Consider the following 72089-nt stretch of genomic DNA (forward strand, 5'->3'; position numbering starts at 1 on the left):
AGCGCCATCTGTAGCTGTGCTCCTGGCCCATGGCTTTGCCCTGCAAACTCAGCTTAAAGCCTTTCTTTATATTTAAAACTGTGCCTGGGTATTAAATATCTTTGAAATTCTGGGAAAACTGCAAATTTCAGGTGCTTAGAGTCAGAGAACACGATTGATATTCTAAACAGACTTTACTTATATATGTTTCTTTATAGAGGAAAGACTTCTGGTTCACTATCTTAGAGATGTTCTCAGCTGTGGGTAAATTGGGGTTCTAGAAAACTGGAATATTATTACATTATTTTGTAAGTTGAATTTTTTCCAGCATTATAAGATGACTCTCTTTCTATAACCATAATTGTGGATCTCCATTATTTTGAAAGGCCACATAAATATTCTATGTTATGGATACACGATTATTTGTGTAACCAATTTTCCATTAGTGGGTATCCCGATGGTTTGCAACCTGTGATGTGTAGCTTTGGACACACATCATTGTGCACATCCATAGTTATTTCTAAGATCAGTTCCTGGAAGGCAAATTGCAGAGTCCAAGGGCATGTCCTATGTTAGGACTTTTAAAGAAAAGACTATGACCTGTCAAATTCCAACAGATCAATTTTCAACTGGAGCTGAAGGAAGGTGTGAGAAGTGGAAATGTCTGCCCGTGGACAGGAGCCGCACAGAGGGAGGTCTGAATGCTAGGAAGTGTCGTGTGCGTTTCGGTCCTTGCTAACCTGGTTTGAAGACGTGCTGACCATGACGAGAGCATGTCAGTGATGGCGCAGAACTTCGGTTCCGCCCTGAGTGTCTAAATGCCCTCATTACACCGCCTCTTTCCTCATAGAGTGGGCGGCACACAGTGGGTGTGAACTGAACTGAGTCAGCACAGAAGTCTATAACCCCTGTGTTCCCTCAGAGCCCTTTCAGCCTAGACTTGTGGGATAAAAATACAGCAAAAGAGAAACTGACAGAGGGTCTTGATTTACCACAATTTTGTGATTAGGAAGGAAGAAGGAAAGTGAAAGTGAAAGTTGCTCAGTCCTGTCCGACTCTTTGCAACCCCATGGACTAGACAGCCCATGGAATTCTCCAGGCTAGAATACTGAAGGGGGTAGTCTTTTCTTCTCCAGGGGATCTTCCCAACCCAGGGATCAAACCCAGGTCTCCTGCATTCCAGGCAGATTCTTTACCAGCTGAGCCACCAGGGAAGCCCAAGAATACTGGAGTGGGTAGCTTGTTCCTTCTCTAGCAGATCTTCCCAACTCAGGAATCGAACAAGGGTCTGCTGCATTGCAAGCAGATTCTTTACCAGCTGAGCTACCAGGGAAGCCCATGGAGGAGAATATCATCCTGCAAACATTGCCTTTTGCTGGTAATTTACATTCCCAATTTTGATTCTATGGCCTTTTAAACATGGAGGAAATATATAATGGGAAGAAAGTATGAAACACTCGTACAATCGTTTATCATGTTCAGGGGTATTGATTCTCTGAAATGCTTTTGAACCTGGGGATGGTTCCAGCATGCAAAGATTGCTGTCCTATGACATGATCCCCTCTCTCTGCTCAGCAGGGTCATCTCAAGTCCCCCTGTGTTCTCCTTGGCACTAACACAGGGCTTCTCTGGGGACGGAAAACTACCCCCTGCCTTCCACACAGCACCATGGAGGGAGATCTTCCTTATCTTTCACTTCCAAATCTGAATGATGCTTTGAGGTCTCATTCTTTCATTTATTTATTTATTTTAAATTCTTTGGCCTTGTTGCAAGGCATATGGGATCTTAGTTCCCTGCCTAGGGGTTGAACCCATGCCCCTTGCATTGGAAGCGCAGAGTCTTAACCACTGGATCACCTGGGAAGTTCTGAGGTCTGATTTTTAAATAATACTTTCCGTTATTTAATATATAATACTCTCTGTCCTTTTCTGAAGCCACTTCTCTACACAATGTAGAATCCTGTGAGGCTATTCGCCATATATGGCCATTTTCTCTAATTGGCCTCAACCTACAACAAGCTCGTATTCATTTTCTAGTCCTGTCATTCATATAAATTACCACACGTTTCATGGCTTAAAAACACACTCATTTATTATCTCACAGTTCTGTGGGCCCAGAAGTCTGGGCACAATACCCAGCTGGGTCCTCTACTGTAGGCCTCACATGGTAGGGGCTGGAATTGGTTCGTAGGTGGAAACTCCAGGACAGATTCTGCATAAGCCCATTTGAGCTGCTGGGTGAATTCAGTTCCTTGTGGATGTAGGACTGAGGTCCCATCTCCTTGCTGGCTGTCAGCTAGAGCCTGGTCATTGCTGCCAGAGGATGCCTACCTTCCTTTCTGCTGCTTTCATGTGGTTCCCCTTCAGCAATGGTGGTTAAGTCTCTCTCACCACCAAGGTCTCTGACTTCTTTTGCTGCATCTCTCCCAGCCCAGCCAGAGAAAGTTCTCAACTTTTATGGGCTCGTGTGATTAGATTAGGCTATCTGAATAATCCAGGATGGTCTCCCTATTTTTAGGCTTGTAATGTTTAAAAGACACTTGCTCCTTGGAAAAAAAGCTATGATAAACCTACACAGCAGTAATAAATTTAATATTTATTAAACACTTTATTTAATAAACAATGTTAAAAAGCAGAGACATTACTTTGCCCACAAAGGTCCATATAGTCAAAGTTATGGTTTTTCCAGTCGTCATATGTGGATGTGAGAGTTGGACTATAAAGAAGGCTGAGGGCCAAAGAATTGATGCTTCTAAACTGTGGTGTTGGAGAAGACTCTTGAGAGTCCCTTAGACTGCAAGGAGATCAAACCAGTCAATCTTAAAGGAAATCAACCCTGAATATTCATTGGAAGGACTGATGCTGAAGCTGAAACTCCAATACTTTGGTCACCTGATATGAAGTGCTGACTCTTTAGAAAAGACCCTAATGTTGGGAAAGATTGAAGGCAGGTGGAGAAGGGGATGGCAGAGATGAGATGGTTGGATGGCATCACTGACTCAATGGACATGAGTTTGAGCAAGCTCTGGGAGATGGTGAAAGACAGGGAAGCTGTCCTGGCATGCTGCAGTCCATGGGGTCACGAACTGAGCAACTGCACAACAACACATATTAATTACATCTGTAATACCCATTTAGCCACTGGAAGCTAACAGTGCCAGGGATTAGATTATGGACATGTTGGGAAGAAGAGGCATTCTGCCTTCTTCAAGGGGTGATGCCAGGAATCCAGCTTTCCTTGCAGCTGTCTCTCCCATAAGGTCTAGCATGAGGCCCAGTGTTCATGAGGTCCTGTTTCCTCTGGTTTTAATCCTTTCTCACTCTATGGAGCCCTCTCTGTGGTCCATAGTCCCAACCACAGTTTCAGGCGAAACTAGCTTCTGTGTAAATACGCCAATCATCTCCCCCTTTTTTAAAGCACTTTAAAATTGATAAAGCAAGATAGGTGAGGAAATTAGACTCTAAAAAGGCAAGGCACATCAGGAATAAGAGCATTGACAGAGTGTGAGGTCACCCTGCAAGGGCCAGAAATACATCTCAGGTCTCCAGCCTGTTAGGCTGTTCTCCTTTCCCATTCCCTGCCAGCCAGAAGCCACATAACTAAAGGAACACACCTTCCAGCTTTCCAAGAGAATTCCAAGGGAGAGGCTGGAGAGCCTATTGGAATTTTGGCAGGTCATCACTGGGCTCCAGTTGCTGAGGATTTGCCGTGGACGCACACTCCCAGAGTGAATGATACAGTCTGGTCACTGACACAGACTAAATGGAGACGCCAGCCTGAACAGAGCCTCCCTGCCTTTTCCCAGCTGGCACGTGGCTCTGACTTGGCCAGAGTCCCGCTCCAGGTAACAGACTGAAAGAGAGGAGAGAAAGTCGGAGAACTACAGGGAACAGTTGAGCTGTGGGGGGCAGCAATCTAGAGATCATCTAGTCCAAATCCTTCGCCTGATTTTAGAGAGGGAGAACTGAGGACCACAAGGATGGGGAGGCTGCCCAGCTGCATTCATCCCTAAGACCCAGCCATTCTGCTGCCCAGAGCAGGATTCAGTTCTCAACCCCATGATATCCTGGTCCTTTCCATTCAGTCATCCTATGAACCAAACCTTACAACCCACAGCGTTATGACTTACGTGTGTGTAGACACACAAATGTGCTCGCTCGTATTCACCCCACCAGCACCACACACACCTATGCACTAGCAATCTTAGTAGAGTTAACGGTTGAGAGCTGGGACTCTGAGGTCAGGCTATCCAGGTTCAAATCTCTACGATGCTAACCTTAGGTTAGTTACTTAACCTCTCTGTGCTTCAGTGTCCTCATTTATAAATGAGAATACTACTAGTACCCACTTTATAGGGTTTTGAGGATTCAATAAAATGCTATATGTAAAGGGTTTTAAATGGTATCTGGCATATAGTAAGTGCTGGGAAATTGTTGTTAATATTTCTAGAATGGTTACTGTCATACCTGTCTATTTTTCTTTCGGGGAAGAAATAAAGACCTAATAAAAATAATGATGTCATGCAATAATACTCACAGGCTGAAGAGCCTGGAGGGCTGGGGTAAAAGAGGGGTGGAAGTAAGAAACATTGTGCCAGCCTCCTCAATTCTATTTGATTTTCCATTTTGAAAGATAAATGAACACAAGGAAATATTTCTGTACTCTAGGAAAAACAGCAGTGCACTTTGGCATCGGTACTAGGAACAATAAGGAGTGGTGGGGACTGTGGTTAACTGGAGCAAAACAGAGCACGTGCCCTTTTCAAAGGGGTAGTTGCTAGTCAGTTTCACCTCATCGCTGCTATGTGGGAATTCCAATCTGATGTTGTCAGATCTCTTGATTTTTTTAAGAGAAGCCAGAAATCTGCATTTTTCATGTAGAATCTTCCAATTTTTAAAGGTTGGCTCAACTCTCTGAAAACATTGGATGAGCCAAATGAAACATCTGTGGCCCAGATTCAGCCACCGCTGCCAGGACTCGTTTTCTGCCTTATACTCGTGTGCTGTGGTCATCATCTGACTCAATCCTCTGGTGTCCATGTGAGCAGTGTTGGGTGGCCATCAGTGGCCGCAGCTGGGGATGAGCTAAAGAAACTCAGAGAGTGGCAGCTCACTGCAGGTAACTCAGCTAGTTAAAGGGGGAAATCTGAGATTATGAACTGGATTTTCCACAGTAGACTGCATCCCTGTTCCTAAGATTGGCCTTTCCTTCTCTGGGCTTCAGTTTGCTCATAAGCAAAATGGATAAAGAAAATCTGGGTTTCTTTGGTGTGTATGACCAGGAGTGGGATTGCTGGGTCATATGGCAGTTCTATTTCCAGTTTTTTAAGGAATCTCCACACTGTTCTCCATGGTGGCTGTACTAGTTTGCATTCCCACCAACAGTTTGCATTCCCTTTTCTCCACACCCTCCAGCATTTATTGCTTGTAGACTTTTGGATAGCAGCCATTCCGACTGGCGTGAAATGGTACCTCATTGTGGTTTTGATTTGCATTTCTCTGATTGTGAGTGATGTTGAGCATCTTTTCATGTTTGTTAGCCATCTGTATGTCTTCTTTGGAGAAATGTCTGTTTAGTTCTTTGGCCCATCTTTTGATTGGGTCATTTATTTTTCTGGAATTGACCTGCAGGAGTTGCTTGTATATTTTTGAGATTAATTCTTTGTCAGTTGCTTCATTTGCTATTATTTTCTCCCATTCTGAAGGCTGTCTTTTCACCTTGCTTATAGTTTCCTTTGCTGTGCAGAAGCTTTTAATTTTAATTAGGTCCCATTTGTTTATTTTTGCTTTTATTTCCAATATTCTGGGAGGTGGGTCATGGAGGATCCTGCTGTGATTTATGTCGGAGAGTGTTTTGCCTATGTTCTCCTCTAGGAGTATTATAGTTTCTGGTCTTACATTTAGATCTTTAATCCATTTTGAGACTTGAAACAGACACATGCACTCCAATGTTCATCGCAGCACTGTTTATAATAGCCAGGACATGGAAGCAACCTAGATGTCCATCTGCAGACGAATGGATAAGAAAGCTGTGGTACATATACACAGTGGAGTATTACTCAGCAGTTAAAAAGAATGCATTTGAATCAGTTCTAATGAGGTGGATGAAACTGGAGCCTATTATACAGAGTGAAGTAAGCCAGAAAGAAAAACACCAATACAGTATACTAACGCATATATATGGAATTTAGAAAGATGGTAACGATAACCCTGTATACGAGACAGCAAAAGAGACACAGATGTATAGAACAGTCTTTTGGACTCTGTGGGAGAGGGCAAGGGTGGGGTGATTTGGGAGAATGGCATTGAAACATGTATATTATCATATGTGAAACGAATCGCCAGTCCAGGTTCAATGCATGATACAGGATGCTCGGGACTGGTGCACTGGGATGAACCAGAGGGATGGGATGGGGAAGGAGGAGGGAGGGGGGTTCAAGATGGGGAACAGATGTACACCCGGGGCAGATTCATGTCAATGTATGGCAAAACCCATACAATATTGTAAAGTAATTAGCCTCCAATTAAAATAATTTTTTTTAAAAAAAGAAAATCTGGGTTTTCTCCCAATCCTTCTTGAGCGCTATCATAATTTCTGGCTACTCCTTATCAACTTAATACCTGCCAGGCTCTAAGTTAAGTACCTTACATGGTGGGACATGTGCTGTTTTTGTCTCCTTGTTTCCCTCCTGTTGGGGAACATTCCTGCTTCTCTTCATGTGTTTCTGGTAGAGCCATTGATTATGATACACAGTAAACCCCAACCAGTGGCCACATGATCCAAGTCTGGCCAATCACGGTTCTCCATCTTCTTGTTAACAGTGATTAATTAGTTCAAGGGGTGGGAACGTGACCCAAGCAGGATCCAAGGGACCTTCTCTGGGATTTCCATGCAGATGCTGGGAGAAGGAAGCACTTTCTTTGTTGGGATGCTAAACAGGGGCTGCTGGTGGCCCTGTCCCTATTATGTTGCAAAGGCCCCTCTGCAATAGGAGAGAAAGAAGCCAACATTCAGAAAGTCAAAAACAAGCAGAGACTAAGAGAGATGGAGAGGGAGTCATGGTGGTTCAGAATTCAGTCCTTGGTTCCAGGTCCCAAAGCCCTGGTCCCTACAGCTCTTCCTCAGCTACAATGGGCTACCCCATTACTCTCTGAACCATAGGAAATGATCAGTTCCTTAACCAATTCCTTAAGCAGGTTGGGTTTCTGTTAATTGCAGTAAGAAAATTTAGATAATTGCAAAAAACTTTTGCAACCCCAAAATTTAGACAATTACATTAGAATCTAAGGTACACTAGAACGTAACTGTGAGAGCAGAGTCATATCAGTCTTGGCTACTGCTGGATATCTAGTGCTGTGAGCAGTACCTGGCTTAGAGGAGATTCTCAGGAAATATGCTAAACGAGCAAAGAGTATATAAGTATTTTCTTATAGAATTCTCACACATAATCTGGGAGAGGCATCGTTATCCACAGTTCCAAATGGCAAGATAAGGGTCAAGTTCATCCAGCTAGACAGTGGGTGATGTTAATCATAAACCTGGATTGGTGTCACCTCTCAGCCCCCTTCTTGCCTTCACTCATGCAGGGAATCGGATCTTTCAAAAGCACAGGCTTAATTCAAATCACCCTTACTTAAAACCCTATCCTGGTGCTGGAGTTCAGTGCAGGCCCATTCCCTATCATCATTTGGGCCTTTACCACTGCCCCTGACTTCTTCAGCTTGGTTTTTCTGCAGTGCCCGGCTAGCTTCCAGATGGAGTTTTCCTGCCTGGTGGTTGTTTTCCCCCAATGCTGTGAATCTGTTCCAAGTTTCTGGTGAGTTATTGGATCCTCAGTTTTAAATCTTTTTCATATGCAAGTAGTTTATTCTCATTAAGAGAAATCCTATCTTCTGCTTGTTTAACTCTGTCAGTTAAATCCGTTAAGTTTATTTGTGTTTGCCCAGTGGTAATTTTTACTGAGGGAACATCTGAAAGCATCTGCAGGGAGGAAGTTCTAGAAGCCCAAGGAGTGCCCCAGCTCTGTTACTGATTTTCCTGACATCACCACCACCCAGAACGGCTCCTTCCGTCCATAGGAGGCTGACCACAGGGCCGCTCATCCTTCTGAGCTTTGAATTTGCATAGGAACAGACTTGACTTTCGAGACTCCACACTGTGTGCGTTTTTTGTTGGAGGGGTTTTCAGAGAAGGGTATCCCTGAAGAGCTAGGTTTAATGATTTCTGATGCAGGGTGTTAATGAGCAGTTTTCTGCCTTCAGAAGAAGGGAGAGGACCCAGAATGAACTCCTCCACCCAGATGTGATCATTCCCACCTCTACCTTCACCCTCACCCCGGGATCCTACTTCACTTTGTACCATTAACAGGTCTCTGGCACTTTCCCTGTCTGGTTAGGTTCATCTTCCTTATTTCCTTCCTAGTTTCTGAAAGCCTTGAGTAAGGGCTGTGTAAAATTAGTTAGCCCCCTAGTTTATTCAACAGAGTTTCTGGAATATAGTAAGCTCTTTTCAGTATTTGATGAATTAATGAATGAATGAATCTGTGAAGATCATGTTCTTCACACAGCACCTGCCTTCGCAGAATACCTCTATCAGAGATAATCACAAGGAAATGACCGTAGGAGTCCCAGGGAGATGGTTATCATTGCACCTGTTTTTTAAACATTTATTTTCCTATCTTCATTTTCCTTAAGGAAAAAGAGCCTCACCTTGTTAATCAAAAGTTTCCTCTGTTCATTTTTTCCCATGAAAATGGCAATTTCCAAATCATACAGAACAAAGATAAGCACAATTACAAAAGCTGGCAACTGAAAAAGATATACTGTCGATTTCAGAATAGAAAATAAAACTTACACAAAGCTTCACTTGTCAAGCTTCACTTCCTCTCATTTCCATCCAGGTTTTTCAGCATCCCATTTTGACTTAAAAGAAATTTGTAAGAGATTGAGCTTCTAACTATTAATTAAGCTGTCAAGATAGATAGTGAGCTCCCCATCACCAGAGGTAGGCAAGTGGAGGTTGGATGACTAACAATGGAGAAAATAGAATAGAAAATACTGACTAGAATACAGTGACAACTGTAATAATAATGTGATTTCCAAACCCCCAAATAACAAATTCAACTCCATAGCTGGAAGACAGAAAGCAGTAGTGGAAAATAACATAAGATTTAGGCTTAAGCAGTCTTGAACCTGACTTTTGTCTCCAGTAATAACTCCCTGTGTGACCATGAGAAAGTTACATAATTTCTCTGATTAAATATAAATTATAAAGATCCTAGCACAGTGCCTGGCACAGAGTCCATTAAAATATTCTAGCCTTCTTTAGTTTAGGAGGAGGGGTGTGATAGATCACAAAATTGACCCCAAATCCCTCCCCTCCCCTCCCATCCTTGTAAGCATACTCATTTCCAAAGTGACATTAACTCTCCTCCCATACAGAGGCAGACTCCACCTAGGAATCAGGGGTGGTCATGTGATTTGCTTTGCCCAGTGGGCATGGGCACATGTGGTACAAGCAGAGGTTTGAAAAAGTCACTTGGGAACCTTAAAACTATGACCACGTGAGCCCAGATTAGCCTGCTGGAAGGAAGAGACATGAGGCTAATTTCCCCTGCTCACTCTGGCCAGTAAGTGACAGAGGCCATTTCAGGTCCTCCAGCCCCCCAGCCCCCCAGCCATCCCTCCAGCTAACTGCAGAACTACCTGGTTGACCCATAGGTTCATAAGCGGTAATAAAATAGTTGTTATAAGCCCCTAGGTCTTGGGGTAGTTTGTTACACAGCAAAAACTGGCTATTACAAGGAGATTGGAAAAGTCATCTATCATTAATAATAAGAATCAATGTGGAAATGGCATTTGCTTCTCAAAAACTCACTCAATAGGTGACTTTGCCATATTATGGATATATCTCCTGATGCAGTGGCTATCCCTGTGAATAGACCTGTCAAAAGCTGAATTATTTGTCAGGCCTTTAGCTTATTTAATCTACAGAAATTCATGTTATGCCTAAAACAATAAATTTTAATGCTGGGGCTGCTAAATGCAGAAAGAAATTTAAGCCGTATTTACACAAGTGCTACATTCCCAGGAAAACCCACAGGTCCTCCTGGAGCTGAGGCTGGCTTGGGGCATCGCTGGTGTTCTTCCTCTAAAAGAGACTGTCTGTGATCCCTGGGAAAAGCAGAGAAATATTCAAACATTATTTAGAGCCCACTTTAATATTACCTAAAAAGCACCATTCACAGGCTTTGATGTCTTAGCTTGGTAGAAATAACACTTCCCTCATCAAAAAAGTTGTTTGATCCCCAAGTTCCATTTTTTTTTCCTTTTAGATATTAACGCAGAGCATTTCAGTCTCCCCCGGGGATGAAGCGATGAAAGTGGGCAGTTGATTTAGTGAATACAGTTATTTAACGTCATTATTATTGCAGCCCTGAAAGGGGAGACTGTCCCGTTCCTGTTGACAATCCCACGGTTCCTGCTGCACCCCCACCCCTCGGTCCCCACACAGATCATCTCACACATGATAACGGCAACTCTTCTGCCTCCAGCACTTCTACCCTTCAAGACCCTGGCTATATACATCACTGAAGTTATCTTTTAAAGATGCTAATCGCGTGTGATCTTCTTGATCAGAAATCTGCAATAGCTCCCGATTGCTTTGGTCCCTGAGACCCATCTGCCTTCTCTGTTGTGTTAGTTTCCTGGGGCTGCAGCACAAACTGGGCAGCTTCAGGAAAAGAAATGTGTTGTCTCAGGGTTCTGGAGGCTAGAAATCCAAGATCAAGGAGCTGGCAGAGTTGGTTCCTTCTCAGGGCTGTGAGGGAGATTCTGTCTGTTGCCCTCCCCCAGCCTCAGTAGACTCTAGCGATCCTTGGCTTGACGATGGCATTCTCCCTGTGTCTTCCCGTCGCCCTCTCTCTATGCATGTCTGTTTCTGCTTCCAAATTTCCCCTTTTCATAAGGACACTGGTCCTATAGAATTAGGGCCCACTTTCATGTCTTATCTTAACTGGATCTTCTTCAAGGACCCTGTATCCAAATAAGCTCACACTCACAGGGGCGAGGCATTAGGACTGCAGCATCTCTTGGTGGACACAGTTCAACCCATAGCACCCGTTTTTTTTTAAGGTCCTTCACGAGCTGGGCACACACTCCCTGTTCTGAGTAGTCCCTCAGACGATCCTTATACCTTCACAACTCTGGCTTTGACACCATCAGATGCCATCCAGTCTGTCTGAGTTCAGATCTCTATTCTGCCATCTAACAGGTCACTTGTGCCCTCTGTGCCTCAATCCCTTCGTCTCTAAAATGGGATAATAACAGTACCTACCTCAAGGGGATTGATGTGAGTGCTAAATTAACTTGTACGGAAGCCCTCTGAACAGTGCTTGACTCATAAGAAGCATTCAGCGAATGCTGATTATTATTATTTTTATGTTTTTTTGAAGTCTTTCCTTATTTCTTCCTTCTGATGAGGCTCACTCTTTCAGTATCCCCAGATTGTGGCATCCAAAGGTCACAATGCAAGTACACGGGTCTAAAACCAGGACCTCTTCCCCCAAATCCAACGCTGGTTGTACAGCCTAGCTGCTCTGTGGCTATGCCCACCCTGAATCTATATGCTGCTTACCCTCCTCTGACTCCTTTCTGCAATCCCAAATTGTTTCCAGTTTGATCCACAAAAGTCTTCATTTTCTAAAAAACCTAGCTTCCAATCTGAGCTAAACGTGCCGTAAGTGTTAGCAGCCGTTGTTCTGTTATGTGTTAATTTGTCACTCGGGGATACAGAGGGGACAGGAAAAGCATTGAGCACTGGGTAATGGATTTCTCCAGAGTTTGCCCCCAGTCTTCATCAGCATCCTAATTATTCCACACCTTTTTAATCGAGGAAGCATTAGCATTCCTAAACTGCGTAGGGGTCTGATTGAAATAATGTCTCCTGAATTATCTTTTCATAAACGAAAAAAAAAAAAAAAGTGGAAACCTCTGCAGACACAGCCTTCTCCTGGGCGGCAACCTGGCCAGGGTCTTGGGAGTGAGGGTATGAGGAGAGAGTGAACAGGCTATGGCTGTCTTTGACCCATTGAGGGCAGGAGAGTTTGTCCATTCCCTTTGCTGCTCTTCCTCCCCCATCCTTCCTCACCGTGCTCATCCTTTGGGTCCAGATCATGAGACCCTTCCTCCTTCAGAAAGCCCTCTCTGACTTCCTTGCCTGTGGCATGCCCCTAGACCTGACTCTTCTCTTGTATGCCCCGCCTCCCCACTGTTGTTCTATGCTGCAACCCTTGCCAGCTTGAGGCTCATTTTTAAAGGACAAAGGGCAGTTGGAACCTCTTTCTGTCCTCTCTGTAGCTGCCAGCCCAAGCCGCAGACCCACAGAAAGTCTCAACAATTAGCTATTCACTTAACAGAAAGGAAGCAAGTCTCAATGGATCCTAGTCCCTCCAACTTCTCCCATTCCAGCTGCCTCTCCAGATATGACTATTCTCAGGGACTAAGCTCACAGCAGTGAAATGCATGGTGAAGCTTAATGAGCAACGAAGGCCTCCCCAGCGGTCAGGAGTCTCAACAGGGAATGGGCAGCCTTAGAAGAAAAAGTTCACCATCTTTGGGAGCATCAGGGCAGCAGATGGGAGACCCTCCGTGGCTCTGTGCCTCTAAGGTTCCATGGCTCCAGGTCCTGTGACACTCTAGTCTGTTTCATATCATTCTCTGTAAAGGAAACACCAACCCCTTTGAGCAACTCCCAGGCCATGTGTTAAGAAGGAAATCTCTAGCCAAAGCCTGCCACTTTGTTAAAACTGGTACAAACAGAACATCTCACGTTTTGGAGCTGTCACTCCATGGAGAGTCATTCACATAAACAACAAGGTCCTCGTGGGTTTGATGGCAACACAAACACCACTTGTGACTCAGTTAAGGAAGCGGTAATTAAAAAGGGGGAACAGCATGCAGTCTCTCCAATCTTTGCTTCCCACAGGGGCCTGGTCCCACGGATTAGCAGGACCCAGTGTGCTTAGAGGGATCAGCCCCAGGGCCTGTGTTCTTGTCCCAGGCACAGTTCACCTGCGAAAGGTTTGGAGGGAGGAAGGTCATGGGGACACAGCCCATCTTTGACAATAGCCAGTGGCATCAGTTGATAAAAATTATGGTACATTCAGTGCATCTCAGGGGATGCAATACGGCCCTCTGGAGATTAGTCACAATTCCTTGGTTCTCAAATAATTATAGTCAATATTTTTACTTTTCCTTAGTCCTAAGAATAAGTATTGGGGCTTCCTCGGTGGAGAGGTGGCTGAGACTCCTCACTTCCAGTGCAGGGGGCCCAGGTTTGATCCATAGTCAAGGAACTAGATCCCACATGTTGCAACTAAGACCTGATACAGCCAAATAGAGAAATAAATAAGTACATTAAGAAAGAAGGAATAAAGTCCTAACAGTGCTATGTTAGGAGACCCCATGGAGACTGAGCCAGACCTGTGTTTGAGTCTCCTGCAGAGGGATGGGTCAGTAGTGGCCTGCTGCAGGGGCAGGGGCTCTGGGTGCAGCTACCTGGGTCAGACAGCCTGTGGTGTAAGCCCTCTTGGAGGAGGTCACTATTAACCCCACCATAGAGCCGTGGAGCAGATGACCCGCAAACTGCAGAACAATTATACCAAAGAAGTTCTCCCACTGTTAGAAAGTTCTAGGACTCGCAACAGATTTCCTAACCTGGGGATCTGGCAAAGGGACTGAGAACCCCTAGGGAATTTGACTTTGGAGACAAGTGGGATTTGATTATAGAACTTCCACAAGACTGGGGTAACAGACTCTTGGAGGGCACAAACCAGACCTTGTGCACACCAGAACCCAGAATAGAGCAATGACCCCCCCAAGAGATTGAGCCAGACTTTCCTGTGAGTGTCCAAGGGTCTCCAATGGAGTCGCAGGCCGGGGATGGCCTGCTCAGGGTCAGGAACGCTGAGTATGGCAGTGTATGCATGGGACCATTTGAAGGAGGTCGCCATTATCTTCATTACCTCCACCGTAGTTTGGTCTCAGGTCAAACCACAGGGAGAGAACACAGACCTGCCCATCAACAGAAAATTGGATTAAAGATTTACTGAACATGGGCCAAAGACTTTGACTGTGTGGATTACCACGAACTGTGGAAAATTCTTCAAGAGATGGGAATACCAGACCACCTGACCTGCCTCATGAAGCAACAGTTTGAACTGGACATGGAACAACAGACTGTTTCCAAATCAGGAAAGGGGTATGTCAAGGCTGTATATTGTCAATCTGCTTGTTTAACTTATATGCAGAGTACATCATGAAAAATGCCTGCTGGATGAAGCACAAGCTGGAATCAAAATTGCTGGGAGAAATATCAATAACCTCAGATATGCAGATGACACCACCCTTATGGCAGAAAGCAAATAAGAACTAAAGAGCCTCTTGATGAAAGTGAAAGAAGAAAGTGAAAAAGTTGGCTTAAAGCTCAACATTCAGAAAACTAAGATCATGGCATCCAGCCTCATCACTTCATGGCAAATAGATGGGGAAACAATGAAAACAGTGAGAGACTTTATTTTCTTGGGTTCCAAAATCACAGCAGATGGTGACTGCAACAATGAAATTAAAAGACACTTGCTTCTTGGAAGAAAAGCTATGAACAACCTAGACAGCATATTAAAAAGCAGAGGCATTACTTTGCCAACAAAGATCAGGCTAGTCAAAGCTGTGGTCATGTATGGATGTGAGAGTTGGACTATAAAGAAAGCTGAGCACCAAAGAATTGATGCTTTTGAACTGTGGTATTGGAGAAGACTCTTGAGAGTCCCTTGGACTGCAAGGAGATCCAACCAGTCCATCCTAAAGGAAATCAGTCCTGAATATTCATTGGAAGGACTGATGTTGAACCTGAAACTCCAGTTCTTTGGCGACCTGATGAGAAGAACTGGCTCACTGAAAAAGACCCTGATGCTGGGAAAGATTGAAGGCGGGAGGAGAAGGGGATGACAGAGGATGACATGGTTGGATGGCATCACTGACTCAATGGACGTGAGTTTGAATAAGCTCTGGGAGTTGGCGGGGGACAGGGAAGCCTGGCGTGCTGCAGTCCACAGAGTAGCAGAGAGTCAGACATGATTGAGTGACTGAACTGAACTGACTGAACAGTGCTATGAGATAGCTGCTGTTCTTGGCTTCATTTTTCCAGATAAGGAAACTGAGGCATGGACCCCAGTCCTTTCAGCTTGAAAGAGGAAAGGCTAGGATTTAATCCTCAGGAGCCTGGCTCTTGAGCCCTCTTTCTTAATCATTATACTCGGCTGTATGAAATACTTTATGAAATACTCTTTCCTAGACCTGGGACCCCTGAATAATAGATTTACTATTTGTTAAATACCTACTTAGTTACAGGAATTCCACTGTGCAATCAACAAGGAGAATCTCATACTGTATTGTGATTTTCACCATTTTACCAATGGAGAAACTAACATCCTTGGAGTTTAAATGCTGTCCCTCATCCAGTTGAGTGACAGATCCCGGAATCAAATCTACATCTGTCTGACACTTTAAGTAGTCTGTCCTGTCTTTCTTACTCCCAGTTTTAAGTATTTGGGATAGAACTTGTCCAGGTTGAATAGTAGAGTAACATATTTTCCACTGGTGTCCTGCTAGGCTGTGAGTTCAGGAGAAGACCACCCAAGAGGATGCTCCAGTACTGAAGAGTCATGATGGATACTATGCTACGAACTGTGTTCTCCCAAAGTCAGAGTCGCATGTTGAAGCTGTCATCACCAATGTGACTGTATTTGGAGAGGGGGGGTTTAGAAGGTGATTAAGGTTAAATATAGGATCATAAGGATGAGGTCCTAACCCATTAGAATTGGTGGCCTTATATGAAGAGGAGGAGAAAGAGATCTCTTTCTCTCCATATTCAAGCACAGAGGAAAGGCTATGTAAACAACAAAGAGAAGGTGGCCATCTGTGAGCCAGGAAGAAAGTACCGGAAATCAGCCTTGTTGGCATTCTGATTGAGACTTCCAGCCTCCAGAATGTGAAAAAGACATTTCTGTTGTTTAAGCCATCCAGTCTATGGTATTTGTTATGAAAGCCCAAGCTGACTAATGTAAAGGTGCTATAAGCTTTTTGAAAAATTAAGACCAATGCACTGTGGGGACTGTGGTTGACCCATTATCTATCTTAAGGATGGATGGCTGAATGAGTGGATAAATGGTTGGATGGATGGGTGGATGGATAAATGAATGGATGGATAGATAGATGAACTAATGGATGGGTGGATGGAAAGCTGAGTATACATGTTATTCACCCAGAGTTAGGGGTCCCATAACCATCTTGGAGGAAATCAGTCCTGAATATTCACTGGAAGGACTGATGCTGAAGCGGAAACTCCAATACTTTGGCTACCTGATGCGAAGAACTGATTCATTTGAAAAGACCCTGATGCTGGGAAAGATTGAGGGCAGGAGAAGGGGACGACAGAGGATGAGATGGTTGGATGGCAGTACTGACTCAGTGGACGTGGGTTTGGGTGAACTCCGGGAGCTGGTGATGGACAGGGAGGCCTGGCGTGCTGCAGTCCATGGGGTCTCAAAGAGTCGGACACAACTGGGAGACTGAACTGAACTGAACCATCTTGGTAGCTTTCTCACTGCTTCCTCTCAGTTTTCATGAGTGGCTGAGAGCGTGGAGAAGAGGCCTCTACAGGTGTCAGTGCTTCTCCATGAGCTGCAGTCCTCATTGCATAATCAATGGATTAATATTCTGCCCTGCCCCGACATGGCTCTCAGAAATATTTGTGGCTGACACAAACATACAGAGCAACCACATCCTGAAATGACCTCTGCGTATGTTTTCGATTCTAGAAATCACATCTCCTAAGTTTGGGGTAGGATGTTTGAGAAATTAACGGTGGCAGGAATCCTGCCAAGGTCCCTGGATCCAGGTCTAGCTTGGGGCAGGCAAGCATTTTCTGCACACTTACTGTGTGCTTGGTCCACCTACTGTGTGCTGAGCCTTATTGAAGGTGCTGGAGACACAGAGGTGAACAGAAACCTGGTCTGCCTCAAGGAATGTCCAGTCTCAGGGAGGTTTATGAAGCCTCCACTTCTGTCCACAGAAGCTCCGTTGACCTCCATCCCCATGCCATCCAGGGAAATCAAAGGAAGACAGAGTCTTCCTTTGCCAGGGAACAGAGCAGTAAATAAAGGGGAACAGGAGGCAGTGCTCTTGAGGACAGCAGGCTCAGACCAAGGGATGGTCTTGAGGGTCGTGTCCAAAGGACTGATAAGTGAAGGAGAAGAGGCAACACTGGAGAAGGAAACGAGAACCAGGTTTCGTTCTGAAGGGAGAGTGGGGTGAGGCAGGGCATCGTGCTGTGTCAGGATGATGGGGTTAAACAGGAGGCAGGGCCCAAAGGGGCAGAGGGAGGGGGCTGCCTTTCAGGACAGCAGGGACTCGGTACTGGCAGGGAGGACAGCTCAGCTGGAGCATAGTGACAGCCACTGTGTCCTGAGCACCAGACATCAGGCTTCACAGGCATAGGACCAAGTCTAAAAATGTCTGTAAAGTGCCCGGTGCCAGGGCCACGGCAGGAACAGCTCTGTGACATAGGTTGTGTTTTCCCCATTTTTTTTTCCCCACTAAAGATGAGAAGCTAAGGTCAGAGAGCTGGAACTGCAAGTGCCTGGTCCTGCCCCACATTGCCCAGAGCCATGATTTCTGTCCCCGTGCATGTGACCCAAGGACAGTGCCCTTCGCTCCCACTTCTGCTGCCTCCTGGAGGGATGCTCTGAAACCAGCAGAACCAGGTTTTTCCAGACCTCTTTTCCTTGTCCATAAAATGGGTTGTTTGGGGACTAGGTATTGAATGAACTCACATGGTAAAGAAGCATTTGTTGAGTAGGGCTCATTATCCAAGTTACTGGGGGGTGTGGCTACTAATTAGAAGCAGAACAGAGAGAACGGTGGTGGTAAACAGTGCAACTGCGCTTAGTCTGTGCCGGGCACCGCCTGAGCATGAGCGGCAGCGAGCTGCATGTGCGCAACGAGCTTGCCCACTCGGTCACCTGCCTTCAGAGCCCAAGCTCTTTCTGCTCCATCCACATGGCAGAGAGGAGAGAATAAAAGCCTGGTGCCCAGAAGAGCAGAGAAGTCTGGCTCTACCCACCGGTTCTGTGCCCTTTGGCCAACCCACTAAACCTCTCTGGGGCTATTTATCTCTTAAATGGAGATTTAAATGCAAGTGCCCAACTCACTGGGGCCGTTGGGAGGCTTTCAGGATGTGATGAACATAAAACACTCAGCCTCAAGTCTGGCACATGTAAGTGGTAGGTGAATGGCAGTCTTGATGACAGCCAGGAGGAAGAAGGGAAGGACGAAGGGGAGGAGGGGGAAGAAGGGAAGGAAGGGGAGGGAGACTAGGAGGACAAGGAGGAGGTCAAGGACACCTAGTGTGTGCTCGGAGTCCTCTCTATTTACCTGGCTCTCCCCACTCGGCTTAGGTGAGCCAATCTGGCACGGCAGCCATGGGCTAGAAGAACCCCGTCACCCGCCATTTCCAGGCAATGGTTTCTCTCCAGGCCTTCCCATCTCCCTGACAGCCCCTTCCTCGATCCCAACAGCCCTAGAGTCCCAAGTGCAAGGAGCTCCTTAACAAACCCACTTCAGGCAAGCCCATCATTTGGGCCTGTAAATCAATAGGCTTTCCATGGCTATTTGCAAAATCAAAGGCATAGTCAGCTACAGATAATGTATCATGCCAGTGAGGCCAGGGGTGGAGCTGTCATCTCCAGTCAGTGAGGAAGAAAATCTATGTCTCGTCCTGGCCCCAGTGCCAATGTCGTGGAGGGCTGCCCACTCCGTCTCCAGTGTGAGCCATGGGGCAAGCGACAGTAGCTACCGTGTGTGTGTGTGTGTGTGTGTGTGTGTGTGTGTGCGCGCACGCGCGCACGCAGAGAGAGAGGAAAATTTGTTATTGTTTTTTTTGTTTGTTTATGTATGTGCGTGTGTGTATTTTTTCCAAGAGGCCATCAGCATTCCGCCAGCGTCCTGCGAAATTCATCAAATTATTTAACCTTTGCTGGAATAAATAATACATGTGCTTTCTCGGGATTTATTCTGATTAAGCCGTTCTGGAGTGGTGCCAGGCCTGAGCCCGCCCCAGGAAAGGCAGGAAGGAAGCTGGTGGCACAGGATGGGAAATCAGGAGGCCAGCTGAGGGCTGGATGGGAGGGGGCCGATGAGGCCAGAGGGCCTTTGTGGCGGAGGTGGACCCCTGCGGACTCCTCCAGGATGGTGGGACACAGACAAGGAGGATGGATTCTGCTCGCCTCCATCTTTCCAGCCGCAGGCTGCCTGCCTCCATCTTGGCGTGAGGAGGGAGGTGCTGTGCAGAGAGAGCTGCACTTGGGGTTCGGAGACAGGGCTCTGACTGTCGGGTGCCCGTCTGTATGCCCAGGAGGCCGACAACCAGGAGGCCTGGATTTAAATCCCTGCTCTGTGCTCTGTTCACTGTGGGTCCCGCCCTCTCCTGGTACCTCCATCCATATGCCCTTACCCACGTGAGCCTGTGAAGCACAGCCATCTTCTTGCTCCTTGCACAGTCTTGTCTGACCCTTTGCGACCCCATGTCTGTAGCCCACCTAGCTCCTCTGTCCATGGGGCTTCCCAGGCAAGAATACTGGAGTGGGTTGCCATTTCCTCCTCCAGGGATCTTCCTGACAGAGGGATCAAATCCATGTCTCCTTAAGGCTCCTGCATTTGGCAGGATTCTTTACCACTGAGTTACCTAGGAAGCCTGTGAAGCACAGCATCTAATATCTATTGACTGCTTCATAGAAATGAGGTTGGAATGTATGAAACTGCTGATATGTGACCATCTTTACCCAAAAAAGGACCGTTTCATTCGGCTCAGGCTCAACCTATACAGGGACATAGTAATGATGACCATGCTGACATGGAGAGTTTACTTTGTGCTCTGGTGACTAGAGCGATCCCCAGCCTTTCAGGACCAGGTTTCCTGGAAGGCAATTTTTCCACGGACCAGGGTGAAAGGGGATGGCTTCAGGATGATTTACGAGCATTACATTTATTGTGCACTTAACTTCTGTTATTATTATATCAGCTCCACCTCGGATCGCAAGGCATTAGATCCTAGAGTTTGGAGACCCCTGTTCTAGTCTACGTGCCTTCCACACATTAGCAATGTAACTTCAGCCCCATAGGATCCACACAATTATTATCATCCTTGCTTTATAGATGGAGAAACTGAGGCCCGGAAAGGTCAAGGAATCTGGCTGAGGCTACCCAGCTGACAAAGGGACTGAGATGGGATTTGAACCCTGTCTGGCCGCAGAGTACCTCTCACTGATATGTCAAGACACCCCTTCACTTGACCTTTCCTGGGAAGACACTGCCACTGTGCATGGGGGTGAGAAAAGGGTAGGAGAGAGCGCTAGAGTTCCAGATTCAGTTGCTGATGTGGAGGATAAGTAGGTGAGGAAGGAGATACATTAAAAAATCTGAGCCGGTCAGTGACATGAAATTTGCAAGAAGCCGATTTCAGTGAGAATCTCTGGACAAACTGCAGAGACCTTGGAAGAGGGGAATTGTTTGGGACTTTAGAACATACAAGGGTGTCAGAGGATCCCAGGAAGGTTCCAGAGATGACCCAGAAGCCATCCCAACACATATTTAGGAAAAGCTTGTGATGCTGGAAGAGGGAGCCTCCTCCTCTGCGGGTTCTGATCCATATCAAGCAGATGACTGTCAAGGAAGCAAGTCTTAGAGGCTGAGTCAGCTCAAGCTGCTGTGCAGAACAGCAGAGACTGGGGGGCTTAGACAACAGAAACTTATGTTCTCACTGTTCCGGAGGCTGAAAATCCCAGGTAAGGTGCCAGCAGAGGTGGTTTCTGATAAGGTCTCACTTCCTGGCTTGCAGATGTCCTTCCGGCTGTATCCTCATCTGGCTTTGCCTCTGTGTGTGTCAACTTCCAGTGTCTCCCCTTCTTTTTTTAAAAAATGATTTATTTATTTACTTTGGGCTGCACTGGGTCCCCGTAGCTGTGCGCAGACTATCTCTAGTTGCGGCGAGTGAGGTCTGGTCTTCTCACCGCGATGGCTTCTCTTGTTGTGGAGCATGGGCTCTAGGGCGCTCGGACTTCAGGAGTTCCAACGTGAGGGTTCACAGTAGTTGTGGCTCATGAGCTTAGTTGCTCTGTGGCATGTGAAATCTTTCTGGACCAGCAGTTGAACATGTTTCCCCAGCATTGGTAGGCAGACTCTCACCCACTATACCACCAGGGAAGTCATCTCTCCCTTTTCTTATAAGAACACCAGTCCTATTGGATTACAGCCCCACCCTTATGACCTGATTTAACCTTAATTACCTCTCTTAATTAAGGATGATAAGGGAACAACAGAAGACCAGATGGTTGAATGGCGTCACTGACTCAATAGACCTGAGTTTGAGCAAGCTGTGGGAGGTGGTGAAGGACAGGGTGATTGCAGCCATGAAATTAAAAGACGCTTACTCCTTGGAAGGAAAGTTATGACCAACCTAGACAGCATATTAAAAAGCAGAGACATTACTTTGTCAACAAAGGTCTGTCTAGTCAAGGCTATGGTTTTTCCAGTGGTCATGTATGGATATGAGAATTGGACTATAAAGAAAGCTGATTGCCGAAGAATTGATGCTTTTGAACTGTGTTGGAGAAGACTCTTGAGAGTCCCTTGGACTGCAAGGAGATCCAACCAGTCCATTCTAAAGGAGCTCAATCCTGGGTGTTCACTGAAAGGACTGATGTTGAAGCTGAAATTCCAATACTTTGGCCACCTGATGCAAAGAGCTGACTCATTTGAAAAGACCCTGATGCTGGGAAAGATTGAGGGCAGGAGGAGAAGGGGACAACAGAGGATGAGATGGTTGGATGGCATCACCGACTCAATGGACATGAGTTTGGGTGAACTCTGGGAGTTGGTGATGGACATGGAGGCCTGGTGTGCTGCAGTTCATGGGGTCCCAAAGAGTCAGACTTGACTGAGCAACTAAACAACAACAACCTCCCTAAGGCTTTATCTTCCCACGTGGCACTAGTGGTAAACAACCTGCCTGTTCGACCTCTGGGTCGGGAAGACCCCCTGGAGGAGGGCATGGCAGCCCACTCCAGTATTCTTGTCTGCAGAATCCTGTGGACAGAGGAGCCTGAAGGGCTACAGTCCACAGGGTTGCAAAGTGTCAGGCACGACTGAGCAACTCAGAACAGCACACACAGTCACGATGGACAGTTAGAGCTTCTACGTATAAACCAGGGCTGGAGCAGGAACAGTTCAGTTCACAGAGGTCAGTACAGATGAAGGCTGGACGCAGCCGCCCCAAAGTGAGCAGGGCAGGTCGCGGTGGGGAATCTGGTCGTGGAGCCTACCTCGTATTGAAGAATCTGTGGCCCCTCCTGGCACCTCGGGTCCCTCCTCTGCTGAGTGGGTGAGCCCTCTTCTCCAGAGTCCCTCTGGACTATAACACTCTGTGATTCTCTAGGCATCTGCAGAGCAAGCGTGAGCAGGCAGGCATCTGGGGCCAGTGTGTGTGAGATCAAAACCGACTCCACCACTGAGTAGCCACGTGACAGGAGAGTGCCCTTCCTCCCGCCTCCCCAGGCTCATTTCTCGATCTGTCATGATGCGGGCAGTAGTCACTCCTACCTCTAGGCTGGTAGGTTTGCTTCAACAAGAGTATTCTGTGAGCGCCTGGCTGAGAGCGGGGATTTCAGAAGCAGCAGCTGACGATCAGGAAGGACTAGGTAGAGGTGGTAGGAAGCTGGTCTCTGAATCAGAGGGAAGAGAAGAGAGCCTGAATGCTGAGTGTCCACAGGAGCATCCCAGAGCAGAGGGAAGCCCACACCCCAAACCCACCTGGGATTCAAACCTCAGAACTCCACAGGCAGACCTCAGTATTTCCCTAAGTGCCCAGCCAGCCCCAGCACCCAGGTTAGGAGCAAAAACCCCAGGGTTGGAAAGATTCACAATGGCCCAGTGATAACCCCAAATAATTTTTCTTGAAACCACATATCATTTTCCTCTTAAAGAACCGAAATCTCTAATTAGAGTTTTCTCTGAACGTACTATCTTTGAAAAAAAATTAAAAATGTATAAGCCCTCCTGGATCATGTATGTATATTTCATTGATGCATAATTGGGACCTTTGTCAGTAACAGGGTAGCTGGTGACAGCCTTTTAACCGGCTACAGATGCTAATGTGGGGAGAGACAATTCCCCCCTTCTTTGCTCAAATGTTCCAGCCAGAGACTAGAGTCCTCCTTAATAAGTATTTATGTCAAACTCCTTTTTGGGGAGCAGGGGGAGAAAGAGCAGCTGTAGCACAGTTGAAAGACGTCGCTCTGATTACAGTACGGCGGCAAAGGGAGGGGGATCATTTTTAGAGTGAAACAGTGTTAATCAAGTTAATCACAAAACCCGCGCTATAATTGCTTCTGCTCTCAGACAAAATTTTACTTTTATCTAAATTACTAAAGTGAGGAGAGTGCAATCCACTCTAATTTAGCTTTTGAGCTAAGGAGAAAGCGTGTGTGGAAGGCTGGAGAGGTTTTTAAACATCAGGAGAACTCATGCTATGGAATTCAACTCTCCTCCTCTCTCTCCCCCTCCCTCCTCCCTGCCTCCCTCCTCCCTGCCTCCCTCCCTTCCTTCAAGACAGCTTAGCTCAGTAGTGAAAAGCTCAGGGTCCTGGATCTACCACGGAAGGCTGTGTTAATGAGTTATTTAGCTTCTCGAAGTTCTCAGCTTCCTCATCTGTGAAACAGGGAATGAGAATGGTTCTTACTTGAGGGTGGTGGGGCAGATTAAATGAGTTAACCAGGATGAAGTACTTAGGATAGTGTTTAGTGCACGCGCGTACATACACACACACACCACCAACTCCAGATGTGTTAGTTACTATCTATCCCTCGATTTTCCTTCCTTCGTCACCTCGCCTCCTCCCTCCCACCCCTCCTCTTCCTACTCCTCCTCTCCCCTGATCCCCAGCTCCTGTTACTAAGCACTTCAGTCTGTAGCTGGCATGACCTGTTCTTCAGGGAGCTCAGAGCTTGGTTCTAAGTTCATTTAAATCAAAGGACAAACATGGGCATGGACTCAAGAAAATGCTGAGAAGCCCTGAGGGACTGGACTGGAGGGGACCCTTTTTTCCAACTGGAAAATCAAGAAAGCCTTTGTGGAAAAAGTGGCATTGTAGCTGGGCACGGAACGACACTGTGCCCAGATGTGGAGCTAGCAGGATGGGGAAGTGGGGACTGGGACTCCAGGCAAAAGGATCAGCTTTGGCTGGGGCCTGGGGGTGGGACAGAGCACGCGGGACAGAGGTGCTGTGGCGGATCCTCATCAGGTGACCCTGATGACACATCCGAGCTGTCACTGCCCTGTGATACACTCAAGTTTCATCCAGGCCATCTTCCTTTCCTCAGTTTCCAGGAGACCCCAGGCTGGGTCCCACAGTGACCGCACATCATGTTGACATTTTCACTGCCATACCCCAGGCCTGCCCTCCACCAGCTTTACCTCCTCCCATGGCGGCTCCTTGGGGCTCCCAAATTCCTGCTTAGTCCAATGAGAAGCTGATGGCATCCAACTTGCCCGGAAACACAGATTAGAGAAAACACACACAGTCAATTTAACTGGCAATTAAACAGGCTCCCCTATGTAATTAGCGTCAAGACAACTCACAATTACTACAGGGCGCGCGTTCACAGCCGAGGCTGCACGTTTATATAGAGCGACAGTCACTGGGCGTTAATATCTTAACAGGAAGCAGAGGGAATCTGACACCACTTCAAGGAGGCAGCCCATCCTGTCCCTCCGCACTGTAAATAACTCTTTGTAAAAGCAACTGTAAAATTAAAGAGGGACTGCTTGAAGTGATGCAGAGAAGAAAAAATATTTACTCTGTGGAAAGCGACTGATTGCTCTTTTGAGATGGCTGATTTCAGAAGACAAACCAGTCGGACTGTACTAGTAATAACAAACACCGCTGGTTGAGGGCCTCCCTGAACCAGGCTCAGGCCATACTTTACTGCATCCAAGTTACACAGTGACTCTCTTACAGAGAGGGGAATTAAGGTCAGGGAGGGGAAGCGGCTCGCCCGAGGTCACATAGTTCACAGCGTGGGCAGCAGGATATAAACAGGGTCTGACTTCAAAATCTTTATGCAAAACCACCTTACACAGGGCTGCTGCACACTCCTGGTGGAGCTCACATGCTCCTGGCAATGCCGAGTGGGATTCCAGTCTCCTGCCTTTCACCGTCTGGCCCTTGTCACTGTGCCCCCTGGTGTATATGGAAAATGAAGCCTGTGAAGACCACCAAAGAGTGCCCCTCTGTTAACTCTGTCTCCCTTAGAACTGCCTTGTGGGTCTGAAGTCCTTGTTACCAGGAAGAGGGAGGCCTGAGATGGCTTCCCAGTCAACTCAACCAGATTCCTTGTAGCGTGACCCAAACAACTGACTATCTGACAACGCTGAGCACTGCTGCACTAGGCACACAGTGAGCTCACTCCTCCCTCTTTCCTTCTTCTAAAGCTTCAGAAAGACCCCTGGAAAAAGAGCAACCTACTCATCCATATGATTATGGTAAGTTGGGGGATAGCTTGCTATTGCTAGCTATTGCTTGCAACAGCTAGCTATTGCTGTGTAACAAACCTTCTCAAAACTCAAGAGCCTAAAACCAATGAAATGTTATCATTTACCCATCTGCTGGTCAGCTGAACTTGTCTGGGCACTTCTTCTTTCAAGACAGATGTGTGACTCAGTTAAGCATCTCTGCTCCTTACGTTTCTCAGGCTCCTTGGACCAGGTGGTTGGCTGGAGTTTGACCTTCTCATGGAGGTTTTAGAGGCTCAAGAGTGAATTGAAACATGTAAGGGAGTCCTGAGATTGGCTCTGGTACACTGTCACTTCTGTCCTCATGTTATTGACCAAAGCAAGTCACACGGCTAATCTCAACTCACATGGACAGCCTAAGGTCAATATCAAGAGTGGATGCAGAGAGAAGTAAAGAAGTATGAGAAAGAGAACCATTCAGTTTATCACAGTGCAATAAACAACAATCAAGTATTTTATTTGCTTAAGAGTCAGTGTTTGATAGGAAAGGAGCTATCAGCTGAAGGGATATGACCTAAGGTTCTATTTTATAACTCTGTAAAATGAGAATAATCGTAAGTGGCTCACAAGTCTGTTGTGAGATTTCAGTGAGTAATCCATGCAGATTACCCAGCACCTTTCCTGACAAGTCGTCCTCCTTCAAGAGTCAACATCATCCCTAGGATGACCAAGCCATCCTGATTTACTCAGACTTCCATCCCAGAACCCTGTCAGACCCAGACAAACCAGGATAGTTGGTCATTCTAACTCTTCCCATCACCAGACTAATACAAGCTAATCTGCCTTTGCAGGGGCCTGGGGTAGACTTTCTCATTTAACCCTCACGACAACCCTACTCACCAAGGGACCATTATGAGCTTATGGGACTCGGCAGCACCAGGGAATAGGAAGGGCAAAAGATGACTTTTAATGGGCTCTTCCTTCAAGGGGCTGACAATCTAGAAAGATAATAAATGAATATATGAAAAAAGAAATGAATATATGGTAACAACTGTGTCACACGGGAAAAGTGATTCTGGCAAATCCAACTTCCCCAAGGCTGGTGAGGCTGGGAGTTTTCAGCATGAACAGTCAAGTCCCTTTATAGCTACTCTATCTTGATAGCCAAGGTTAAGAGTCCAGTTTTGGAAAGTCAAGGAAAATTATGTCTGAAAAGAGTTTGCCTGATGAAAGGAATTTGACTTAGTTCTCCCACCGGGATGGTGGTGGGGGGTCTTTTACTAAATATATTTGTTTACAAATTGGAAAACTTTTCAACCAATCAAGGACTGTTGGGGCCTGTTCAACCATTCTGCTCCTTGAAATCTTGGGAAAGAAGAGGAATTTGTATTCAGGTTGCTCTGGGTAAGGTCAACACTCCCCCATTTATTTAGAAATGAATATTAAATCAAATTTAGCAGTCCCAATCATTCATCTTTCTCCTTGCAGCTGGGCCCTTTAATTTCCCATTTTCGTTGCTTTAAACAGTCTTGGGTGAAGCAGTATATTACCAGGAGCACAGTAAGGGAATGGGGTGTTCGCCGAGAAAGCCAGTTTTGTCCTCAGCTCTGATGTCTTCTGGAAAAGCCAAGTCCAAAAGGTATACCCAGTTGCATTGGGCATATTGTGAGTTTTGAGAACAACCTAGGGTGAGCTTGGGAGCTGGCTGTCTCATGCCCTCCTCCTGATTTGCCTGATTTCAATCCCCCTTCCCTTTAGTAAAGTCAGTGGGTGAGGACTCACTTCTGGCTCCTCCTGACCAGAACTCTGGCTCATTCTTAGAGTCTCCAGTTCATTCACCAAATTTTCACCAAGGATACTATTGTATTGATAAACAGATCAGCCTTGGAGAGACTAAGCTGGACTTGTGCATAAGCAATGGCAAGGCAAGGTCAGCCTTGGGAGGTCTGAAGAGGGAGCCACGAAATGTGTCATCTGGGCAGGAGTCAAGGCAGCTTCTCATGGAGGTATCATAAGAATTAAACAAGATGACATGTATTATGCACTCAGAATATTCAATCACTTATTTAACAACTTACGTATTCAGCACTAATTTGATGCCAGGCACTATGCTGGGCAAGGAGATTCTGTGGTGGACAGAAGCAGGCCCAGGACCCAGGATGACTACACAGCACCTGGCACATAGTTCAGCTCCAAAAACGGTGGTTTTCATCTTTATTATTGAGCCCACCTTGTAGCTCAGATGGTAAAGAATCTGCCTGCAATGAGGGTGACCCGGGTTTGATCCCTGCGTCAGGAAGATCCCCTGGAGAAGGAAATGGATACCCACTCTAGTATTCTTGCCTGGAGAATCCTATGGACAGAGAAGCCTGCCAGACTACAGTCCATGGGCTCGCAAAGAGTCTGACATGACTGAGCCATCAACACTTTCACTTTCTTAGTGGACAGAGCAGAAACAGGGCTCAGGAGGAACATCACCCAGATGGCCATGGATCCACAAACACCCTTCATCATCTCCAAATGGCAGTGAGAGAACTGAACATCGTAAAGGCAGGAACTTAACCCAGTATTCGGATTGCAAAATCCGAACTCATTTCTTCCCTGGTTAGGAAGAAATTTGGGGCCCTGAGGATCCTACTGTTCACCCCACATTCCTCCCCAACATGACTCCACCGCCTGCCTTGCAATGACGGTGGTGATGGTCACCAGCCATGCATGCAGTGCTTGTGGCATCCCGAGTGCTCACCTGGTCTGATTTGACCTTCTACCTACTGCGAGATACTTTATATCAATGGCTGTTACACTTTAGAAGGCATGAGATTCACCAGGAGGGTTTGTAAAATAACCCCAGAGTTTCTGATTCATTGAGCAGAGAGTCCAGGTGGCAGCAAGGAAAGTGTGGGGTAGGAAAGAGGCAGAAGAGCTAGCACGGTGCACTATACCGTCTGCTGGCCTGTCAGGACTTGGGATTTTATCTAAGGGCAATGGGAGCCATTCAAGGGTTTCAATCAGGGGCAATGGGGTCTACTGGAGTCTCTTTGTCTCTAGGACTGCAGAATTTGCATTTCCAGCAAGTTCCCAGGCAATACCGATGCAGCTGGCTCAGACCACAGACTTAGAATGTTATCCCCATTTTGCAAGTGAGAAAGCTGAGGCTCTGAGGGGTAAGGGGACCTGCCCAGTCACAGAGCCAGAAAGGGGCAGGGCCTGTACTGTTGTCACCTGGCCTGGTTTGCTTGGGAGGGAGGGGTTGTCAGGGACATGAGACTTTCAGGGCTAAAATCAGGACAGTCCCAGCAAACCAGGGAGTCAGGCACCCCAACTTCAAACCAAGCTGAATGATTTTGTGGTCATGTCTGAGAGCACTGTAGAGCTTACAGAGAGTCTTTACACCCACTAATAATATTCCTATGATAATGAATAACCACTATTTATATATTGCCTTGGGCTTCCCTGGTGCCTCAGATGTTGAAAAATCTGCCTGCAATGTGGGAGACCCAGGTTCAATCCCTGAGTTGGGAAGATCCCCTGGAGAAGGAACTGGTAACCCACTCCAGTATTCTTGCCTGGAGAAGTCCATGGACAGAGGAGCCTGGAGGGCTAGAGTCCGTGGGGTTGCAAAGAGTCTGACACGACTGAGTGATTAACACACACCGTATATTGCCATGGATAATTCTAAAAGTTTATATCCAAGATCTCTCAATTCTCACAACAACCTTAATAAGTAGGAATTACTATCCACATCACAGTGGTAAACTGGGGCATTTAGAAGAGGTGATTCGTCCAGGTCACATGACTACTAAGGGGCAGAGAGGAAATCCAAGTGCTAGGCTCTTCCTTGCCTATGCCAGGGGGCGTTGGGGGGCTTCCTTAGGAGGAAGGCGAGTTTGAGAGGCTGGGTGAGGACTGGTGTGTGGTAGCTCCCAGCTTCTGGAACCAGTGTAGCGGGTTCAAGTCCCAGCACTGATGCTTACTGGTGGTATGGCCTTGGGTAAGTTACTCTACCTTCCAAGTCTCAGTTTCCCCGCTGTGAAATAGAGATCATTATAACAGCTGCCAACCAGAATGTTGCTGGAGAATTAAATCCAGATGAAGTCCACAGAACAGGGCTTGGCACTAGCCTGGTTGAGTGAAATGAGGCAAAGGTCAAGTGGAGAGACTGGCGAGATTGAGGAGATAGTCCACGTTGGCAGGAAGGGAAGCGTGGGGCTGGAAGGGGGGAGGTGGCTGAAGAGCTAGGCTGGGACTGAACCAGGGTGTGGGGCTCTGTCAGGACTTGGGATTTTATCCTAGGACAACGGGAGCCATTGAAGGGTTTGAATCAGGGGCAATGGGATCTACTGGAGTCTCTTTGTCTCCAAGGCACCCGGATGTTCTTCGGGGTTGGGTCATGTGGCTGGGACGACGTGGAAGTGAGCTGTGGGCTCATGCTGCATGTGCTCAGCTATTGTAATTAAGGGTCTGTCGATGTTTCCGCTGGAGAGGTAATTTTCTGAGAGCATCTGGTTTTTTCCCCTTGCTTTCCTGGGTGTAAAGGAGTCTGGGCAGGGCACACTGATTGTGCATGCAAGACAGGTCTTGAGGTCGTTATGCGAGTGTTAATGTTCCGTTACAATATTCAGTAATGAATTGGGACTTTCAGAGTAATAGCAGTTTGTGCTATTGGCCAAAATGAGTGTATTCATCTCAATTTTTAACATCTATTGCCTTGGAGAAGCTTTTAGAATTAAATGTTTGGTTGCACCAGCAAATAAGAGGAAGGATGAGAAGGACTTTCCTACCTGCATCCAGCCACAATCCTGGCCTTATTGCCTCACCCACATATTCTGAGAGGGTCAGATTTCAGTCCATTACAGAGAGGGACTTTATGATGATTACAGTCATCTGGCAATACACCCAACTTTTTTTTGAGGTAGTGAGTCCCCCATTGCTGGTGATATTTAAGAAGAGCTTGTAAACTGCTGGGATGTAGAGGGGACTCCAACATCGGAGACGGTATTTGTATTTGTAAAGTTACAGAGATTTGTGGATGAGACCTGCACAGAAGCATGACCAGCGAGGAAGGCTGTATGGGAAATTTATCACCAATTCACAGGATTTTACCTGTCTGCTAACAGACAGCGTGCTCCTGAGAGCTGATTCATTCATTCTGCTCATTTCCAGTCACTATTCCTGCAGGCCTGGCTACAAGATGGGGTTTTCTGAGTCACTGCATATACTTCAGAATTATGACTGACCTGTCTTTAATTGTTGACTTCAGACCTGTTGCTCTTCTGATTTGCTTCACCAAGGCGAGGCAAGAGCCAGAAGGACTCAGCAGACTAAGTCCCTTCCATGTTTACTGCAAGAAGCAACCTTGCACAGGATTAACATCTCTGCTTCTCCCTGTACATCAGGAATCAGATCTGAGCAGATGTCAGGATGTCTTAGAACTACCTCGGGTAGTTCTAGAGCTACTGGTTCCTAGAGCTCCCTGGAGAAAGTTTAGGACCCTCAGTGGGTTCCTGGCTGAACGTATAAACTGCAAGGGGAAGTAGGGTTCATTTGGAGGAAAATCTCAATGACCCAATGCGGACCTTTGTTCAAGGTACCCTAGTGCCATCATGGGCATTGGTGTCCCTCATTCAGCACACCCCCATGGAGGGCAGTGCTGGGAGGCCTTGTCCCTGAGGAGTGTCCTGCCTATTTGCTTTCCCATCCTTCTCCCACTAGACTTTGTAAGTTGCTCAGTCGTGTCTGACTCTGCGACTCCATGCACTGTAGCCCGCCAGGCTCCTCTGTCCATGGAATTCTCCAGGCAAGAATACTGGAGTGGGTTACTATTCCCATCTCCAGGGGATCTTCCCAACCCAGGGATCAAACCTGGGTCTCCCACATTGCAGACAGACTCTTTACCACCTGAGCCGCTAGCACCACTGACTGTGCTTCTCCACAGTTTGTGCCCTAAGCTGCTCAGCTGAGTGGCAGGCATGTGGTAAGCATCTGTGAAGCGTTTCTGGGATGAATGAATGAATGTCAACAGAGGTCGGATTTGTTTTCAAACCACCACCCTTTCCTACGTCTTGATGTCAGTTAAGACAAGAGTTTTCCATTCCTTTCTTCCCCATTCTCTCTTCTGCTTTTAAGAGCATCTAATTGCACCAAAACCACAATGAATGGTGTGCAAACCACACTTTGTTGTTGCTAAAACCCTTTCATATCCTTCATCTCATCTGACCTGCACATTTTAGGGTGAGGAAACTGAGGTACAGAATCTCTGGAGCAGTAGATGGCAGAGAGAGGCCTTCAACCTTGGTCCTCTGGTTCCAAGACTAAGGTGCTGGCTACTATGCATCCACAACTCCCGCATTTCTGAGGACTGTGTCCTCAGAAAGCAGCAGTGCCGGAGGGGCCCAGCCCTCATTTCTGTCTCAAGCAGACCAGGCAGGCTTTGGATCCTGCCTTCCCCCTCCGATGTCCTCATAACTGCTCCAGGATTCGTTCGTAAGGGCTTTTCCTGGGTAGGCAATTACCTGAGTTCATATGGTTAATTGAAATATTCCTTTTCCTAGAGTTTTAATTCATCCAGTGTAGTTTCAGGAGCCACAGATAATAAGACCTAATTTATAATTAGGGCTTATCAAGAATCAGCTAATTTCTAGACCCCTGATTCCCAAGGAGAGAGAAGCAAGGTGGGGGCTTCTCTTCCCTTTCCAGGGACTTGCTACCCACCACGCTCAGAGAGACACCAGGGAAGGAGGAGAACTAATTGGGAGCTGGCCCTCCATCTTGGACAATTTGTTAATTGGATTATGGGAAATCTCAGGCCCCAGGCAAATCCCAGGGAGGCACGGCTGCTTCCCCTGGTTTACAATGAGAATATTAGGCTCAGAGCTGGGACCCTTTAAACAAGTCACTGCATGCTGCCTAGCCTCAGTTTCCCCATGTCTACAGTGACTGGGGTCCTCTCAGAACTTCCCTGGGAATTCGACGAGATGATGGCATTTCAGGTGCCGTCACGATTTCTTCCGGGGCTGATATACCTGGGATGGGCCTGAAAAACAGCGAGAAAAGGATGTCCCAACACAGAAAACCATGCCTCAGACAGACTGGGATTGGTCACGACCCCACAGGCAGGAAGAGTCGGGGTCTACCTTTGACCTTAGCTCTCCCTGTGCCTCGTTTGCTGAGACTTTCCTTCCACCAGAGGTCCCAGAGGTCTTGAATTCCAGATTCCTTGTTGCTTACCTAGCAAGCTCCACTTCTCTCTAGATGCCACTCAAACATCCACCCAACCAGTCTGAGTGTTAGGAAGGGTTAATGCAGGGATAGGTGGCCCAGTGGTGAAGAATATCCCCGCCAATGCAGATGACACAAGAGATGCAGGTATGATCCCTGGGTCAGGAAGATCCCTTGGAATAGGAAATGGCAACCTGCTCCAGTAATCCTGTCTGGAAAATTCCATGGACAGAGGAGACTGGCAGGCTAAGTCCACGAGGGTCGCAGAGTTGGACACGACTGAGTGACTGAACACATCCATGTACAGTGGAGTGAGCACCACTTTGGAATGATACAGGTGTGGTTTCAAACCCATACACTGACCTTTACCAGCGGCATCAGTCAAAATGCTTGAACCAAAAGAAACTGACACGAGACAGAAACCCAATGCAAATGAGCTTAAGCCTTAAAGAAATATTAGCTAAAGTGTCTAAACACCATAGCGGTCCTCACTTTAGGGATGACTGGATTCAGATGTTCAGTGATGACAGAATTGTCTTTTTCTCCGTTGACTTCGTTCCTCAGCAGGTTTCACAGTGGTGGGTAAGGGTGGCTGAGGCTTCCCCCCGGGGAGAGGGAGAGGAAGGAGCCCACTACATAGGCTAAGCAGGATTTCCTTGCAGCAGGGAAGAATGGTTCTGCAGAGAAAGGGAGGTTTGTGAAGACAAGCAGCGATGTAGTCTCAAGGCAACCACTCACTCTATCTAGTTCTCTGCTCTCATCTGTAAATTAGCATCAATAACAATGTTTCAGGGTTAATACACAAGATGAATGTACAAAAATCAATTGTATCTCCATACACTAGCAGTGAACAATCTAAAAAGGAAATTAAAAAAGCAATTGCATTTATAATGGCTTCAAAAAAAAAAATACTCAGGAATAAATTCAGCCAAAAAATATATATATACATGGCTTGCACACTAAAACTACAAAACTTGATGAAATAATTTAAAGAAGACCTAAATAAATTTAGACATCCTGTGCTCATGGAATACTTAATGATAAAATGGCAGTACTCACTCAAACTGATCTACAAATTCAATGCATTCTCTATAAATTCCCAATACTTTTTTTCAGACACTGATAAGCTGATCCTAAAATTCACATGGAAGTGCAAGGGACTAAGAATAGCCAAAACAATATTTAAAAAGAAAAATAAAGACAGAGAATTTACTTCAACTTATCAATCTCAGAACTTTCTGTGAAGCTATGGTAATCAAGATAGTATGGCCTTGGCAAAAGGATAAACATATGGCATAAAATTGAGAGTGCAGAAATAAATCCATGCATCTATGGCCAACTGTTTTTAACAAGGGTGTCAAGACAATGAAATGGGGAAAGAATAGTCTTTTCAATAAATGGCTCTAGAACAATATATCCACATGTAAGAGAATGAAGTTGGACCCCTACCTCACACATTATTCAAAAACTGACAGTGGATCGTAAATCTAAATATGGGATTTATAAGCCAAATAAGATTTTCCCCAGAGGTGGAAGGATGGTTCAATATCCACAAATCACTATGCTAACAAACTAACATCCATTTATAAGAAAAACTGTCCACAGGATGGGTACAGAAGGAACATACTTTAACATAATAAAGGCCATATATAGTAAGCTCACAGTTCGCAATGGTGAAAAGCTGAAAGGATTTCCTCTAAGATCAAAAAAGGATAAATATGCCCACTCTTGCCACTCTCATTTAACATGCTATTAGAGGTCTTAGCCACAGCAATCAGACAAGAAAAAGAAATAGAAGGAATTCACTCTCTGCAAATGACTTTATATTATACTTAGGAAATCTTAAAGATGTCACCAAAAAACTGCTAGAGCTCATCAATGAATTTAGTAAAGTTGCAAGATACAAAATTAACATATAGAAATCTATTGCATTTCTGTACACTGACAATGATCTATCAAGAAAGGAAATTAGGAAACAATACCATTTACAATCACGTTAAAAGGAACAAAATACCTAGAATAAAACTTAGGATGAAAGAGAGAAAGACAAATACGTGATATCACTTCTGAAGTGAGGTGAAAGTCTCTCAGTCGTGTTCTGACTCTTTGCGACCCCTTGGACTGTACCATAGAATTCTCCAGGCCAGAATACTGGAGTGGGTAGCAGTTCCCTTCTCCAGGAGACCTTCCCAACCCAGGGAGAGAACCCAGGTCTCCTGCATTGCAGGTGGATGCTTTGCCAGCCATCAGGGAAGCCCATCACTTCTGTGTGGACTCTAAAAAAAATACAAAGAACTTATTTACAAAACAGAAACAGACTCACAGACATAGAAAAACAATATTATGGTTACCAAAGGGGAAGCAGGAAGGTATAAATTAGGATTAACAGATACACATTTATATAAAATAAATAAACCACAGGATTTACTGCATTGCACAGGGCACTGTATTCAATATCTTGTAATATCAAGGAAAAGAACATAAAAAGAAGATACATATATATGTATTTATATGTATATATCCTGAAGGAAATTAACCCTAAATATTCATTGGAAAGACTGGTGCTGAAGCTCCAGTAGTTTGGCCACCTGATATGAGGAGCTGACTCATTAGAAAAGACCCTGATGCTGGGAAAAGTTGAGGGCAGGAGGAGAATGGGGTGACAGTGAATAAGATGGCTGGATCGCATCACCAACTCAATGGACGTGAGTTTGAGCAAACTCCGGGAGAGGGTGAAAGACAGGGAAGCCTGTTGTGCTGCAGTTCATGGTGTCGCAAAGAGTCAGACACGACTTAGTGACGGAACAGCAACAACAACTATATATATATATACACACACACATACACGCTTCCCTGGAAGCTTAGCTGGTGAAGAATCCACCTGCAATGCAGGAGACCCCGGTTCAATGCCTGGATTGGAAAAATCCCCTGGAGAAGGGATAGGCTACCCACTTCAGTATTCTTGCCTGGAGAATCCCCACGGACAGAGGAGCCTGGCGGGCTACAGTCCATGGGGTCACAAAGAGCAGACATGACTGAGGGACTAAGCGCAGCGCAGCACACGTATACATTCAGACATACATGTGCATATATCTGAGTCACTTTGCTGCACACGTGAAATAACACGGTGTTGTAAATCAACTATACTAAAGTTGATTTGCAACTACATTATCAAGAAAGTTGCAAAGAGAAAGGAAGGGAATATTTACAAATCATATAGCTGATAAGGGAATTGTATACAGAATATATAAAGAAATCTTACAATTCAATAATAAGAAGAGAAATAACCCAATTAAAATTGGACTTTTTAATCAGACATTGAAAGATTTGAGTATACATTTCTCGAATGTGTCTGTCTACAAAAGAAGACATACAAATAACCAGTGAGCATATAAAAGATGCTCAACACCATTAGTCATTGCTACTGCTGCTAAGTCACTTCAGTCATGTCCGACTCTGTGCGACCCCACAGACGGCAGCCCACCAGGCTCCCCCGTCCCTGGGATTCTCCAGGCAAGAACACTGGAGTGGGTTGCCATTTCCTTCTCCATCATTAGTCATTAGGAAGTGCAAATACAAAACCACAGTGAGATACCACTTCACACCCACTAGGACAGCCATAACCAAAAAGATGGATAACAGCAAGCATTGAGAAAGATGGGAAGAAGTTGGAACTGGAAGGAAAAATGGTGCAGTCACTTTAGAAAACAGGTCTTCAAAAAGTTAAACAGAGTTACCATATGACCCAGCAATTCCACTCCTAATTTCAAAGAATTGAAAACATATATCCATCCAAAAATGTGTACATGAATGTCCATAACAGCATTATTCATAAGGGGCAAAAAGTGGAAACTGTCCAAGTGTCCGTCAACTGAAAATCAGATAAACAAGGTGTGTTGCATCTGTACAATGGAATGTCATTCAGCTCTAAAAAGGAGTGGCGTACTAATACACACAGCAGATGGATGGACTTTGAAGACAGCACGCTAAGTGAAACAATCAGTCACTAAAGTCCACAGATTATATGGCCCCATTTATTTGAAATGTCTTGATCTGACAGATCTCTATAGACAGAAAGTAGATTAGTGGCTTCCAGGGGCTGGGGGCAGGGAGCAATTTCTTTGTGGGATGATGAAGGGCTCTGAAATTAGATAATGGTATGGTTGCAAAACTTGGTATAAATAGACTCAAACCACTGATCTGGATACTTTAAAAGGAGAATTGACGGTGTGATGGTTACATTTATGTGTCAGCTTGACTAGAGGACAGGAGAGACCCAGATCTTTTGTTAAACATTATTTTGGGCAGATCTCTGAGAGTATTTCTGGAAAAGATTAGCATTTGAATTGTTGGACTTGGTGACGCAGATTGCCCTCCCCAGTGTGGGTGGGTATCATCCAACCCATTGAGGGCCTGAATAGAGCAAAAGGCAGAGGACTGAATTCTCTCTGCCTGACTTCTCTTGCCCTTGGACTTGAACCATTGGTATACTTGGTTCTCAGACCTGTGGACTTGAACTACACCAAGGATATTCTTGTGTCTCCAGCTTACAAACGGCGGATTGTGGGGCTTTTTAGCCTCTATAATCATGGGAGGCAATTCCTTATAGTAAGTCTTTTTTATATTTCACTTAGAAATATATATATATATATTTGTGTATATATGTCTAGGGGCTCTCCAGGTGGCGTTAGTGTTAAAGAATCTGTCTGCCAATGCAGGAGATGCAAGAGACGTGGATTCAATCCCTGGGTTGGGAAGATCCCCTGGAGCAGAAAATGGCAACCTACTCCAGTATTCTTGCCTGGAAAGTTCAATGGATAGAAGAGCCTGGTGGGCTACAGTTCATGGGGTCACAAAGAGTCAGAACATGGCTGAGCAACTGAACACACACACACACAGACACAAATGCATCCTATTGATTCCTTTTCTCTGGAGAACCCTAATACAGATGTATGTGAATTATATCTCAATAAGGCTGTTATTTTTAAAACTGGTTTCAAAACATCCACCATACAGGGTCATTATGGAGAAGAAATGATGCACTGAATCTAAAACTCTTAGTACAGTGCTAGGCACACTGTAAGTGTTAAGTGTGAGTTTTCTTTCCTTTTCGAAGAAATACGCCCAACTCCCCCACCTCTCCCCCACCAACCCTCTTTAAGCAATTCCACTCCAGTGTCTAAGGCAGAACTTGGAGGCGTTCCACAAAGAAGGCTATGCTATGCCTGGCTACTCACAGAGCAGCCAGGGTCATTATTAAGACGACTGGGCTGGTCTCCCCTGATATTAATGAATAAGATATTCATTTCCCTAAGAATGCATCTACTGCTTTAGCCATCCCGAGAATAGAGCGGGAGGCAGATGCAACTCTATTCATCCAAGCCACTCTCACATCCACTTTGATTCAAAGGTTTCATTTTGGTTGGTTTCCATGAGGAGGACAGTTTATTAGTTGGCGATGACAGGCTAAGTGAACTCAGGTACTGGGTGTTTGGCTAAGGATGACGACGAGGCTATTTTAAGTCACCGGAGTTCAAGGGTATCTGCCTCAGAGCTTTTGTTTAAATTGATTTGTAGTCCGGCTTGCTTGACCTTGATGCATTAAATAGTTTCCAAGGGGGAAGAATAGAAGAACACAATTCTAGCCAAGAGAGCAGATGTGTTCCAGTACACTGCCTTCTCAGCCGCCCCTCTGCAGACCACTGAACCCACCGCCCAGCTGACCTTGACTGTGGGCTTTCACCACACAGCAGTTACAGGAGTCAGAGAACAGTGGAGTAGGGTGGTCCTGCCACCTGAGTTGGGAAGGCCCAGAGAGGGAAAGGATTGTTCAAGCCTGTGAAATGAGTCAGTGACAAAGTTAGAATTTTTTATCCAGGTTGGTATAACTCCAACTCCTCCTCTCAACTCATAAAACTATTTAATATTTATTCAGTACCTACCTGGGCTGCCCAGGTGGCACAGTGGTAAAGAATCTGCCTGCCAATGCAAGAGATTCAAGACTAGGGTTCAATCCCTGGGTCGGGAAGATTCCCTGGAGCAGGAAATGGCAACCCACTCCAGTATTCTTGTGTGGAAAATGCCATGGACAGAGGAGACTGGTGGGCTACAGTTTATGGGGTCGCAAAGAGCTGGACATGACTGAGCACGCATCCATGACAGGACCTACCATGTTCCAGGTACTCTCTAATGCGAAATATATGTTAGCGCCTTTAATTCATACAATGGCCAGTGAGATAAAGTTCAGTTGGTATCACCATTTTACAAATGAAGAAATTAAGATTCCCCATCTTACATGGAGCTTGAGTACTTCGCCCAAGTTTCCAGTTAGTAAAATGGCAGAGGTGGGATTTGAACTGAGGGAGTATGATGCTAGAACCAGCCTCTTAGTCATCCCACCATCCCCTCTCTGCTTATTGCATGTGAAAGGAAATGAAATCAGATTCTGTCAGAGTCTAAGGTGGACATTTGAGCTGTCTGGTGTGCCCAGGCCCAAGTTAACCCAGGCATCGTCACATTCCCAAACCCCTTCATGCAGAATGGAACTGTTCAGAATCACTGTTCAGACATCACTGTTCAGAATCACTCCCCTATCTAGGTTTCTGGAGTGCCCCAAACCCCTGGCTAGCCGATCTGAAATGTGCTACACTGGACAGTGTTTCCCGACACGGCCCATAGAAGCTCTCCCATCCTCTCCTCCTCTCTGATGAGTGAGAGATCTGCCCTCCTGCTCCTCTCTTTCAACCTTTAGCTAATCAGCCTGAGGGGGTTTGTTACTTGGTATGGGCAGACGGAGCACTGGACTGGGACTCAGGGCATCCAATATGTGAAATTCCTGTGTGTCCTTGAATAAATCACTGAACCTTTCTGGCCCCCAAATTCCTCATATGTAGGAAGGATATAAGGATATATATTTTTCTCACAGGATTTTTCTGAGGATTCAGAGAACCTGCAGACATGAGGCAGAATGTGATGAACCCTAGAAAAGACTAAGGGTTTAAAGAGTTACCACCAAGGTAAGAGCCCTGGGGAAGGGATGGCATGTAATGGGAGGACGTGACCGGTAGGTGGCAGTGCTTCAAAGCAGCCTGCGGGATGCCTGAAGGAGGGTCCTCCTAACCTTTCCCGTTTAGGTCTGGGAAACCTTAGCCCCTCACTCCGTACAAACATCTAAAAAGGGGAAAGTGACACTTGGAGGACAGAAGCACCACTTTCAAGAACCCATCCTAACACACTGGCAGAGCCGGGATCAGACCCCAGGGTGGTGGCTCTCTAAATGTCTGCCTTCATCCAACCTCTGTTCACGGTGGTTCCTGCTGGGCACAAAGGGCTTCCCAGCTGGCGCTAGTGGCAAAGAACCTGCCGGCCAGTGCAGGAGACATAAGAGGCGCGGGTTCGATCCCTGGGTTGGGAAGATCCCCTGAGAAAGTAACGCAACCCATTCCAGTATTCTTGCCTGGAGAGTTCCCATAGACAGAGGAGCCCAGCGGGCTACGGTCCATAGCGTCGCAAGAGTCAGACACGACTGAACTGACTTAGCACGCACTGGGTATAAATGCTTATGTGAGGCCTTTCTCATGAGTTTTATTGTATTTACTGATTCCCAACCCTGTCGGGCCGCCTCCCACTGCTTCCTGGGCTGTACTCACTGGGATAAGTACTCACTCCACCTAAACTGAACACCACAGGGAGAAGTGGTGGAAAGCACCCTGGAAGGCTGAGAGACGTGGTTCTAGCTCTGATATCACCGAGAGTTCTTTATGTGACCTTGACCGATGTCCTTATTAGTAGGTCATGCCTTTATTAGTAGCTCAATAAAGTGCGTATTTAACTGTAAAAGAAAAGAATTTTTAAAATGCTAGCTTATGTCTGCCATAGTACAGCTAAACATTGTCTTTTTATTTTTACTTGTTTCACTTTTATATGCACACAGACAGGTGTGAAAATCTTGTGTCCTTATGGGCGTGTGTCTCTGTGTGTCCGTATGTATGTGTCTGTATGGTGTCTGTGTGTGTGTGTGACGTGTGTGTGTGTACAGGGTCCTGATATGAAAGGCATTTCATCTTATTCACCACAGTCTCACAGTTCTGAGAACCCAGTCTAAGGGCAATTCTAACTCTCTATTCTGCAATCCAAAGTTTCTTGCACATCAGCTGCACATCTGCAAGCCAACCCCCAAGCTGTCCAGGAATCCCTATACTTCTTATTTCTACTTTAGGCAATTTGATGTATCAGCAGCAGAAAGGTCTAGTAAACTGTTTAGTGCTCTGAGAATGTGCACAGTGTCATTAATCCTTAAAACAGTCGCCCATGGTAGATATTCCCCCATCGAGAGATGAGGAAACTGAGGCTTAGAGAGGTGATGTGACTTGCCCAAGGCCTCACGGCCAGCAGGTGCCAAAAGAAGGTCTTGAGCAGAGCCAGCCTCACTGGGAGATGTTGCTGACATGTTGTCTGGAGCACAGAAAAGGCCATGGGGCCCCTTCTCCGAAGAAAAGCAACAACCACTTACCAGTCCTTCCATTTCTCTTCTTCCTAGTCACTTTTATTTTCTTTCTCTCTCTCAAGTTTGATTGAATCTGCACTTAATGAATCCAACTTTGTCATTTAGGGGATGTTGGAGCAATAAGACTTGACAAGGAGTGAGTGATGATGCAATCAGTTGTGCTGGGAGACCGGGCCAGCCCGTGGCCCAGAGCCCAGAGCTGTCCCTGCACCCTCCCTGGAGTGGTGGCTGCACGCAGCTCCCTCGCTGGGAAAGCATCTGGTGACTCCCTGCAGGGAGCGGGACTGGGTGGTGTAGGGTGGAGTCATTTTATTTCTGGTGGGAGCTGGAGCTGGCCTTTGGGATTACAATGGGTCAGCAGGGGTGGGGACGGGGATGGGGGGAGTGGGGGGCGATGGTGATTCGAAAGATGCAAGAGGTGACAAGGTGGGTGTCTCATCTGCCATGGGCTTGCATGGTCTGTGGGCCAGCCACTCCACCCCTCTGGTCCTCTGTTTCTCCAACTATAAAATGGGGCAATGGCCCATGGTTTGTTGCCTTGTAAACTGTTGACCAGAGGCTCAGTCTCTTATGGGCATTTCAAAGGTGGTTGTTGGACAGCAAAGTAAGCTACCTGGAAGTCCATCTCTTGTCCTTGTACTTGCCTGTGTTAAGGGGGCAGCTCCACCATCTGCTGTGTGCAAGGCTTATTCGAGGCTCCTGGGGAGAAAGGTGGGTAACCATCTTTGGTAAAGGAACAAAATGAAATATCAAACTTTTATTAAAGTGTGATCTCACTTTTCTTAGGAAAGATGATATATACACAGAAAAAAAATGACTAGGAGAGTGTACCCAAAATGCCCAGTCATGGGTAGAATTTTGGGGTGCTCAGCCACTCAGTCATATCTGACTCTTTGAGGTCCCATGGACTGTAGACTGCCAGGATGCCCTTTCCATGGAATTCTCCAGGCAAGAATACTGGAGAGGGTTGCCATTTCCTACTCCAGAGTATCTTCCTAACCCAGGAATTGAGCCCGTGTCTCTTGCGTCTCCTGCATTGGCAGGCAGACTCTTCACTACTAGCACTACCTGGGAAGCACTATAATTGGGTGGACTTTCCTCTTATTATTATCTGAAACTTTAGACCTTTTTTTTTAAAAAAATGAAGTAAAGCACACATGAAGGAGAGTGCATGGGACACAAATGCAGAGTTTAAGGAGTAACAGTAAAGTGAACGTTTATGGCACCATGGTCATTGCTCCTCTCTAGAACCTCTCAAGTGTTCTCTACAAAGCCATTCCTGCATTTTGACAGGAAGCTTTTTACCAATTACCTCTTTGTTTTTATTTTTCAGAGTTTTACTCTCTTAGTAGACATCCTTAAAGAATAGTCGGTGTTTCCTATTTTTTGAACTTTATAAACATGAGAGTCCCTTGGATTGCAGGGAGATCCAACTAGTCCATTCTAAAGGAGATCAATCCTGGGTATTCATTGGACGGACTGATGCTAAAGCTGAAACTCCAATACTTTGGCCACCTCACAAGAAGAGTTGACTCATTGGAAAAGACTGATGCTGGGAGGGACTGGGGGCAGGAGAAGAAGGGGACAACAGAGAGTGAGATGGCTGGATGGCATCACCGACTCGATGGACATGAGTTTGAGTGGACTCTGGGAGTTGGTGATGGACAGGGAGGCCTGGCGTGCTGTGATTCATGGGGTCGCAAAGAGTTGGACACGACTGAGCGACTGAACTGAACTGAACTGAAACATGGAATTATACTATATGGACTTTGTGGGAATGTATTCATCTTCTTTAAATCAATATTATATTTTTCAGATGGATCTTTGTAATGCATATGCTTAAAGATGGTGCAATTCTGATGCTGTCCTGAATTAAATTTTATGTCTATACCGCAATTCATATACTGATGCTGAAGCTGAAGCTCCGTTACTTTGGCCACCTGATATGAACAGCTGACTCACTGGAGAAGACCCTGATGCTGGGAAGGATTGAAGGCAGGAGGAGAAAAGGGCGACAGAGGATAAGATGGTTGGATGGCACCACTGGTTCAATGGACATGAACTTGGGCAAACTCCAGGAGATGGAGAGGGACAGGAAGGCTTGGCATGCTGCAGTCCATGGGATCCCAGAGTGGGACACGACTTGGCGACTGAAGAACAGCAACAGCTGCAGCTCGTCTACCCATTCTAATGCTGGTGGGCGTCTGGGCTGTCTTGCCTATGTCCTCTAGGTTTTCTCCAATGAACCTATTATTTCGGGCAGAGAGCCTGGCATCTGGTAGGTGTTCAATTAAAATTTTTGAATAATGCATGAAAAGTGAAAGCTGATTATTAGTTTTTAATTAAAGAGAAGTTGCAGTGGTATTTGGAGGGTTGAGACTACAGACAAAGAGAGATCAAAGAGAAATTTCCAGATCTGCAGATTTTCCCTGGAGCTCAGAGGAGAAGTTTGGTTGGTGGCATCTCCATTACCTAGAAAAGCCTCAAGCTTATTTGGACATCCCATTTAAAATACCCACTCCAGTGTTCTTGCCTGGAGAATCCCAGGGACGGGGGAGCCTGGTGGGCTGCTGTCTATGGGGTCACACAGAGTCGGACACGACTGAAGTGACTTAGCAGCAGCAGCAGCAGCAGCAGCAGTATTGAGAATGAAGAGAAAGTCCCACAATCATAGTGCTACATGTATGATTAGAGAAAATGAAAATTTACAGAAAGCACTGCAGCGAAGGAGGCAAAGCAATTAACTAGGAGTCAGAGGACCTGAGGAGTCAGAGAAGTTGAGTCTAACTCTCAGCCCTTTCTTAAGTGAGCAATTTGGCCTTGAAATAGTCAACCTAACATCTCAGAGACTCAGTTTCCCCATCTGTAAATGGGAACTACGCAAAGAGTCAGACACGACTGAGCGACTGAACTGACTGATTCCCTCCAAGGCTTAATCAAGGGAGACAGTGTAAGGAACTGAGTTTTGTAAAGGTCTATACGAATGCTGCAAAGAATATAATCTGATTTCGGTGTTGACCATCTGGTGATGTCCATGTGTAGAGTCTTCTCTTGTGTTGTTGGAAGAGGGTGTTTGCTATGACCAGTGTGTTCTCTTCGCAAAACTCTATTAGCCTTTGCCCTGCTTCATTCCGTGCTCCAAGGCCAAATTTGCCTGTCACTCCAGGTGTTTCTTGACTTCCTACTTTTGCATTCCAGTCCCCTATAATGAAAAGAACATCTTTTTTGGGTGTTAGTTCTAAAAGGTCTTGTAGGTCTTCATAGAACCGTTCAACTTCAGCCTCTTCAGTGTTACTAGTTGGGGCATAGGCCTGGATTACTGTAATATTGAATGGTTTGCCTTGGAAACGAACAGAAATCATTCTGTCGTTTTTAAGATTGCATCCAAGTACTGCATTTCGGACTCTTTTGTTGACCATGATGGCTACTCCATTTCTTCTAAGGGATTCCTGCCCACAGTAGTAGATATAATGGTCATCTGAGTTAAATTCACCCATTCCAGCCCATTTTAATTCACTGATTCCTAGAATGTCGACGTTCACTCTTGCCATCTCCTGTTTGACCACTTCCAATTTGCCTTGATTCATGGACCTAACATTCCAGGTTCCTATGCAATATTGCTCTACAGCATCGGACCTTGCTTCTATCACCAGTCACATCCACAACTGGGTATTTGTTTCGCTTTGGCTCCATCCCTTCATTCTTTCTGGAGTTATTTCTCCACTGAGCTCCAGTAGCATACTGGGCACCTACCGACCTAGGGAATTCCTCATTCAGTATCCTATCATTTTGCCTTTTGATACTGTTCATGGGGTTCTCAAGGCAAGTATACTGAAGTGGTTTGCCATTCCCTTCTCCAGTGGACCACATTCTGTCAGACCTCTCCACCATGACCCGTATGTCTTGGGTGACCCCACAGAGCATGGCTTAGTTTCATTGAGTTAGACAGGGCTGTGGTCCATGTGATCAGATCAACTAGTTTTCTGTGATTATGATTTCAGTGTGTCTGCCTTCTGATGCCCCCTGGCAATACCTACCGTCTTATTTGGGTTTCTCTTACCTTGGTCGTGGAATATCTCTTCACAGATGCTCCAGCAAAGTGCAGCTGCTGTATCTTACCTTGGAAGTGGGGTAGCTCCTCTCAGCCATGCATCTGTGCGTGGTCGGTTGCACCGCCAGAGCCGGCGTCTCTCGCCTCTGCGCCGCCAGACATCACCAGATGGTAGACACCGAAATCAGATTGATTATATTTTTTGCAGCCAAAGATGGAGAAGCTCTATCAGTTCAGTTCAGTTCAATTCAGTCGCTCAGTCATGTCCGACTCTTTGCAACCCCATGAATCACAGCACACCAAGCCTCCCTGTCCATCACCAACTCTCGGAGTTCACTCAAACTCATGTCCATCGAGTCGGTGATGCCATCCAGCCATCTTATTCTCTGTCGTCCCCTTCTCCTCCCGCCCCCAAACCTTCCCAGCATCAGTCTTTTCCAGTGAGTCAACTCGTCGCATGAGGTGGCCAAAGTATTGGAGTTTCAGCTTTAGCATCAGTCCTTCCAATGAACACTCAGGATTGATCTCCTTTAGAATGAACTGGTTGGATCTCCTTGCAGTCCAAGGGACTCTCAAGAGTCTTCTCCAACACCAGTTCAAAAGCATCAATTCTTCGGCGATCAGCTTTCTTCACAGTCCAACTCTCACATCCATACATGACCATTGGAAAAACCATAGCCTTGACTAGACGGATCTTGGTTGGCAAAGTAATGTTTTTGCTTTTTAATATACTATCTAGGTTGGTCATAACTTTCCTTCCAAGGAGTAAGCGTCTTTTAATTTCATGGCTGCAATCAGCATCCGCAGTGATTTTGGAGACCAAAATAATAAAGTCTGACACTGTTTCCACTGTTTTCCCATCTATTTCCCATGAAGTGATGGGACCAGATGCCATAATCTTTGTTTTCTGAATGTTGAGCTTCAAGCCAACCTTTTCACTCTCCTCTTGCACTTTCATCAAGAGGCTTTTTAGTTCCTCTTTACTTTCTGCCATAAGGGTGGTGTTATCTGCATATCTGAGGTTATCGATATTTCTCCCAGCAATCTTGAAGCTCTATACAGTTAGCAAAAACAAGACCAGGAGCTGACTGTGGCTCAGATCATGAATTCCTTATTGCCAAATTTAGACTAAATTGAAGAAAGTAGGGAAAACCACTAGACCATTCAGATATGACCCAAATCAAATCCCTTATGATTATACAGTGGAAATGAGAAATAGATTTAAGGGACTAGATCTGATAGATAGAGTGCCTGATGAACTATGGATGGAGGTTCGTGACATTGTACAGGAGACAGAGACCAAGACCATCCCCATGGAAAAGAAATGCAAAAAAGCAAAATGGCTGTCTGAGGAGGCTTTACAAATAGCCGTGAAAAAAAGAGAAGCAAAAAGCAAAGGAGAAAAGGAAAGACATAAGCATCTGAATGCAGAGTTCCAAAGTATAGCAAGGAGAGATAAGAAAGCTTTCCTCAGCGATCAACGCAAATAGAGGAAAACAACAGAATAGGAAAAACAAGAGATCTTTTCAAGAAAATTAGAGATATCAAAGGAACATTTCATGCAAAGATGGGCTCGATAAAGGACAGAAATGGTATGGACCTAACAGAAGCAGAAGATATTAAGAAGAGGTGGCAAGAATACACAAGAGAACTGTACAAAAAAGATCTTCACGACCAAGATAATCACGATGGCGTGATCACTCACCTGGAGCCAGACATCTTGGAATGTGAAGTCAAGTGGTCCTTAGAGAGCATCACTACAAACAAAGCTAGTGGAGGTTATGGAATTCCAATTGAGCTATTTCAAATCCTGAAAGATGATGCTGTGAAAGTGTTGCACTCAATATGCCAGCAAATTTGGAAAACTCAGGAGTGGCCACAGGACTGGAAAAGGTCAGTCTTCATTCCAATCCGAAAGAAAGGCAATGCCAAAGAATGTTCAAACTACCGCACAATTGCACTCATCTCACACGCTAGTAAAGTCATGCTCAAAATTCTCCAAGCCAGGCTTCAGCAATATGTGAACTGTGAACTTCCAGATGTTCAAACTGGTTTTAGAAAAGGCAGAGGAACAAGAGATCAAATTGCCAACACCCGCTGGATCATGGAGAAAGCAAGAGAGTTCCAGAAAAACATTTATTTCTGCTTCATTGACTATGCCAAAGCCTTTGACTGTGTGGATCACAATAAACTGTGGAAAATTCTGAAACAGATGAGCATACCAGACCACCTGACCTGCCTCTTGAGAAACATGTATGCAGGTCAGGAAGCAACAGTTAGAACTGGACATGGAACAACAGACTGGTTCCAAATAGGAAAAGGAGTATGTCAAGGCTGTATATTGTCACCCTGCTTATTTAACTTCTATGCAGAGTACATCATAAGGAACACTGGGCTCGAAGAAGCATAAGCTGGAATCAAGATTGCCGGGAGAAATATCAATAACCTCAGATATGCAGATGACACCACCCTTACGGCAGAAAGTGAAGAGGAACTAAAAAGCCTCTTGATGAAAGTGCAAGAGGAGAGTGAAAAGGTTGGCTTGAAGCTCAACATTCAGAAAACAAAGATCATGGCATCTGGTCCCATCACTTCATGGGAAATAGATGGGGAAACAGTGGAAACAGTGTCAGACTTTATTATTTTGGTCTCCAAAATCACTGCAGATGCTAATTGCAGCCATGAATTTAAAAGACGCTTACTCCTTGGAAGGAAAGTTATGACCAACCTAGATAGCATATTAAAAAGCAGAGACATTACTTTGCCAACAAAGGTCCGTCTAGTCAAGGCTATGGTTTTTCCAATGGTCATGTATGGATGTGAGAGTTGGACTGTGAAGAAAACTGATTGCTGAAGAATTGATGCTTTTGAACTGTGTTGGAGAAGATTCTTGAGAGTCCCATGGACTGCAAGGAGATCCAACCAGTTCATTCTAAAGGAGCTCAATCCTGGGTGTTCATTGGAAGGACTGATGCTAAAGCTGAAACTCCAATACTTTGGCCACCTCATGCAACGAGTTGATTCACTGGAAAAGACTCTAATGCTGGGAGGGATTGGGGGCGGGAGGAGAAGGGGACGACAGAGAATGAGATGGCTGGATGGCATCACCGACTCGATGGACATGAGTTTGAGTGAACTCCGGGAGTTGGTGATGGACAGGGAGGCCTGGCGTGCTGTGATTCATGGGGTCGCAAAGAGTCAGACACAACTGAGCGACTGAATTGAACTGAATTAAACTGATACGAATGCTGGAGATTTCACATGAAAGTGCAGGATGGAAAGCAGATTTTTTGGCAGGTCCATTTCATGACCAATAACTTCTATTTCCTTGCTACCTATCACACACCACCTCCTGCCTGAAGCCCAGTAGATAAAGAAACAAGGATACACAGCCTGCCCATAGGAGGGCACTGGGGAGTAGGGAAGAGCCCAGTATGAAATAAAAGTGACTCCTTTATTATTAGGAATCTGACTCAGCTAGGAAGGCTGGGGGCAGGGGTGGGAATGGGAGACTCCTTGGTAAACTCCCTGCTCCCCTGTTAGCCTGATGAAGGAAAGGTTTCTGGCTGGGCCGAGCAAGTAGCAGACACTTCATTTTGAAAGAAAGAAGGAAACAATAGCAGTCTTTTAAAAGCAGATCTAGGGAGAACTCCCCTTCCCTTCTCGCCTCATCAAGAGTGACAGTGAAGTTGCTCAGTCATGTCTGACTCGTGGGTTTGCAACCCCATGTACTGTGGCCTACCTCCTCTGTCCATGGGGGATTTTCCAGGCAAGAGTACTGGAGTGGGTTGACATTTCCTTCTCCAGGGGATATTCCTGATCCAGGGATCAAACCCAGGTCTCCCGCATTGCAGGCAGACTCTTTATCACCTGAGCCACCAGGGAAGCCCCAGAGATTTCTTCAAAAGTTTCATCATAGATCTTTTCAAAAGTTGACAAGGTCTTTGCATTTTCCCAAAACCCCACAGGAGGTCCTGGAAGGTCTGGTTACAATCAGGCGTTGAGGCAGAGTTCCTGACTGTTTTTTTTTTGTGTGTGTGTGTGGCTTTTTTTTGGAGCCATTGACCTTTTTGGCAGTCTGGGGGAGCCCATAGATCCTCCCGAATAATTTTTTTAAATGGAAATAGTGTGTATATAAAATGCATATGCATTTTTGATGAAAATATATTATGGGATTGCAAAGAAAATCAATTATATTGGAATATAGTTTTCAACATATTAAAAGAGCAAATACAGGAAATAGTAATAAGTATGTTTCTTTATTAATGCATTGAATAACAAGCTCTAGCAACAAGTTTAACAGCTAACATGATTTTGAAATAATGAGGAATATAAATATTTCCAGGTAGCTGCAACAGCTCTACTGTGATAGGAAAACATCTGTGATTTTCATTGGTGGGAGTCATAGTACTGTTAATGTGTCTGTGATTTATCACTTACGTTCAAAAGGGAAGAAAATCTAAATTTTAGTTGCAAAATTAATGAAAATGAAGAAAAATAGGCATAGAGCTTTTTCCCTATCCAAGTTTGCAGACCTCCTGAATTCTAACCGTACATCTCAGGTTACTAGGCCCTGCAGGTGTTCAAAACTGTTTTTATTAATAATGAAGCGGCCCATACTCTCCACTGTCTTTTGGGGAAAATGTCTCCTTTTACAAACACAGGAACACACACAAAGACTCAGGCAGCTGTGGCGCTCAAGGTGGGGAGGGGACACAGGACAGGCTAGAGTGGAGAACATGGAGGGCCTTGTGGCGTAAAAGCTAGTACTCAGGTAGTACAAGAGGGAAATTCTGGTTTAGCTGCTTTTTAAATTAGGAAATGAAATAAACCAATGATCTAAGCTTACCGCTTTCTACTTTGAAAAACAGATTTCTCTAGCCACCCCCACCACACACACAGAAAATAGTTGGCAGGAAAGAAAGATAATAGCGGGAGTAAACAAATTCAGTTCAGTTCAGTTCAGTTCAGTTGCTTAGTCGTGTCCGACTAAACAAGTTAGGAAACACAAAAACAGGGGAGCCAGTAAATAAAACCAAGAGCAGATTCTTCGAGAGAGCTAATAAAAAAGACCAACCCTGGCAAGCGCAAAATAATTAAGAAAAAAAAGAGACCAGAGCAAAATCAGAAGTGAGGAAGTGTTTACAATGACTAATCAAAAAGATGACAAATATTGAGGGGGGACATTGTACATAATGCCAGAGCAAATTCATTTGAAATTATCAGTTAAATAGACAATAGTCTACAAATATATAAAATAATCCAATAAGAAATATAGGTTAGATCAGCAAACAAGGAAGCCTCTAAGAATGAGAAATTTGTTAAAGAACAACCCTACCTCCACCGCCACCACTACCCGACCCCACCACCTGACATTTGTACCCACGCTGGAGTCTCTGTTGTTGGAGAAAACTCCTGAGAGTCCCTTGCACAGCAAAGAGATCCAACCAGTCAACCCTAAGGGAAATCAGTCCTGAATATTCATTGGAAGAACTGATGTTGAAGCTGAAACTCCAATACTTTGGACCCCTGATGCAAAGAACTGACTCACTGGAAAAGACCCTGATGCTGGGAAAGACTGAGGTGGGAGGAGAAGGGGACAACAGAGGATGAGATGGTTGGATGGCATCACCGACTCGATGCACATGATTTTGAGTAAACTCCAGGATTTGGTGATGGACAGGGAGGCCTGGCCTTTGCAGTCCATGGGGTTGCAAAGAGTCAGACATGACTGAGCAACTGAACTGAACTGAACTGGAGTCTCTGGTGAAAGCTACCCAAAATTTACAGAAGACTGCATTTCTATGTTACATAAATTATTCTTTAACGTAGAAAGAATGGTTTAAAAAAACCTGCTAATTTATTTTGCAAAGCAAATGCAGTCCTGATTTTAAGCCCAGATACAGAATTTTTTTAAAAAGGAAAACCAGGGTCCAGTATAGTTTTAAGTACAGTCCCAGGGTACAGTGTTCCCCAGCATATCAAGAGACTAAAATACCATGACCACAAAGGGTTTCTCCAACAATGCAAGGAAAGTTCAGCACAAGGGTATCTATTAATACAACACATTAGATCAATAGATTAAATAATATGAACCATATGATCATCCAAATGGATGCCAAAAAATGCATTTCAGTAAATGTCAAAACATTTTCAAAAGTAGGAATAGAATGACACTTCCTTAACATAGTAAGGATCTATTTAAAACTTAGCCAGTATCCTTTTTAATAGAAAAACATTAGAGATTTTCCCATTAGAAAAGGGAACAAAATAAATAAGCTCTCTATCACCATTAACACTTAATGTTGTATTGATAAATCTGGCTGATGTAATAAGACGTGAAAAACAAACCATTGGAATACTTTTTAGAAAGATAAAAAGTCTTCATTCACAGATGATATGATTATATTCTTTAAAAAATCTGATGTTCTCATCTCAGTTACCATTAGTGGTAATACAAAAGTTTAATAACTGGCTATATATGGATTAATGAAGTCGCTCAGTCGTTTCCGACTCTTTGCGACCCATAGACTGTAGCCTACCAGGCTCCTCTGTCCATGGGATTTTCCAGGCAAGAGTACTGGAGTGGATTGCCATATATATGGATACATGGTAAATATTTTAAAAATCAATAACTTTTTAAAATAAGTGCAATACCTAAACAGAAAAGAAAATATTTTTTAATGAAGTTCAAGTTGCAACCAAATACAACTAATTAAATACTAAGACATAGCATGACATACAAAAAAATTTCAGTTTTCCTGGAAGGCATAATAGAAAACTTGAATAATAGAAAAACACATCGTATTTCTTAACAGAAAGTCTTTACTTTAATTTTCTGATTTGATGATTCAAGATAATCTCAAAATAATACAAAAGAATTTCTTACAGAATTTGACAATATGCATTTTAAAATAATTTTGAAAAGGACAAGCAAAATAGCAAAGATTATTCTGAAAGAAAGAGCATGATAATGGTTAACATATAAATAAGTCATTAAGAACAATAATTGAAATGGTGTGGTACTAGAGCAAAACTAGATCTAAAACTTGATGAAATCAAAGATACCAAAACAGACTTGATGACATAAGAAACTGTAATATACGAAAAGTGGAGAAGGAAATGGCAACCCACTCCAGTCTTTTTGCCTGGAGAATCCCAGGGATGGAGGAGCCTGGTGGGCTGCTGTCCATGGGGTCTCACAGAGTCGGACACGACTGAAGCGCCTGAGCATGCATGCATGCATTGGAGAAGGAAATGGCAACCCACTCCAGTATTCTTGCCTGGAGAATCCCAGGGACGGAGGTGACTGGTGGGCTGCCATCTATGGGGTGGCACAGAGTTGGATAGCAACAGCAGCAGCAATATACGAAAAGAATCTCTCAGAGTGATAGAGAAGGGAAACATCATGTAATAAACAGTTGGATGGTAGATAAGCAAAGAAACTAAGGTCTACATCTAAAAATAAATCCCAGATTTAGAAGAGATCAATTGCAAAAGTATTTAATTAAAATGATTCATTTATACCATTTAAGAAATAACAACAGGCTAAAGGTAGAAGGCTGTATATTTTCACCCTGCTTATTTAACTTATATGCAGAGTACATCATGAGGAATGCTGGGCTGGAAGAAGCACAGGCTGGAATCAAGATTGCCAGGAGAAATATCAATAACCTCAGATATGCAGATGACACCACCCTTATGGCAGAAAGTAAAGAGGAATTAAAAAGCCTCTTGATGAAAGTGAAAGAGGAGAGTGAAAAAGTTGGCTTAAAGCTCAACACTCAGAACTAAGATCATGGCATCTGGGATAGATGGGGAAACAGTGGAAACAGTGTCAGACTTTATTTTTGGGGGCTCCAAAATCACTGCAGATGCTGATTGCAGCCATGAAATTAAAAGACGCTTACTCCTTGGAAGGAAAGTTATGACCAACCTAGATAGTATATTAAAAAGCAGAGACATTACTTTGCCAACCAAGGTCCGTCTAGTCAAGGCTATGGTTTTTCCCGTGGTCATGTATGGATGTGAGAGTTGGACTGTGAAGAAAGCTGATCGCCGAAGAATTGATGCTTTTGAACTGTGGTGTTGGAGAAGACTCTTAAGAGTCCCTTGGACTGCAAGGAGATCCAACCAGTCCATTCTAAAGGAGATCAGTCCTGGGTGTTCATTGGAAAGCCTGATACTAAAGCTGAAACTCCAATACTTTGGCCACCTCATGCGACGAGTTGACTTGTTGGAAAAGACTCTGTTGCTGGGAGGGATTGGGGGCAGGAGAAGAATGGGACGACAGAGAATGAGATGGCTGGATGGCATCACCGACTTGATAGACATGAGTTTGAGTGAACTCCGGAAGTTGGTGATGGACAGGGAGGCCTGGCATGCTGTGATTCATGGGGTTGCAAAGAGTCAGACACGACTGAGCGACTGAAATGAACTGAACTGAACTGAAAGGCAGAAGGAATATAAGAAATTACAAAGAGGAAAAGCAGACAGATTAAGCCATATTAAAATACTAAATGTATACACCAACTAAAAGAAAAAGAATACACTAGGGAAAAGACTTATATCAAATGGGCTCTTAACTATTCTTTAAAATTTGACACTCTTGAAAACCTAAAGAAATTTAGGGCCCTTTCACATATACTTGCAGACATGAATACATACACATAGGAACACACAGAAACATTCGTATTGACATAGGCAGATATACACAGATACACACATGGAAGTGGTAGATATACTTGTATAGGGCTGGTGGACTCCTTAAACTTCTCCTTGGCCCCGAGTTTAGGAATATCTCTTCTGGACAGAATATATTAAAATATGTAAGAATACCCCAAGCCAAACAAATAAATGAGCAAAAAGCGTGATCAAACAACTGATGGAAAAGGAAATAGAAATAGTAAATGCAAGGACAAATGATCTATAGGCATAACATATGCTTCATTTTTTGTAAAGTAAATTATCAAATTGGTATAAAACTAATGCAAACTAGTGTTGATGAGATTTCAGGAAAGTTGCCACATTGCCAGTCCTTTTTCAAAAGTAGTTTCAAGTACCTCACAAGAGCCTCAGAACATCAATATTTTTTTTTTATTTAATTGCTCTTTTTCTAGGAATTCATACCCATGAAATAAATTTTAAGAATCAAGTTCCTCAAAGATGTTCCTCACACCATTGTACTGTGCCGGGTTAAGCCGCTTCAGTCGTATCTGACTCTTTGTGACACTATGGACTATAGCCTGCAAGTCTCCTTTGTCCATGGGATTCTCCAGGCAAGAATACTGGAGTGGATTGCTGTGCCCACCTCCAGGGCATCTTCTCAACCCAGGGATGAAGCCTGTGTCTCTTACATCTCCTGCATTGGCAGGCAGATTCTTTAACACTAGGTTCTACCTGGGAGGCCCTCCTCACACCATTAGAATCCTCTAAATATTAAAAGAAAGGGTAGGGTGACAGCTAAACAATTTTGGGAATCAACATTAAGTATTGCCATTAGACTGAAAATGATGAAAATAAAAACACGGTTATGATATGCTAACTTAGAAAATAAAATTGTATAATTTTTATTGCAAAAGTGATGAATGATAAATTAATTTTTTAAAGGTTTCCCTTAATGTTGTACGTAAAAAGTTGCATTCTGTGCTAAGCATGGAGAGGGCATCATAATATAATGGAAGATGAGAAAGGGGCTTAGGGGCTGCAACTCAGATTCAGGACTCCCGATAATCCAACCGTGCGCATGAGACAAGTAGGGCCCTAGGAACTTCTGTGACGAACTCTAGGTTGCCTTTCCTCTCCCTCTTTCTTTTCTTCCTTTTCCTTCTTTCCTTCAAGCAGTGATTCTTGTACTTCATGATCATGATGCAAGCTGACTTCTTCCCCATGTCTTTACAGACTCATGAAGTATTCAGAGTATCTATATCAGTGCTGGGCTGCAAGGATATTTTAAAGTAATGTGATATAAATGATCTCAGACTGAAGGAGGTAAAAGTCCTCACACCAGGTTTTGGTTACTACCTCTTGGTTCACTCTCTTTGCAACTCTTTTCTAGAAAGCAAGCTCCACATCTTTTTTCTTCCACCACTGAACCTCTAGCATTCAGACGATACTTGGCACATAGTAACCCTTTAATGAATATCAGATGGTTAGAGGGATGGATGGGTAAAGGCAAAGAAGGACACACCTAAGAAGCAAAGAGAAATAAGTCTGAAAACCCTAAAACTCAGCAGATCATGGCTGTGGAGATCCACACAAAAGTCAACAGGGGCAAACCAAAAGACTATGGGAACTGCTACAGGCGCACCCTCAACACACACTCAGCACACACTCAACACACACTCAGCACACAGTCAGCACACACGACTGTAGACCTTTCCACCATCTTTTTTAAAGTGCACTCAAAGCTGGTGCACTAAGTAGAGATGGACTGACCAGTTAAAGAAGGAACACAGTGTCCCTCACTAACTCAAATATAAAAAACAACATATGCTTGATTGAACTGTGAAGGCCCCTGATCTGCAGGGCCCTTTGGTAGAGACCTTTTTCAATTCCCATTGGCCTCTGGCCCTTAGACTTCTTCCAGATGCCTAGAATTAGGGCCTGGCATTGAGAGGGAACCAAGAGGTAGTAAGAAGTGAACTACACACAGGCCCAAGAACGATGGGGAGCTGTGTCTGCCCACACCTACACACAGAGAGGGTGAAAGACATGTCCACAAAGAGGTGAGTTTCCTGGCCAGGTGACTGCCTTACCAGCAGTTATAGCCTATATCTTGTGGTAAATTGAATGTGCTGACTGGCCACCTGACCCCTCAGAAATATGAAATTTTTCTATGCCTGAGATCAAAAGAACAGCAATAGGTCCTCCTCTGACAGATGGTATCTGTAAACCCAGGCCTGCCTCCCAAGGAAAAGTAAAACAAGAACAATCACCAGAATGTTACTTTTACAATGACAAAAACAGGAAGCAAATCCTATATAGAATCTGTACAGATGTCCCCCTGTGAGACTTACTCTAAGAAACAGAAGGATAAATATTAATATAAAACTTATATTTTCCATGAGATTAGACAATATGTTGTATTTATGAAAAGTCAATCCTCTGAGATAAGACTATTATACTTTAAGGTGTAAACCATGATTACAGAATTTTAAGATGTAGTAGGGGCAGTGAAGAGCCCATTAAACATTGAAGAAAACTGAATTAATAATTTAAATTATCTGTTGAAAAGAGAAAATCTCCCAGAATTCAGAGAGGAGCATAGTGAGATGAAAGATAAGCAAAAACATCAGAGTAAATCTAAAAGTGGCAATAACAATTTGAGAGGAAATCCACCAGGAGCAGATAAAATTAATTGAAAGAATCTGCATCCTGGTACATCCTGGTGAAATTTCCAAATGTCAAACATATAGGAAAGGAGTCAAGGATTAATAGGGTTTAAGTTTTAAAAACAGAACCAACAAAATAAAAATAAGGGAGTATATGTAACTTCTGAAAGAGTGGGAGGAAAAAGTGGAAAATGTGAACAATCTAACCAAAGACTGGACGAGAATATAAGAAACAACACAGGATACGATGACAAAATGAGGAAGAAAGATATTAGTCATCACAATAAATATAAACGGGTCAAACTTCTCTATCAAAAGACAAAGATAATCATACTGAGTCTAAAAGTACACTGCACTAAAAAATGATAACGTTTAAAGGAATAGGTAAAAAGATATAAGGCAACTGTTAGTCTGCAAAAGCAATACAGGGATGATATCAACATAAAAAGTTGAGTCCAGGCCAAACTTTCAAATGGGATAGAGTTATTTTGATAAGATCAAAATCCTCATTTATGACGTCATGAAGCTTAGTCACTAAATAACAAGCAAACAACAATGATGAGAGGCTTTAAAGACACTACTCTATCCACACTTTCACTTCTGATCATGATGGAGTGACTGGAAACAGACAATCTCTCCTGTCATAAATATATAGAAAAGTGAACAAAGTAGATGACATCTAATAAAAAATTAACAGCCAATAGGCAACATGGAAACACCCTAGAAGAAGGCAAAAAAAAAAAGTCCTCAACAAGAACCTTCTTCCTCTAGCCAGAGTACTAGCAAAAGTGCAGCCTAGGAGGACAGAAAAATTTTTGAAAATTGCTTAGCTGTATCAAATATGACAGAAAACTCTGGGGCCCCACTCCAACACAGTATAGAGAAGGCCAAGTGAACAGCCTAGACTACCTTTGTCAGACTGTAATGAGACACTGCAGTACTTCCACTAGAATGGTATCGGAGAAGATCAAGATGGACTTTCGTCCCTGCTAGGTAATAAAGAGGCAGCCTTTCACCACATCAGTGGAGACCTTGTGGAGAACATGGACTTCACACTCCAACTGGCAGTGATGAGGTGCTTTCTCATACTGGGGTGGTGTCAGAGGAAGCTGAGCAGAGAGCAGGGACTTTTATCACTACTCAGCTGTAATAAGTCCACTCCTTCCTGTTGAGCCGATAGAGGCCTTGTGAGGAGCAGGAACAGGCATTGCTGACTCGTCCAACCAGGAAGGTATCAGTAGAGGCCCAGTGGGAAGCTGGAATTACCATGCAGCCCAAAAGCACTGAAGAGTGCCCCACCCTGGGACTCAGCAGGCACTGACAATGACATATAAATAAAGGAGGGTTAAGGACACAGGGAGAAGTAAGGTTTCAAACTGATAAAACAGGAATACCAGTGCACTCTGAGAAGTTATGCATATATGTGCATATGTAATACCTATAGATATCTAAGTAATAGTTAGCAGTAGCCAGTAAAAGATGTATAAAAAGATAAACACTATAGACAAGTCGAAAATGTTCAAGTAAACCACAGGTGGTAATAAATAGAAAACAGACAAGTGAAAAACAGAGAGAACAAACAGAAAACAAAAAATTAAATGGGAGACTTAAGCCCCAATATCTTAATAATTTCATTTAATACAAATGGTCTAGATACATCAATTAAGAAACAGATGTTGATTGAGAAGGTTAAAACACATAAACAAAGGGAATTCCCTGGCAGCCCAGGCAGGTCAGTGGTTAGGGCTCATCACTTTCATTTCTGGGGCCCAGGTTAGACTCCTGGTAGGAGAACTATGATCCTACAAAACAGCACGGTGCAGCCAAAAAAAAAAAAGAGCAAACTGCAAGAAACTCATTTCAAATATAAGAATATGGACAAGCTGAAGGAAAAGACTGTAGAAAGATACATGGTGCAAACACTAATCAAAAGAGATCAGGAATGTCTATATTGTTGTTCAGTCGCTAAGTCACGTTTGACTCTTTGCAACCCCACGAACTGCGGCACGCCAGGCTTCCGTGTCCATTATCTCCTTATAAAGACAGAGAGGGATGTTATATAATGATGAAAAATCAATCCAGAAAGAAGATACAGTAATCCTTAATATGTATGCACCAAAATATGGAGCTGCAAAAATGTGAAGTGAAAACTGATCCCACTTAAAGGAGAAATAGAAAAATCCACAATTATAGTTGAAGACTTCCACACACTTCTCTCAACAATCAATAAAACAGCTAGACAGAAAATCAGCAGGAACACAGAACTCCACCACACCATCAACCAATAAGATTTAATCAATGTATATAGAACATTTTACTCAACATGAAAAGAATATACATTCTGTTCAAGTTCCCGCAGAACATATACCAAAATAGACCATATTTGGGGTCATGAAAGAAACATCAACAAATTCAAAAGAATTAGAATAATAGTATGTTCAAATACATGGAATCAAACCAGAAACCAGTAACAGATAAACAGGAAAAATCTCCAAACAATACTAAATGACTTCTTAACAGTCCATGGATCAGACAGGAAATCTCAAGAGAAATTTAAAAATATATCAAAATGTAATGAGAGTGAAAACACAGCATATCAAAATTTATAAGACACAGCTACAAAAGTGCTGAGAAGGAAATTTATAACACTAAATGTATACATTAGGAAAGAGGAAGTCTCAAATCAATGATTGAAGCTCCCATATCAAGAATCTAGAAAAAGAGAAAATAATAAACCCAAAGCAAGAAGGGAGGAAATAAACATAAGAACAGAAATCAATGAGATTTTCAAATGAAAAACAATAAAGAAAATAAATGAGACAAAAGTTTATTCTTTGAAAAGATCAATACAATCAAGAAACTTTTAGCAATACTAAGGAGGAGAGGGGGTCGAGGGAGGATGAGATGGTTGGATAGTATCACTGACTCAGTGGAGTCTGAGCAAACTCCAGGAGGTAGTGAAGGACGGGGAAGCCTCGGGGGAGGCATGCAGTCCACGGGGTTGCGGAGTCAGATACGATGTAGTGACTGAACAGCAACAAACAAAATAGAGAGATAGAGACATGTTTACCAACATCAGTAATCAACCAAGAGGAACCACTACAGATTCGGAAGACATCAAAAGGAAGACATGGAAATACTAAAAGCAACTTGACACACATACCCTCAAAAATGAAGACGAAGTAGATAATCTTGAAAAATACAAACACAGGGGCTTCCCTGGTGGCTCAGTGGTAAAGAATCTGCCCACCAATCAAGAGACGTGGGTTGCATCCCTGGCTCAGGAAGATTCCACATGCCACAAAGCATGTAAGCCGGTGTCCCCAACGATTGAGCCTGTGCTCTAGAGCCTGAGAGCTGCAACTACGGAGCTTCTGTGCTGCAATTACTGAAGCTTGCACGCCCTAGAGCCTGCACTCTGCAACAAGAGAAGCCACGACAAGGAGAAGCCTGAGCAACACAGCTAGGGAGTAGCCCCGCGTCCTGCAGCCAGAGAAAATCCTGGGCGGCAACAAACACCCACCACAGCTATGAATAAAATTTTTTTTAAATTTTAAGGACTCAAAAATGCTATAAAAAACAAACAACTCATCAAGTGTTAAATAGATCATTTGAATATTCCTATAACCCATAAGAAATTAAATTTGTAATTTAAAAATTCCCCTCAGAGAAATCATCAGACCCAGAGAGTTTCACTGGAGAATCCCATCAAACATATAAAGAAGATTTAACAAGAATTCAACACAATCTCCGGAGAAGGCAATGGCAAGCCACTCCAGTACTCTTGCCTGGAAAATCCCACGGATGGAGGAGCCTGGTAGGCTGCAGTCGTGGGGTGGCTAAGGGTCAGACATGACTGAGCAACTTCACTTTCACTTTTCACTTTCACACATTGGAGAAGGAAATGGCAACCCACTCCAGTGTTCTTGCCTGGAGAATCCCAGGGACGGGGGAGCCTGGTGGGCTTCTGTCTATGGGGTCACACAGAGTCGGACACGACTGAAGTGACTTAGCAGCAGTAGCAGCAGCAACACAATCTCTTTCCAAGAATAGAAAAGAGGGGACTACTTCAAGTGCATTTTAGGGAGGTAGTATTACTCTTCTACCAAAACCAGACAAATACTCTACAAAAAAGATATCACAGATCAATATCCCTTATCAATACAGACAAAAAGATCCTTAAAATACAACAACAAATAGAATTTAGCGATGCACTGAAGAATTATGCACCATAACCAAGATAATTTATTCCAGAGATGAAGGCTGACTCAACAACCAAAGTCAGTCAGTGTGGCCCATGCTGTTAATGGGCTGAAGAGCAAAATGATGATCACATCAGGTGACACAAATAAAGTATTTGGCAAAACTCAACACCTACTCATGATTTAAATTTTCAGAAAATCAGGAACAGAGGGTTATTTGCTCAGGTTGATAAAGTGCATCTACAAATAAATCTGCTGCTAACATTATGCTCAATGGTGAAAGATTCAATGTTTTTTGCCTAAGACTGGGAAGAAGGGAAGAATGTCTACCATGTCAAACTCAGCTGTATTTATATATATATTAGCCATAAGTGTGTAGAACTGAAATTTTAAATGCAGTACCACTTAAAACTGTTCAAAACAAAATGAAATACTTTGGTGTAGATTTGACAAAACATTCATAAGATTTGAAGTCTTGAAAACTGTAGCATGCCAATGAAAGGAATCAAAGATCTAAATAAAGACATCGCGTTCACGTTTTGGAAGTCTCAACACAGTAAAATATTAATTCTCCTCAAACTGATATACAGATTTAGTACAATTTCTATCAAAATATCAAGAAGATTTTTTGTAGATATACACAAGATTTTTAAAAATTTATATGAAAAGGCAAAGAAATTAGAAGAGTTAAAACAATTTTCAAAAGAATAAAGTGGAAGGAATCAATCTGTCTGATTTCAAGACTTACATAGTTGTAGTAATCAAGACCTTTATCAAACCGGGGACTTATATCAAGAATATACAAAGAATTCTTACAACTCAATTACCAGAAGGAAGACAATTCAGTTTTTTAACTGGCAAAGATTGAAGCAGATTATTTCACAGAAGAAGATATATAAAATGTTAATACACAAACATCATCTGGGAAGTGTAGATCAAAATCTCAATGAGGTACCTCTATATAGTCACTTTAGTGGCCCAAATTAAAAATTAGTCAGAATGTAGAACCACTGGAACTCCTATGTTGCCAGTGAGAATGTAAAATGTACAGCTACTATGGAAAAAGTTTTAGCAGTTTCTTACAAAGTTAAATATACACTTAGAATGCAATCTGGAGAAATAAAACCATGTGTGACATGAAGACTTGTTCATAAATATTTAAAGCAACTTTAATCATAGTAACCCAAACTGAAAAAAATGCAAATGTCCATCAACTGATGAGTGCATAAAGAAATTGTGGTATATCCATCCACACAATGAAGCTCAATGACAAAGGGGTATTCACTAGTGACTCTAGCAACTACATGGATGACTCTAAAAATATTATGCCAACCAAAGAAATCAGACACAAAAGAGTACAATCTGTATTAGTCTCTTTAGATGAAGTTCCAAAGAGGTAGATTTAATCTATACTGACAGAAAACAGAGGATTTGCTACCTGGGACCAATGTTGAGGGGACAGGAGAGAAACTGGGTTGGAAAGGCCACAAGGGAACTTTCTGGCATGATGGAAATGTTCTCTATCTTGACTGCAGTGTGGGTCACACTAATCAAATATAAGCTTAAAATTTGTATATTTTAATGTATCTAATTTACACACAAATTTTTGTTTAAATTGATAAAATTGATTGAAAATAATTATCAGTCTTTGATAGATCAACGAAGTAAATAGAGGAACTGAATAATATATTTAATTATGACAAATGAGCACTAGAAAGAGAATATTTTATAAATATATTACTTTCAGATGTTCACAGAAGAGTTTTTAATTTAATGATCTCATAGGTTACCAAGAAAAAAAATTAATCCTACAAGAGTAGGATTTCACTGACACATTTACATGTTGCAAGGCAATAAAATAAAAACTGGATTGCAAAATTATAAATAAACATCGCTTGGAAAATTTTAAATGCCCTCATAAATAAAGCTTAAGTCAAAACCAAAATAGCATTACAACTACAGGCTGGAAAATAGTTTTGATAACACTGTGTACGAAACTCCATGATAATGCTCAGAGGATAAATCATATTCTTTTAACGTTGTTTGTTAGGAAATAAAGATTCAAAATAAATGAAATAAACATTTATTTCAAAATGTAAAAAAAGAAAAATAAACTGGATTTAACTAAAGAAAGAGAAAATAATTGATAAGATTAAAGTTAATGAATTGGAAAATGGGAAAAAAGAGAATAAAATCAAGTTTGGTCTTTTAAAATATTAATATTAATTCAAAGTTCTGGCAAAACTAATCAAAAAGGGAAGAAGAGATAGAAAAGTCAAATTAACATTATTTGAGTGATGGCAACGAATATGGCAATGAGACAATGTCTAAAAATTCTTTCTTCCCTAAAAGCTATGAGGAAATTAGCAAAAGTTTTAGAATTCCAGAAATTAACTAAAGGCTTATAACATTGTTCAGAGAAGGCAATGGCAAGCCACTCCAGTACTCTTGCCTAGAAAATCTCGTGTACAAAGTAGCCTGGTGGGCTACAGTCCATGCCGCTGCTGCTGCTGCTGCGTCACTTCAGTCATGTCCGACTCTGTGTGACCCCATAGACAGAAGTCCACCAGGGTCCCCAGTCCCTGGGATTCTCTTTGGGACACGACTGAGCGACTTCACTTTCACTTTTCACTTTCACGCATTGGAGAAGGAAATGGCAACCCACTCCAGCGTTCTTGCCTGGAGAATCCCAGGGATGGCGGAGCCTGGTGGGCTGCCATCTATGGGGTAGCACAGAGTTGGACACGACTGAAGTGACTTAGCAGTATAACAAGGTTCGGAGTGTTCAAGAAAAACAGCTGAATCTCAGGAGGAACAGAAGACTTTGTGGTATTTTAACTGCTTTAATCTAATCTTCCATTCTTCAGTTTGGCAGTTGTCTTGAAAACTAACAGCCTCCATTTGTGGTGAAAACCAGCAGCCTGGCAGCTTCTAGAGGGAGCAGAACAGGTCTATAGTTCCTTCAAAGCCTCATCCCCAACCAGTTTTCATTATTTGATCTAACTGGTTAGTCCCAGGAAAACAGCATGTTCAAGGCTATCTTTATTTGACCTGATTCAATATTTGCCCACTGCAAAAAAACTTTTTCCCTAGAAACATTTGTCAAAAACAATTATAGTCAATTGTTTAACTTTCTGGCTTCCTAAAGTGGTAGATAATAGTTCAACCAAACAACAGATAAATCAAAAGAAAATAAATTTAATAGGAGAATCTAGGGGATGATATGTGCATTGGGGCTTTGAAAAACTCTGACATTACAATAAAATTCAGCTGCTTTTTTTTTTTGCGGAAATTCACAAGTTTATCCTAAAATTTGCATAGAAATGAAAGGAACTGAGAGTGGCCAGAACAATCTTGGAAAAAAAAAGTTGGAGGGCTCATACTTCCCAATTTCAAAACTTAATACAAAGCTACAATAATCAAAGGCAATGTGGTATTAGCATAAGAAGAGACATATAGATCAGTGTCAGAGAATTGAGAGCTCAGAAATAAACTATGGTATTCTATGGTCAATTGAGTTCCAATATGGTGCCAACAAATTTCAATGGGGAAAGAATAATCTTTTCAATAAATGTTACAGGGATAACTGGTCATCCATATGCAAGAATGAAATTGGACCCTAACTTTACACCATATACAAAAATTAACTCAAAATGGATCAAAAAAAATACAATGGCTAAAATTATAAAACTCTTTAGAAAACATGAATGTAAAATTTTATGACTTTTGATATAGCAATATTTTTTTAGATAAAACATCTACAGCTAAACAACCAATGGGGAAAATAACAGATAAATTAGATTTCATCAGAATTTAAAACTTTTATGCTTCAAAATAGATGATCAAGAAATTAAACAGACAACCCACAGAATGGGAGAAAAATTTGCAAAATATGTGATAATTGTATATCTGATAACTGCTGTATATCCAGACTATATGAAAAACTTCTACAATTCAAAAATAAAGAGACAAATAAACCAATTTAAATTAACCTAAAAGGTAAAAGATGTGAATAGGCATTTCTCCAAAGAAGAGAAATACAAGTAAAAACCACACTAAGATTCTGTTCTACACTTACCAGATGGCCATAATTTAAAAGATAGACATGAACTTCCCTGGTGGTCCAGGGGTTAAGACTCTACGCTTCCACTGCAGAAGGTGCAGGTTCAATCTATGGACAGGGAAGTTTCACATACCACACAATGCAGCCAAAAAAAAAGTAATTTAAAGACAGACAACAAAAGGTGATGGCAAGGATGTGGAACAATTGGAACCCTCATGCATGCTGGAAGTACTGTATGAAGGAACAGCCATCTTGAAAAATAGTTTATCAGTTCCTCAGAGTTAAACACAGAGTTACCGTAAGACTCAGCAATTATACTTCTAGGTATGTATTCTAGAGAATTGGAAATATGTGTTCACACAAAAAAACTTGTACATTTATGTTCAGCCTTATTCATAATATTCAACATTCATAATATCTAGAAAGTGGAAACAACCCAGATGGCCAACAAAGGTGAGTGGATAGGGGAAAAATGTGAAATATCCACATAGTGGAGTATTATTCAGCCACGAACAAGAATGATATACTGTTACTTTCTACACTGTGGATGAATCTTGAAAATATTATAAGCTAAGTGAAAGAAGCCAGACAAGAAAGACCAGATCCCATTTATATGAAATGTCAGATTAGGCAAATCCATAGAGACAGAAAGTATATTTAGTGGTGGCCAGGAGCTGAGAGGGAGGGAGCGATGGGGAAGGACAGCTTAATGAATGCCAGTTTTCTTCTTGGAGGGATGAAAACATTCTGGAATTAGATAGTGCTGATGCTTGTAAAACTTACGAATGTATTAAAAACCAGTAAATTTTATGAGGTGTGAATTATATCTCAATAAAAATGTATGGTTTTTGATATGACATAACAGTTTTAACCAAAGATCTAGAGGGGAAAATGTTATTTGTAAGTGGATATTACACAGAAATTACAAAAATCCTATGCTCTAAAAACTGGAAATTTTAATGAAGTTATTTTATAAGAATATATCTTTCCCCAAATGGACTAAAAAAAAAAGTGCATAGACTTAAAACCATAACTGAATTTGAGATGGTTGTCAAAGAACTGTACTAAAAAGGCATTAAATCTATATTTTGTCATCAGTAGATCTTTCAGACTCAAGTCCGATAACGCTTATACACATACATAGAAAAAAACTAATAACCAGTCATGCTTTGGGTTATGGATATAAAGTTTCTTTTAAAAAAATAAAAGAGTGATTGGATCCAGATGTACATTTAAAAAATAATACACAACCACCAAATAGGACTCATTATGAGAATGAAAGGTCAAGTCAATATTAAAAATCCACTATTACAACCAATCACATTAATGTCAAAGATAGAACACCATATTAAGTTTTTTACATACCAACGATAATACTTATGCAACTTGAATTTTTAAAGCCTGCATCAAATGTCAGCATGATGCTTAATGGTAAGGCAGTGGAAACACTATAATTAAAATCCAAAGAAGAAAACGCGTTAACCATCAATGTTTCTTAACTTCACTATAAAGTGACTGCCTAGGCAACTAGATGATAAACTGTAACAAAAACATGGGTGATATTCAAAGTATTTAACAAGGAATTTAGTAACATAACACATATATTCATTAAAAATATTTAAATGTAATCCTTTATATTCTCCAAGGAAACTAAGATATGTTCATAAAATTGCTCTCCAGTTAAGAGATTTTAGTTAAAATTGTTCATCAAATCATTCTAAGAATTTCCAAATCATTTGTTGGTTTTTAGAAACTGTTGGTGTAACTTTTAAAAGTATAGCTTTCCTAATTATATGATGATCACTCCAAACTATAATCTGACACGTGAATCACACGAAAATCTTTCAACAATGTACTATTAATTGGTAGTCAGTGAGTGACTTGGGAAACGCATGTCTCTTAAGGTCCAAAATATTGTTCATAGGGCTGACTCATCTCTCAGCTTCTGCTGAGCTTCTTGCAATCAACCTGGAATTTTTATATCCCTTGAAATATTTGGATTTTTATATATTTAATTTTTATTATCAAAATTGTTTACTTATTATAATATTGTATTTAATCACAATAAACATTGATTTATGTTCATTTACTTTCAATCAATGGCTTTTCATAAATACTATTGTGTTTATAAACATAATATATGAACATACATGAAATATAGTGTTTATGAACACAAATAATGGCCAAAGCAATATTAATAACTTAATAAATGAAAGGCCATGTTTTATTAAAGAAAGATAAAATAAAAACAAAAATTATTATTTGTTTCCCTTTTAGTCATTAAACAACAAATACATTCCTGATAATCTATCAATTTAATATATTTTTCTCTGAATTAAAAATTTATCTTATTTGAAAGGGTATACTTTTAAAATTTCTGTAAAATCTCCATTTTCTTCTGGTTTTATATGTTCAAACATTTTTAATTTGGGGGCACTAATTGTACTCTATACTCAATAAAGCTTTCTATTAAGCTAAATATATTATTGATGTCTTAATAAATTAGCGTAAAGTAAAATGTCCTGTTTAAAATGGATAATTTTTAAATTATTGGCTTCTATTACATGATTTTTGCTCAAATGATAAATCTGACATAATTTTTAAACTGCTTTTGTACTTATAGCATCATAGCCCAAGCATTCTACTTTTTATTGTCTCAATTGCCACATTTTCAGTTATAAATTTTTCCTGATGTTATTTGATGCAGAGTGATAAATTAAGAAAACATTTATAATTACTTACTTGCTTTATGCATTTTATTGCATCATTCTGGGATAATTAAATTCAGTGACTTGGATAGTGCCAAACTGAAACATCCAAAAATTTTCCTAAATTTTGGCTGAAACTGCAGACACTCTCCCCAGCTATTCACAGGCAGTGTTTGTGTAAAATCCAATAAGATTTTCATGGAAATAGTTCCATTTAAACCATTTTTCTCATTGTCAACAATAAATTTTGATAAATTATTTCAGATGTTGTTACTTTCTGCTTCATGAGATCAACAAAAACCATTAAATTATCTCCAAAGTCTTGAATTTCACATTTTAAGTACATTATTAAAATTATTTTATATGAAACAAGGCTACATCAATAATAAATGAAATTTTACTGCTTTGATTTATATATTTTCCAAAATTTATATATTTCCTCATATCAGTTCAGTTCAGTTCAGTCGCTCAGTCGTGTCTGACTCTTTGCAACCCCATGAATCACAGCATGCCAGGCCTCCCTGTCCATCACCAGCTGCCAGAGTCTACCCAAACTCATGTCCATCGAGTCGGTGATGTCATCCAGCCATCTTATCCTCTGTCGTCCTCTTCTCCTCCTGCCCCCAATCCTTCCCAGCATCAGGGTCTTTTCCAGTGAGTCAACTCTTTGCATGAGGTGGCCAAAGTATTGGAGTTTCAGCTTCAACATCAGTCCTTCCAATGAACACCCAGGACTGATCTCCCTTACAATGGACTGGTTGGATCTCCTTGCAGTCCAAGGGACTCTCAAGAGTCTTCTCCAACACCACAGTTCAAAAGCATCAATTCTTCGGCGCTCAGCTTTATTCATAGTCCAACTCTCACATGCATACATGAACACTGGAAAAACCATAGCCTTGACTAGACAGACCTTGGTTGGCAAAGTAATGTCTCTGCTTTTTAATATGCTGTCTAGGTTGGCCATAACTTTGCTTCCAAGGAGTAAGCTTCTTTTAATTTCATGGCTGCAATCACCATCTGCAGTGATTTTGGAGCCCCCAAAAATAAAGTCTGACACTGTTTCCACTGTTTTCCCATCTATTTGCCATGAAATGATGGGACTAGATGCCATGATCTTAGTTTTCTGAATGTTGAGCTTTAAGCCAACTTTTTCACTCTCCTCTTTCACCTTCATCAAGAGGCTCTTTAGTTCTTCTTCGCTTTCTGCCATAAGGGTGGTGTCATCTGCATATCTGAGGTTATTGATATTTCTCCCAGCAATCTTGGTTCCAGCTTGTGCTTCCTCCAGCTCAGCGTTTCTCATGATGTACTCTGCATGTCAGTTAAATAAGCACGGTGACAATATACAGCCTTGATGTACTCCTTTTCCTACTTGGAACCAGTCTGTTGTTTCATGTCCAGTTCTAACTGTTGCTTCCTGACCTGCATACAGGTTTCTCAAGAGGCAGGTCAAGTGATATGGTACTCCCATCTCTTGAAGAATTTTCCACAGTTTGTGGTGATCCACACAGTCAAAGGCTTTGGAATTGTCAATGAAGCAGAAATAGATGTTTTTCTGGAACTCTTGGTTTTTCGATGATCAGTGGATGCTGGCAATTTGATCTCTGGTGCCTCTGCCTTTTCTTAATCCTGTTGGAACATCTGGAAGTTCACGGTTCACATATTGCTGAAGCCTGGCTTGGAGAATTTGGAGCATGACTTTACTAGCGTGTGAAATGAGTGCAATTGTGTGGTAGTTTGAGCATTCTTTGGCATTGCCTTTCTTTGGGATTAGAATGAAAATGGACCTTTCCCAGTCCTATGGCCACTGCTGAGTTTTCCAGATTTGCTGGCATATTGAGTGCAGCACTTTCACAGCATCATCTTTCAGGATTTGAAATGGCTCAACTAGAATTCCATCACCTCCATGACCTTGGGCGTGAGGCAGCTCCTCTCGTTCCTCATATAAGTAGATAAATATTTGGCAAACTACCGCACAATTGCACTCATCTCACACGCTAGTAAAGTCATGCTCAAAATTCTCCAAGCCAGGCTTCAGCAATATGTGAACCGTGAACTCCCAGATGTTCAAGCAGGTTTTAGAAAAGGCAGAGGAACAAGAGATCAAATTGCCAGCATCCGCTGGATCATGGAGAAAGCAAGAGAGTTCCAGAAAAACATCTATTTCTGCTTCATTGACTATGCCAAAGCCTTTGACTGTGTGGATCACAATAAACTGTGGAACATTCTGAAAGCGATGGGAATACCAGACCACCTGACCTGCCTCTTGAGAAACCTGTATGCAGGTCAGGAAGCAACAGTCAGAACTCTACATGGAACAACAGACTGGTTCCAAATAGGAAAAGGAGTACGTCAAGGCTGCATATTGTCACCTTGCTTATTTAACTTATATGCAGAGTACATCATGAGGAACGCTGAGCTGGAGGAAGCACAAGCTGGAATCAAGATTGCTGGGAGAAATATCAATAACCTCAGATATGCAGATGACACTACCCTTATGGCAGAAAGTGAAGAGGAACTCAAAAGCCTCTTGATGAAAGTGAAAGAGGAGAGTGAAAAGGTTGGCTTGAAGCTCAACATTCAGAAAACAAAGATCATGGCATTTGTCCCATCACTTCATGGGAAACAGATGGAAAAACAGTGGAAACAGTGTCAGACTTTATTTTTGGGGGCTCCAAAATCACTGCAGATGCTGATTGCAGCCATGAAATTAAAAGACGCTTACTCCTTGGAAGGAAAGTTATGACCAACCTTGATAGTATATTGAAAAGCATAGACATTACTTTGCCAACAAAGGTCCGTCTAGTCAAGGCTATGGTTTTTCCCATGGTCATGTATGGATGTGAGAGTTGGACTGTGAAGAAAGCTGATTGCCGAAGAATTGATGCTTTTGAACTGTGGTGTTGGAGAAGACTCTTGAGAGTCCCTTGGACTGCAAGGAGATCCACCCAGTCCATTCTGGAGGAGATCAATCCTGGGTGTTCATTGGAGGGACTTATGCTAAAGCTGAAACTCCAATACTTTGGCCACCTCATGTGACAAGTTGACTCACTGGTAAAGACTCTGATGCTGGGAAAGGTTGGGGGCGGGAGGAGAAGGGGACGACGGAGAATGAGATGGCTGGATGGCATCACCGACTCTGTGGACATGAGCTTGAGTGAACTCCGGGAGTTGGTGGTGGACAGGGAGGCCTGGCGTGCTGTGATTCATTGGGTCGCGGAGAGTCGGACACGACTGAGCGACTGAACTGAACTGAAGTCCATGAATTTAGACTGCTACAATAAGCCCATGTAAGCAATACTAATATTGCTCGTTTTTTGAAGAACAAACTTTTAAAAGTATTTTTTATTTGACAATGGAAAAACTGATGTATTGGATGCTGAAGCTCCAATACTTTGGCCACCTGATGTGAAGAGCTGACTCATTGGAAAAGACCCTGGTGCTGGGAAAGATTTAGGGCAGTAGGAGAAGGAGGCAATAGAGGATGAGATGGTTGGATGGCAACACTGATTCAATGGACATGAGTTTGAGCAAACTCCAGGAGATAGTGAAGGACAGACAAACCCATGCAGTTCATGGTGTCCCAAACAATTGGACACGATTGAGCAACTGAACAACAGCAATTACTTTTAACCATATGGGTAGAATTTTCTAGATGTTTTTCATTTGTTTTATCAATATTCTGGTCATTTTTTTCTGGAAGTTTTTATACTGCTAATGTTTTCACATGAAACTGATTTAAAATGTACTTATAATTTTCCTCATTGATGAGAGAAATTTTTCTTTATTTAAACCATCAATTTTAACATAATGTAATTGCCATTTTGATGAAATATGGACCTATAATTAATTGTATACAAATTTTGCACTCTGATTATTTGAGTCACACTTACACACTGACTATAAAAAGTCACTCATTATTTTTACTGAAATAACTGGGTTGTTTTCATTTCACATATACAAGTTATTTATTTTATTTTGCATTGTTTCTACACTGTTTCACAAGATATCCTGGGTTCTGGTTTGTACATAACGTGAGAAGCTATTCCTGGCAGAGTTCATTATTAAATAGCATTCCTTCTCCGTTCTTCCACAGTCATAAGATTTATGTTTACAATATTTAAAAAGAACATTAAGAAATTTATCCAAACTCTGCTGCATCTTCATTCTGGATTTCATCTTTAATATTTTATTATAAATCCTTAAATTTATAAACATCAGAATATTGCACAATTACTACTTACACAAAACATTACAGCACATTAACTATAAAACCGAAGGACAAGCTAAGCTCAGTGTTTAGTCCTCAGACGCTCAGCTGTGTCCGTGTCTTCCACCTGCCAGTGCAGGAGACGGAAGAGACCCGGGTTCGATCCCCGGTGGGGAAGATCCCCTGGCGTCGGAAA

The sequence above is a fragment of the Moschus berezovskii genome, chromosome 7 (assembly GCF_049115385.1).
Source record: "Moschus berezovskii isolate FMDL1 chromosome 7, NW_MosBer_1.0, whole genome shotgun sequence".
In the NCBI taxonomy this organism is placed as follows: Eukaryota; Metazoa; Chordata; class Mammalia; order Artiodactyla; family Moschidae; genus Moschus; species Moschus berezovskii.